This window comes from Nicotiana tomentosiformis, chromosome 3 (genome assembly GCF_000390325.3).
Source record: "Nicotiana tomentosiformis chromosome 3, ASM39032v3, whole genome shotgun sequence".
NCBI classification, from domain to species: domain Eukaryota; kingdom Viridiplantae; phylum Streptophyta; class Magnoliopsida; order Solanales; family Solanaceae; genus Nicotiana; species Nicotiana tomentosiformis.
Genome location: NC_090814.1, coordinates 68,430,987 through 68,502,710, shown reverse-complemented (window position 1 = coordinate 68,502,710; position 71,724 = coordinate 68,430,987). Strand labels below are relative to the sequence as shown.

At 36.6% G+C, this 71,724-nt stretch overlaps 4 protein-coding genes and 1 long non-coding RNA gene across 14 annotated transcripts; 4 read left to right on the top strand and 1 right to left on the bottom strand.

The window, feature by feature from the left end:
• Positions 1-1,303: 1,303 nt before the first annotated feature.
• On the top strand, positions 1,304-6,679 carry LOC138907959 (uncharacterized). The gene is made up of 5 exons (XM_070198586.1): positions 1,304-1,811; positions 4,655-4,720; positions 5,387-5,449; positions 5,582-5,737; positions 6,261-6,679. The coding sequence occupies exons 1-5, from the start codon at positions 1,304-1,306 to the stop codon at positions 6,677-6,679; spliced, it is 1,212 nt and encodes a 403-aa protein (XP_070054687.1).
• Positions 6,680-22,184: 15,505 nt separating this feature from the next.
• On the top strand, positions 22,185-26,447 carry LOC104098442 (protein NETWORKED 4B-like). Of its 5 annotated transcripts, none has more exons than XM_070197085.1 (3): positions 22,185-22,478; positions 23,299-23,325; positions 24,621-26,447. In XM_070197085.1, the coding sequence occupies exon 3, from the start codon at positions 24,643-24,645 to the stop codon at positions 26,260-26,262; it is 1,620 nt and encodes a 539-aa protein (XP_070053186.1). In that variant the 5' UTR covers positions 22,185-22,478; positions 23,299-23,325; positions 24,621-24,642; the 3' UTR covers positions 26,263-26,447. The 5 variants fall into 5 exon arrangements, with proteins under 5 accessions (XP_070053186.1, XP_070053185.1, XP_070053184.1 ...); XM_070197084.1 differs by having other exon boundaries at positions 23,299-23,383; XM_070197083.1 differs by having other exon boundaries at positions 23,299-23,449.
• An 11,967-nt stretch (positions 26,448-38,414) lies between these two features.
• On the top strand, positions 38,415-44,624 carry LOC104085099 (protein ENHANCED DISEASE RESISTANCE 4). 3 transcript variants are annotated; one of them, XM_009589055.4, is made up of 3 exons: positions 38,415-38,804; positions 40,962-41,089; positions 41,711-44,624. In XM_009589055.4, the coding sequence occupies exons 2-3, from the start codon at positions 40,969-40,971 to the stop codon at positions 44,185-44,187; spliced, it is 2,598 nt and encodes an 865-aa protein (XP_009587350.1). In that variant the 5' UTR covers positions 38,415-38,804; positions 40,962-40,968; the 3' UTR covers positions 44,188-44,624. The 3 variants fall into 3 exon arrangements, with proteins under 3 accessions (XP_009587350.1, XP_009587349.1, XP_009587348.1); XM_009589054.4 differs by having other exon boundaries at positions 40,942-41,089; XM_009589053.4 differs by lacking the exon at positions 38,415-38,804 and adding an exon at positions 38,856-38,951.
• A 350-nt stretch (positions 44,625-44,974) lies between these two features.
• On the bottom strand, positions 44,975-51,146 carry LOC104085100 (uncharacterized aarF domain-containing protein kinase At5g05200, chloroplastic). Of its 4 annotated transcripts, none has more exons than XM_018766985.3 (12): positions 51,019-51,146; positions 50,801-50,910; positions 50,594-50,720; positions 49,573-49,715; positions 48,849-48,959; positions 48,408-48,596; positions 48,143-48,298; positions 47,294-47,559; positions 47,106-47,203; positions 46,212-46,390; positions 45,746-45,862; positions 44,975-45,343 (listed from the first exon to the last, which is right to left on the bottom strand). In XM_018766985.3, exons 2-12 carry the CDS (start codon positions 50,864-50,866, stop codon positions 45,170-45,172), a joined length of 1,626 nt encoding a protein of 541 aa, XP_018622501.1. In that variant the 5' UTR covers positions 50,867-50,910; positions 51,019-51,146; the 3' UTR covers positions 44,975-45,169. The 4 variants fall into 4 exon arrangements, with proteins under 4 accessions (XP_018622501.1, XP_033509023.1, XP_009587351.1 ...); XM_033653132.2 differs by having other exon boundaries at positions 50,801-50,906; positions 51,019-51,037; XM_009589056.4 differs by lacking the exon at positions 51,019-51,146 and having other exon boundaries at positions 50,801-50,989.
• LOC138907053 (uncharacterized) lies at positions 45,824-46,387 on the top strand. Its single transcript, XR_011414755.1, has 2 exons — positions 45,824-45,940; positions 46,001-46,387. It is a non-coding gene; the product is annotated as an uncharacterized lncRNA (long non-coding RNA).
• Positions 51,147-71,724: the final 20,578 nt, after the last annotated feature.

The window sequence follows — 71,724 nt, the reverse complement described above, 5'->3', positions numbered from 1 at the left end:
TTTGATTGATGCTTATCACAACCTCATTAATGTGAAAAATATTTTAACCGAGGAAATTGGAGAGGTAGAACAAAAGAAAGATGATATGGTGGTTGTAATTGCAGATATGAAGGAACAAGTGAAAGAAATAACAAGAGAAAATACCTTGTTAAAATATTAAATGGAAAAATAGAGGAACACCCCTAAGGGAAAAGAAGTGGCTAGTGAGGCTCAATTTAAGCTTGAAAGTGAGCTCAAAAATATCAAAACAGCCCTTGTTGCTGAACTTGAAAAAAATAGACAACTTCAGGAGGACTTAAAAAGGATTAAAAATGATCTAGATAAGTCACTTAAATAGACCTGGTCCTCTGAGGCAATCATGTCCATGTATAAAAGTAATGGTGAAAATAGGGAAGGGATTTGATTCTATAAGGCTAAAGTTCCCTATAATCCCCATAACAACTATGTAACTGTGACTGATAATTGGCTTTGTACTTGCTGTGATCAAACTCATCATTACAAGGACTCTGTAAAGCAAAAATTCAATCTCAGCAGAAAAATAATTTTTTTGTTGAAAAGAGCTGCTAAGGAACCCGATTCTCTGAAAAAGAAATATGTGATGCCTGCATGGACAAAAAGAAGTTTGATTCACTCATTTTATTATTACAAGGGACAACCAGTTTCCTAAGTCTAATCATTGATTTTGTGTGTAGGCTGGCATAAGGGGAAGCAGTCAAAAATTATACATGGATAGTTGTTGCTCAAAACACATAACTGGAAAAATGGATGATTTTCTCTCACTCAAGGCCTTCCATGGTGGGAGTGTGTCATTTGAAAACGGAAAGAACGACTATATTCTTGGTGTTGGAAAGATCGGAAAAACACTCTCCCACTCAATTGAAAATGTGTATTATGAATGGTTTGAAATATAGCCTATTGAGTGTGTCCCAAATCTGTGACAAAAGAACAAATTGGAGTTCTTATCAAAATCCTGCACTGTCACCAATCTCATAATTGGTAAAGTGGTTTTGATCACAAAAAGGTTTAAGAACATCTATGTTGCAGATTTTAACTCTCTAAATGGTGGTGATCTTATATGCCTAAGTGCTATTGTTGATGATGTTGAGCTATGGCACACACGACTAAGGCATGCAAGTTTTTCTTTGCTGAACAAACTAATCAAGAAGGACCTGGTTCGTGGGATGCTTAAGTCAAAGTTCAAGGATCACAAAGTGTGTGATGCATGTGTAAAAGGGAAGCAAGTCGGGTCCTCGTTTAAAACAAAGAAGGAAGTGAGCACCTCAAGTCCACTCATCTTCTTCATATGGATCTTTGTGGACCTATAAGGATACCTAGCAGAGGAGGAAAGAAGTACATCTTTGCAATTGTTGATGACTATTCTAGATTTACATGGACATTATTTCTTAGGACCAAAGATGAAATATCTCCAATATTTGTTGCATTTGTGAAGCAGATTCAAGTGAAGATAGGATATAATGTTGTGAGTAACATATCTGATCATGGCAACGAGTTTGACAATGCCAAATTTGTTGAATTTTGTATTGAAAATAGTATAAATCATAATTTTTCTGCTCCTAGAACACCTCAACAAAATGGTGTTGTGGAGAGGAAAAATAGGACTCTCGAGGCTATGGCTAGAACAATGTTGATCGATAGTTGTATGCCAAAGATTTTTTGGGTTGAAGCAGTCAACATGACGTGTTACTTGATTAACAAGTGCATGATCAGTTCCCTGCTTGACAAGACTCCCTATGAACTGCTTAATGGGAGAAAACCAAAGATGACTTGCCTAAGAGCATTTGGATGCAAATGTTTTATTCTCAACATGTAATGACCCGACTTATCATTTTGAGAATTAGCGTCTCGTTCGGTGGTTTAAAATCTCGAGTAGCTTTGTAATGCGTATTATAACGTACGTGTCCGGTCGAGTTTGATTTTCGGAAGATTCAGAAATTAAATTAAAAGAGCAGTTCTCATTTTTTGAAGCTTAAATGAAAACAATTGACCGGAGATTTGACTTTTGAGCAAACGACTCCGGAATAGGATTTTGATGGTTTCAACAGTTTTGTATGGTAATTTTGGACTTAGGCGTATGTCTGAATTTGGATTTGGAAGCCTGTCGGACAATTCGACACATTTTGGCGAAATTTGAAAAATGGAAGATTTTAGAAAGTTTGACCGGGAGTTGACTTTATTGATATTGGGGATGAAATTCGACTCCGAAAATTGGAACAGGTCCATTATATTATTTATGACTCGTGTGCGAAATATAAAATCATTCCGGATTGATTTGATACATTTCGACGCAAATTATAGAAGTTGGATGATTTGAAAACTCATAATTTGATTCAAGGCGTGATTCATAATTTCGGCGTAGTTTGATGTAGTTTAAGGCCTTGACTAAGTTTATATTGAATTTTTGGACGTGTTGGTATATTTTGTTAAGGTCCCGAGGGCCTCAGGTAGATTTCGGATGATTAACGGGTCGATTTGTGGATAATTGGAGCTGCTAGAATTTTTGATTGCTGGTGCAATCGCTTCTACGGAGGTTGGATTGCAGAAGCGACGTCTTGGAAGAGATGCCTTGCATCACAGAAGTGAGGATGGCTGGATTGGACAGAGGTCACAGGTGCGAAGAATTTTTCGCACCTGCGTGATCGCATATGCGGTACCTGGAGCGCCGAAGCGAGAAGCTTCGTAGATGCGCAATTGGTCATCGCTTCTACGATTTCGCAGAAGCGAAACAAAAGCCGCAGGTGCGAGGGCCTCTGATCAGAGGACTTTCGCAGAAGAGAGATTCGTCTCGCAAAAGTAGCTTCGCAGAAGCGCAAATTGGTCCGCAGAAGCAGAAATGGACAGAAACATTTAAGGACCAAAATTGGTCATTTTGCCATTTTCGATTGGGATTTTTGGAGCTCGGTATAGGGGCAATTTTGGAAGAGTTCTTCACGACTTTGACTTGGGTAAGTGTAATATATCCTAAAGTAATTATACTTCATGATTCTATAGCTATATCCATCATTTATTTTGAGAATCAAATGGAAAAAATTGAGATTTTTGCACAATCTTTCAAAAAATAAAAAATTAAGATTTGGAGGTCGATTTGTTATCAGAATTTGATAAAATTGGTATGGTTGAACTCGTATCAAAATGAATACTCGGGTTTCGATAAAATTCTATTGGGTTCCAAGAGGAAAGCCCCGCGTTGACTTTTGGTTGACTTTTTAATGTGAAATTTGAAATCGATATTTTATTATCCGGAATTATTACGAAGAATTTTAATGAAGTTATACAATTAATCTGGATAGATTTGAGCTGTCCGGAGGTCAATTAAAGCAAAAAGACTATTTTGAAATATCAGCCTAAGTTCGCTAAGGTAAGTGTCTTGTCTAACTTTGTGGGGGGAGAGGGGGAGGGGGATCACCCCTTAGGATTTGAGATGATTGTGGCATTCGTGTTATGTGAAGGTCGTGTATGCGGGGTGACGAGTGGGTACATATTCCATCTTTATTGTCAAGAGCATCTTATATGTCAATTGTTGGTTGTAACCACTCGTTGAATTCATTCTTTACCTGTTACATGCCTTAATTGTCAATTGATGCTCATAAATTGTGCCTTGGCTTATGGATTGTTATTTCCTTGCTATTTGATTCCATGAGCTATAATGTAGCATTTATCATTAATTGTGACTTCTTTTTGCAGCCTCATTATTCCTTTTGGTTTTGTGGTATACCGTAGTTGCTTGTAAATTGGTTGCTTAATTTGTGTTGCTTGAGGATCGGGTTGCACGCCGCAACAAATATAATTTATTATTATTGGATCGGGTTGTGTGTCGCGACAGAATTTATTTGAAAGATTATATTATTGGATCGGGTTGCATGCCGCAACAGAATTTATTTGAAAGATTATATTGTTGGATCGGGTTGCACGCCGCAATATATTTTTTTAAAGAATATATTGTTGGATCGGGTTGCACGCTGCAACGAAATTTATTTGAAAGATTATATTGTGGGATCGGGTTGCACGCCGCAATAGATTTCATTTTAAGTTTAAATCCTAAATTGGCTTAATGATCATTTGATGCTTCACTGTATTTAATTTGAAAATTATATTTAATTTTATTTAAATTATTCATTGGCCATCCTCGTCGATATTGATACAGAAACTATACAAATGGTAGCATGAGGATTTTGCCGTGCAAAAGTGATTCGGAAAGATGTGGGTACAAGATTCCACATGTGTAAGAATTGGAAGTTGTGAATCATGAATTGAGATTTCGAGGAGTGATACCTCGGGTAATTTATGTTGAAATACATGCATTATAAATAATTAAATTGATTGATTTGATATATGATTCTTTACTTGAACCCAGTCATATGTCATTTGTACATTGACTATGTTGTTTCTTAATCACATGATTGTGTTCTCGTTGCCATCCGTGTTTTCATTGTTGATTTGAGTTGGAAATTCTTCTATTATTGTCCTTACATTGATACTCTTTCCTTTTTAGCTTCATGTAACATGTTGCGCAGCTTTATATGTTTGGTAGGTGTCTTGACCTGGCCTCGTCACTACTCTACCGAGGTTAGGCTTGATACTTACTGGGTACCACTGTGGTGTACTCATGCTACGTTTCTGCACATCTTTTGTGCAGATCCAGGTACCCCAGAGTTATTGATATTCTTGTTAGTTGATCGAGCATTTGTTGTGGAGACTCAAGGTATACCTGCTATCGCGTTCGCAGGCTTTGGAGTCACCTTCTGATATTTTCTTGCACTGTTGATTCTACTCTGGAACAATTGTATTTAGAGATTTTCTAGTAAATTCTGTAGAGCTTGTGACTTGTACTATCGGTTTTGGAAATTGTAGAATATATATATCTCATATTTAATTATTGTTGGTTAAGTTGCCACTAATTTAGTAAGTGTTAGGCTTACCTAATCCCTAAAACTAGGTGCCATCACGACATCCTACGAAGAAAAATTTGGGCCGTGACAAGTTGGTTAAGGAAGCATTGGGAAAATTTGATACAAATATTGATGAGGGTATGTTTCTTGGTTAATCATCTCAAAGCAAGACATACAAAGTCTACAACAAAAGGACTCAATATGTAAAAGAAAGTGTGCATGTGATCCTTGATGAATCTCACCACTCAAATGGGAAGGGATGACATGATAAGGATGATCAAGATGGAGATTTCTCAAAGGTTCGAGGAGAAGCCATAGATATGAAAATGTGAAGACAGATTTGACGAGTCAAGTGAAGTAGAGTGACGAAGAAGATGCAGTAGAACCTCCAGTAGAAACAGAGGACCCTGGTCCCCCTATCACCACAACTGAAGCTGAACATAGGGTTGATAATGATGTATCAAATACTCTTGATGCAGGACAGAGGAGTGAAATTCATACTTCTGTTGATGTCAATAATGATTCAAATGTGGAGGAACCTGGTCCCTCGTATTCATAAGTTCATGCATCTAACTAGAAGCACATGAGTTCACATCCTCTTTAAAATGTGATCACCCTCTTGGACTCTAGTGTTCAAACTACATCTAAGGCAAGAAATATGTTTACCTTCTCAGGTTTCTTGTCTCAAATTGAGCTTAAAAACATCAAGGAAGCATTGGAAGATACTGACTGGATTTCTGCCATACAAGAAGAGCTTCATCAGTTCGAGAGAAACAAAGTGTTACCTGGTTCCCTGGCCCTTAGACCGAATAATGATTGGAACCATGTGGGTGTTTAAAAACATGCTTGATGAGTTTGGAAATACAAGAAGAAATAAAGCTAGGCTGGTAGTCCAGAGTTATAATCAAGAATAAGGTATTAACTGTGATAAAATATTTTCTCATGTTGCTTGAATGAAAGCCATCAGAATTCTCATAGCATTTGCATCTCATATGGAATTCAAATTATTCTAAATGGATATTAAAAGTTCATTTCTAAATGGATATTTGAAGGAGGAAGATTTTGTCAAGTAGCCACCTGGCTTTGAATGTCATTAACATCCTGAGCATGTCTTCAAGATTGACAAAGCAATATATGGTTTGAAGTAGGCCCCTCGTGCATGGTATGAGAGATTGTCCAATTTCCTTCTTGAGAATGGCTTCACTAGAGTCAAAATTGACAACACTCTATTCCTAAAGAAAATAGGGAGAAATTTATTGGTTGTGCAAGTCTATATTGATGATATCATATTTGGTGCAATAAATAATTCCCTTTGTGAGAAGTTTGCAAAACTCATGGGAAGTTAATTAACAGAACAATATGATGGGGGAGTGAAACTTCTTCCTTGGGTTGCAAGTAAAGCAAACCTCAAAAGGGACCATGATAAGTCAACAGAAGTACATCAAGGAGTACTGAAAAGATTTGACATGGAAAATTCCAAGACCATTGATACTCCCATTGATACTGCTATTGCTACTCGCCTGGACATAGACAAACCTGGTTCTCCTGTCAATGAAACTATGTATATGAGTATTATTGGATCTTTTCTGTATCTGACGGCTAGCAGACCTGACATTATTTTTAGTGTTGGGATGTGTGCTAGATTTCAATCAAGCCCGAGAGAATCTCATTTGAAGGCTGCCAAGAGAATCCTGGGGTATCTCAAGGGAACACAGAGCATGGTCATCTTCTATCACGACAAACAAGTGACAATTGACATTGCACATATCTAGAAGTTATTGTTCACATTTTTAAAAATATCAAGGAATCTGATTCCTATGACTCAGGTTAGTAATTCCTTTTACACTTATATACATTTTGAACTGTTAGGGTGCCACATCATTATTTCATTCCCTCCTCTTCTGATGCCCTTTAAGCCGAAATGTTACAACTCTTAAAAATCAACTTGTCTCCTCTCTTACACCCATTTGTAATCGGTTCCCCATTTATTTCACAAAACCAAATTTTTTGTCTATTTCCTCACTACAAACACAAAACACCACACACACACACTCTCTCTCTCTCTCATAAAACTCTTTTCTCTTGTCATTTGCTCCCAAAATCGACCATGTCTCAACAAGAAATACCTTCTCCTAACATGGCTGAAAATAACCCAGCCTCGTCTCCATCGAAACTGGTAACTCCATATGGATCTGAACCAAATACTTCACCCTCAAAAGCCCCAATTTCCATCAATCCTAACCCCACTTTCACTCCTTCCAAACTATCTGGTTTTGGTCCCCAGCATAGTCATAAATACCAAACTCCCAAAAAGTTTGTTTCCTTTCCATATCCTTTTGCTCCTACAGAGAAAGTCAATTCAGACCAAGCCATCTCCACTTCTCAATTTTTTCAAACCACAGGAGAAATTATTGAAGGCAATGAAGGAGTTAAATTGTCAAGTCAACGTACTATGACAGAGGAAGTACGATTGGATGAAATATCAGGTTGAAGTGCTTCTGAGGGCTCATATGCATCTGGATTTTCTGAGGCTCTGGGTGTTGTCGTCCCTCTGTCCAAGGGGAGTTTTCTTCTCTTACTTGGGATGAAACACCAGGTTCCACAAGACAACCCTTGGACAATGCTGACTTACCCCCTTTTGACTTCCCTATAATTGTTCCTTTGCAAATTGTGTATAATGAAATGAGGTCTGCATATGTGCAAAATTATGTTGGGAGTGAGAAGACCTACTTTGATGATTAAGTTATGTTAAGTTATTTGGCTGCTAAGGGTGGAGCAAAAAGCCAAAAAGAATATTATTCTCAAACTCCCTACCACTAGACAGCAGCGCAAGGCTGAGCTTGATAATGCTCTGAAGGTGAAAAGAGAAAAAGAAGAAAAGGAAACTAGTGAAGAGTAGGTTGATTGATGAGGAGGATGTGCCTCCTGCAAATGTAGTTGAGGTAGATGATGAAGAGCCTATTGCAGAAACAACTCCCATTGTTAGGAAACACTCAAAGAAAACCATTGCTGCTAAACGATAGAAGACAGTTTCTGAAAAAGAACTTGTGAGTGACAAGGATTATGAAGTAGAGCAGGAAGAAGAAGTGAGGAAAGAGAAAGTGTATAAGAAGAAGCCTCTGAGGAAGAGGTAGAGCACTAGCGAGGAACCTGGTTCCTCCAAAAGACCAAGGGTAGAATTATTTGAGTTGGAAAGATGGGCAAATCTCAAGAAACAAAAGGTTTTGTGGGGTAGAGTCTTTGAACCTGAGATCACTGAACAACCAGGAATGTGACAGCTTGTGGAAATTATTGAATTCCAGAAGTGGACCCACCTCTTTGAGATCAAAATTCCAAAGGTCTATGAAGAAAAGGTGAGAAGTTTCTATGCTCGACTATTTGTGGTAGATGGGGATACACTTTGCCTGAAAGTTAATGGAAAAGACTTTGTTATGGATGAAAAAATACTAGAAGAAATTGCTAATGTACCAACAACTTGGCTGAAACAATGGAGGGAACAAGTTCCCCTGATTTTAAGAAGTTGATCATCAAGAAACAAACAGTTCTATCGGGAGAGAGTATTCAAGAAAGCTCTTCAGCCAAAATACCAGATATTGTTTGAGTTGGTAAAACAAGATGCTACTGCCTAGGGCTGAGAGATGATCCATCACCTCCATAGCAGACCTAGTTCTCCTAGAAGCACTGACATCCTTATCATCTATTAGTCTACCTGAAATTATGATTGAACATATGTTGAAGATGACAGACTTCAAGAATGATAATCATGGTCTCCCTTATAGGTTCCTCCTTACCAGGGTCCTTGAACACTTTGAGGTTCCATTAGAAAAAGCGTCTGTAGGGACTAGAAAATAGATGTTCACCATGAATACTCTGGAAGAGTGTGAGTGTGTAGTGAAAAAGGGCGACGTAGGAAGCAACTCAGCTATGTCTTAACTGATTGATGCTTAGGAGGAAGCCAATGAAGAGATCAAGCGTCTTAAAGCTCAAAATATCATTTTAGAGTCCAAGCTTACTCAGGCCAACAAGGAACCTGGTTCCAGCAGCTCTCGGGGAGAAGAGATATTTCGTTTGTAGGCTGAGAATGCTGAGTTGAGAAAATAAGTTAGAAACCTGAAGAAGTAGTTGATCAATGATCAAAGGGCTGCTAATGAAAGAGTGGATCGTCTCATCAAGCTCTTACTCCCTAATCCTTCATATCCCATATCAGTGTCCCCTGCATTTGAACTCCTTCCTTCCTAATCTACTCATGTCCTCCCGTTTGTCGTGGCTAATTAATGACTGTGGTACTTTAGTTGTTTTGATTTGTAATATTTGTGTGACTGATACAGCTATTCCTATGTTTTACTCCTTATAATTAATGGGCATGACTATCTATTTTGCGCAATGTTAATCTCTTGTCTTATATTTTTAGCTATATTGTGTGCACACAAGTAGCATAAGTTAATGTTGCTGGACGTTTTTTGCGTATGCCTATTTTATCTTTTTTCAATAATGCCAAAGGGGGAAGAAAATTGAAGGGAGGTAACAAAAATAGGGTAACGAGAAATGGTTCTCAGGGAGAAGGCATCTGATTCGTAGGAGGAACATGTGGGAATCTGGTTCTCAATGGGAATATGAATTCTAAGTTTGTCATCATCAAAAAAGGGAAAAATTGATAGTTATGCAAGTATGTTTTTGATGATTTGTCAAACTTAATGAAAGAACTAGATAGGAACCTGATACAATAAGTTCCCTTGTGCTTATTGTAACATACTCAGTTATCTGATTTAATTCTGAAGAAAACCAGATAAAGGAATTGCAAACGGAACAGATAGGATCAGGTCCTCAAGTCGTCGTACAAGTCAATTTTACAGTTGTTAAAGTTATTGCACTGTACTTGCAACTGTACAACACCACAGCTGCAGTTTGCTAGAGACCGAAAATTCCCTTGCATCTTCTCTCATGATCTCACGTATATAAATAACATGATACAAGATTTTGACCTAACACTTACAAACCCAAAAATATATATTCTCTCAAGTGTGCAGTCGCCTCAGTTTTTCTCAGGAGCATTGAAGAACAAAGCTGCTACAAACCAAGGACGAGATCCTAACATTGAATATGTCTTGAGTCCTTTAGTTTGTTGTATCTTTGTCTTTTGTCATTTATTTGTATTCCTACACGACTTTTTAGAAGTATTTAGTAGGACATCATTGAACCATTATTATTTTGGTTGTTTGACTAGAGTTAGTCAAGAGTGTGACTTTGTAATAGAGTTATTACAAAGAGCTTACAATAGAGTTATTGAAAAAGGTGAGGGATTAAGAGTTTAATTCCTAGATTACAACATGGTGTAATCTGAAGTTTACTCAGTTAGTGGAGTTGAAACCCAACTGGAGTAGGTCGTGATTTTTTATTCTGTGAGCTGGTAGTTTTTCACATAAATATCGTGTGTTCTTTACTTTTTATTTATTTACTGTGAAAATAGATAAAGAACCTAGTTCTCTATATTGTTTGGTGGACCCTTAGTTTCTATCCGACACAATTACAAATCATAAATCCAATTATCAGATTGAATTGAAAATAAAAAGAGCAGCTTGGATTGGGTTATACCTAGAGCGTAGATGGTGAAAACAAATCTTGAAGAAACAATAGTAGTTCAAAAAAGGAAGGATTTTCAACAAACAACATAACTTGGGAATTATCATCAAGTTTAATAGAATAATCTATTTCCATAAATGTTCACATAAATCCTTTTCTTTTGCATTTTTAGTTTTCGACGTTTAGATATATTGAAACAACAAAGACTTCAGAAACATTTGTTTCACAAAGCCATGACTCCCCTCCTACTTGCAGCATGGAAGAGAGGTAAAGGAAAACGAAAAAAAAAGAGGAAAAGAATCAAACTTCAAGCTAAATTTAAATTCCAATATACCATTTGTCTGAATTTGGATCACTTGAAGTAAATAATCCTAATTCGAAATTTTTTCCATTAGATACTAAGGTTTGGTCTTTTAAATTCTCCGCTATTCAATCGGTAAATAGAAATAAGAATGCAATTTATTTATATTTAAAAGAAATCGAGGAGCAAATAAAGAAAAGAGGAAGAAAAAGAAGGGAAAGAGAAGGTCTTGGATGAGGGAGTACAATAGGGTTATGGTAGTGAGGTGGCATGCCATGTGTCGTCCACCTCATCAAAATATCACGCTTTGTAAATCTCCATTAAAAATAGGATAGAGCTGAATACTTTGCGAATGGTAGGAACATACATATATATATATATATATATATATATATATATATTATGAAAGTATTAAATAAGTATATATGGAATATGCCTACTTGAATGTAGACATAGGTAATAAAACATAACATGATGGAAACAAGGACCCTCTAGGTGATACGAATTAGATTGAAATTAAACTAGTACACCTGTTGTAGTAAGTGCCAAACTTAGAGAATCCTACAAAAATTCATTTGGCAACCTTTGGAAAAACACTTCTATACAATATTTGTAAAGAGGTGCAGAATGGATAGTTATGTTTGAAGAAATGTGAGAAGCCGTTTGATTTGCAAACAAGTTATATCGAGATTAAAATATGCATGGGAACTATAATGTTGAAATTAAATAATGATGAAACTATTTAATGATGTACTTTTATTGGTAAATGTTCAGTTCATTTGATTACAAGTGAATATATGGCATAAATACAAAATATATGCTTGGTTTTACAATAGACAAACTTGGATAGACTTTTTTCAATTTTAAGTTTTGTTTCCTTAAAGGACCTTGGGAGATGATTTTCGCAGAAGGGTATTTTATCATTTGATTATTTTATTTCGGGATTAGTTATTCCAAATTGATAACCCATATCCATATTACTATTTGGAGAGTCAAATAAACTTTTCTTTGACCGCACATGTACTTATTTTTGAATTGTTAATTATTATGACTTTAGTACTTCTTACGTAGTAATACATTTTATTTTCAAAAACTTAAAAATTATATGTCCGGATCCACACAAAAAATTGTTAGAGTATTTTGTAAATACGTGGGAATCCCACATCGATGGCCACAAGCCATTTAGTTAGCTTTATAAAGCTTGGCCCATTAAGTCCAATAAAATAAACAATTGACATATTATATATATATCGATTCGGGCTTAGGGCTTGGGTGCGGGCCAGGTCGGATCTTTAAATAAAGATCTTATTTTCGTATTTTATTTTGGAACAACTTTTTGTTATTTAAAATTTAAATTTTGAATTAATAGAAAAGTTGTGGCTATTCGTGAAAAGGGGCAACTCTTCAGAAAAAGCCTCTTTTTCTTATCTATAATTACGGAAGACATCCCAGAAGTAGATATTCAATCTGCACGTATATTTCAGGCTTTGTTGTATCCTGATAGAGAATTGCTTGCAATCCCTAAAGTATATACATGCAATAACTCTTGAAAGATAGTGATCTTTCACGCCTCAAAGCCTTTAATTCTCTATTACTTACCTATTTTTTTTAACAATTTTCAAGAGTTGTTTCTCCTATGGAGAAATTATTAGCTACTATTGAGAATCCAAAAGACTTAATCAAATTGGATCGCTTTGATGGATCAAACTTCACTCGTTGGAAGGATAAGATGATCTTCTTAGTCACTGCGTTGAAAATCTTTTATGTCCATGATCCATTGTTGGTTGCACTACTAGAACCTACCCCGGAGGATACTGATGCGATCAAAACAGAGAGGAAGAAATGAGAAGAAGATGAATTGCTCTGCCGAGGTCATATTCTGAATACTTTGATTGATCAATTGTATGATTTGTACTCCAATCTAAAATCTCCAAGGGAAATCGGGACGGCGTTGCAGACTGCATATGAAAACAAGAAATGAGGTATCGATAAATTCCTTTCTTTGTAGTATTTCGAATTTAAGATGGTAGATACTAAGCCTATAATGGATCAGATCCATGAGTTACAAATCTTAGTTTCAAAACTAAGTGATCTCGAAGTGAAAATTCCTGATGCACTTCAAATAGGTGCGATTCTCTCGAAATTACCTTCTTTCTGGAATAACTACAGAAAGAAAATTCTGCATTCTAATGACAAATTAACTATAGAACAATTTTGAACTCATCTTCAAATTGAAAGTGAAACTCGTGCTCGTGATGAAATTGTTCATGCCTCTAGTTCTACAGTTAATACTATTAGTATAAATAATTCGGGAAACGATAATAAAAATCTGAAAGTTTCCAAGAAGTCTCTTAATAAAAAGAGAAATAATATGTACTGTTATCATTGTGGAAAGAAAGGCCATAAGATTCAAGACTACAGGTTTAAGAAAGCAGGAATAAATTTTCATTTAGGAGATGTTGGAAAATATGGAAATTAAAGAAATTCAGAGAAGGTAAACACAGTAGAAAGTTCTTCACAAGGGCTAGTGGCTATGATTTCTGCTATACCAACCGAGATGGTTAAAGAGTTAAACATGGCTGCAACAACCACGAAGAATCAAGACTGGTGGTTGGATTCTGGTACAACAATGCATGACTGTCATGACAAGAATATGTTCAAGACTTATTCGGAAATTAAAGATTCTGAAAAGGTGCCAATGGGCAACCATGTTACAGCCGAAGTTGCAGGAAAAGGAATAGTTGAAATCAACTTTACATCTGGACAGAAGCTGACTCTTCTGAACGTGTTCCATGTTCCTGAAATTATGAAGAACTTGATTTTTGCTAGTTTAATTTCTTAGAGAGGCTTCAAAATTGTAATTGAGTCTGATCATGTAATTGTATCTAAGAGTGGTCTGTTTGTAGGAAAAGAGTACCATTGTGATGGCATGTTTAAATTAAGTGTTAATGCAATAAATTATGCTTCTGCTTATACCATTGTGTCTTATTCTTATTTATGGCATGCCAAATTAGGCCATTTAAATTTTGGTTCTTTAAATTATATGTCCAAAAATGGTTATATCACTTGCAAAATTGAACATGGAAGAAAGTGTGAAATATGTTTACAAGCAAAAATGACTAAGAAACCATTTCGTAAAGTTAAAAGATTTACAGAATTATTACACTTAGTGCATTCTGACTTATGTGAATTAAATGAAGAATTAACTAGAGGAGGTAAAAGATACTTCATCACTTTTATAGATGATTTATCTAGATTCACACATGTTTACCTACTTAGAACAAAAGATGAAGCATTTCAAAAGTTTAAGGAATATAAGTTAGTTGTGGAAAATCACAAGAGTAGGAAAATAAAAATTATTCGAAGTGATAGAGGAGGAGAATACTTTCCTACTGAATTTAGTAATATATGTGAAGAACATGGAATAATACATCAAACGAGTGCACCTTATACACCACAATAAAATGGATTGGTGAAAAGGAAAAATAGGACTTTAGTAGACATGGTTAATTCTATATTATTAAATGAAAATTTTCCGCACAATCTGTGAGGTGAAGCACTACTTACTGCTTGTCATATATTAAATAGAGTGCCTTCAAAAAGTGTTCATGTTTCACCTTATGAACTTTGGAATGGTAGAAAACCTAGCATATATTATTTTAAAGTATGAGGGTGTATATCCTTTTATAGAGTTCCTGATCACCAAAGAACAAAATTGGAACCTAGAGAAATAAAAAGTATTTTTGTTGGATATGCACAAAATTTGAAAGCATATAGATTGCTTGATCTAAAATCTAGTGTTGTTGTAGAATCTATTCATGTTGAATTTTTCGAAAATAATTCATTAATGATATTTCTGATGAGCAGTCGATTGCACAAGATCAAAGTAGTCATGATACACAAAAGATGTCACTTTTTGAAACGTTTTTAAATAAAAGGAAAAGTGACAATACTCAATTAGAGCCTAGAAGAAGCCAAAGAATTAGAAAAGAAAAACTCTTGATTCGGATTTTATATTTTCGGAATCTATAGTTTTTCTAGTGGAGGGAGATAGAACTAAAGTCTGTAAATACCTATTTTGTTTAATATAGAAGAAGATCCTAGAACATACAAATAAGCTATGTCTTCAAGAGATATTGCCTTTTGGAATGAGGCGATCAATGATGAAATGGACTCAATAGTATCCAACAACACTTAGATTTTAGTTAATTTTCTTGTTGTATCTAAACCAGTAGGTTGTAAATGGGTATTCAGGAGAAAATATAATACAGACGGTTCTATACAAATCTTCAAAGCAAGACTAGTTGCAAAAGGTTTCACACAAAAAGAAGGAGTTGACTACTTTGATACATATGCTCCGGTTGCAACAATAACATCTATTAGAGTACTTTTGTCATTAGCATATATATGTATGATCTATATGTACATCAAATAGATGTTAAAAGTGCTTTCTTAAATGAAAATTTAAGTGAAGAAATTTATATGAAACAATCTGAAAGGTTTGTTCTTCCTGGTAATGAACATAAAGTCTGTAAGCTTATAAAGTCTCTCTATAGCTTGAAACAAGCACCAAAACAGTAGCATGAAAGTTTGATAGTATAATATTATCAAATGGTTTCGTACATAATGGCAGACAAATATATTTACTCTAAGTTTACCAAAGATTATGGAGTTGTTATTTGTCTTTTTGTCGACGACATGATGAATTTTGGTATGAACATGCTTGAAATTTCTGAAACTAAGAAGTATCTAACCTCAGTCTTTGAAATGAAAGATTTGAATGAAGTAGATACTATCTTAGGTATCAAGGTTCAAAGAAATAATAAGAGAGTGATTTTATCACAAACTCATTACATTGATAAAATTCTTACAAAGTTTCATTCATATGGGCATAGTGGAGTCTAAAACTCCATATGATTCAAGTATCAAACTTACTGAAAATATTGGAAGAACAGTGGCTCAATTAGAGTATGCAAGTGCAATTAGTAGTTTGATGTATGCAATGCACTGCACTAGGACTGATATAGAATTTGTCGTTTGTAAACTTTGAAGGTTTACAAGAAATTCAAGTAATACTCACTAGAAGCTATAATTAGAATACTTGGATATTTAAAGAAAACTAAACAATTGGGCATTTGTTATACTGGTTTTCCTACCATATCAGAAGGATATTCTGATGCGAGTTGGGTTACAAATATTCATGATAGTAAGATTACTTCAGGTTGGATATTTACTTTGGGGGGTAACGCCATTAGTTGGGCATCCAAGAAACAAACTTGTTGTCACGACCCAAAATCCAAACCGTCGCGATGGCACCTAACCTAACCTGCTAGGTAAGCTAATTAGTAAAATAACATAATATAATAACACTGATGTGAATCAAAGATGAGATAACTGAATTTTATACAACTCCCCAAGGGCTGGTAGTACAAATCATGATCTTCTAAGATTTAAAATTTACAAAGCTGGTATGAAATAAAGTACATCATCTGTTTGAACTATAAAGGAACAAATTAAAATTCTAAAGCTACCAAGATCAAGAGGCAGTTATGACCGGAACACAGGTATATCTTCAGATCCAGCTCCCGCCGTACGTAGCTACATCAGCGTCCAACATCTACACACAAGGTACAGAAGTGTAGTATGAGTACAACCGACCCCATGTACTCAATAAGTAACAAATCTAACCTTAGGTTGAAAGTAGTGACGAGCTGGGACAAGGGTCAGAGTCCAACTCCAATAACTAGCAACAGTTCATAACAATATAATAAAGATGGTACAAGAAATAACTCAATAAATAAATGCTCAGCTCGTATACAATTCTGGAAAATAAATACTTTCTTTTCAAGTATAACAGTAAAACTCAAATCTTTTGCCGAAATCACCAAAAATATGAGTAAGTCTGAAATCTGTGATTTTTCTCAAAAACTTTAACAACAGATAAGAAATTCCATTATCAGATGGCATGAGGAAAAATACTTCTCGATGCCTTCATATCAAGTATGCATGCCTAATGCAATGCAAGACAGTGATGAACTCGTGTACTCACACTCTTAGAGTACCCAATCTCACTGTCTCACATTTTCACTCATCACGCTCAATATTCCGTACACTCAGTAACTCAGCACTGTACATGGAAGATCCAGCCCAAATATAAATGACAACTCACGCACAATCACTCAGTACTGTATATGGCCAATCCAGCCCAGGGAAGATCCATTCCAAATATATATATATATATATATATATATATATATATATATATATATATATATATATATATATATATATATGATAACTGACACGCAGTCACTCAGTACTGTATAGGTCCAATCCAGCCCAGGGAAGATCCATCCCTCGATGTAAATAATTAGGCAAGTTCCATGCCCAGGGATGATCCATCCCTCAATATAAATAATTAGGCAATATCCATGCCCAGGAAAGATCCACCCCTCAATATAATATCAACTGCGCTCACTGTGGGTGTGCAGACTCCGGAAGGGCTCCTTCAGCCCAAGCGCTATAATGAGCCAAATTCAGCATAATCAATAAAATATACTGCGACGTGCAGCCCGATCCCATAAACATCACTCACTATCAGGCCCTCGGCCTCACTCAGTTATAAATCTCTCCAGTCTCTCGGGCTCACAATGTCATGAAACTAGCCCAAAATGATGATATGATGTATCAATAAATAGTAATAGAGACTGAGATATGATATACAATAAGTGAACATGATTGAGTACGAAATTACAATTTAAACATATAATTCAACAGCAGGAATAACCTCAGTGGGTCCCAATAATACCAACATTTTCCTGCACATGATTTCTAACATGAGTCACGGCTCAGTTTCTCTAACACATGAAAAATATATGTAAAATATAAGTTAATTGACTACACAGCTCTACGGAATCGACTGAGTCTCAATTTCTATGGTGCACGCCTACATGCCCGTCATCTAACATATGTGTCACCTACAAACAAAATCACATAACACGTATAATCAGATTTCATACCCTCAGTTTCAAATTTAGAAGTGCTACTTACCTCAAACAAGCCAAATCCAATACCGAGCAAGCCAAGCGATGCTCCAAAAATTTCATCCCACGCGTACCGACCTCCGAACGACTCGAAAGTAGCCAAAAGAAACTCAAATACATCAAATAATGTCAAAGGAAATAAACTCAATCAATAAAGGTCGAATCTTTAATCGAAAGCCCAAAATCAACCAAAAATCAAACCCGGGCCAGCACCTCAGAAGCCGACGAAACTTATAAAATCCGACAACCCATTCAATTACGAGTCCAACCATACTAGTTTCACCCAAATCCGACCCCGAATCGATGTTCGAAACTCAAAACCTTACTCTATGAAACTTTACGCTAAACCTCTCAATTTCTCTTTAAAATTCATAATCCAATTACCAAAAACGAAGATGGAATCACGAAATATAATCAAAACTGAGTATAAAACACTTACCCCAATGCTTGTGATGAAATTCCTCTCCATATTCGCCCAAAATAGAGCTCAAAGTCTCAAAATGAGAATAAAACAACCAACCCTCAAAAATATAGCTTCTCTTCAGCGATTTTCGCTTTTGCGAACAAAGGGCCGCTTCTGCAGCATCGCTTGTGCGACCAAACTTGCGCTTCTACGAAAAATAATTGGAACTCCCCTATTGCACCTGCAGAACAAATTCTGCTTCTGCGCACCCACAGGTGCGACCACTGCTTCCGCTGTTGCGACGAATCACGCTTCTGTGACCTAGCCCTCCGCTTCTGCGAAGTCGCGGGTGTGGAACAAATCCCTCTTTTGCGACCTTCATGCCCAACTGCCCTTTTCGCTTATGCAAAGGAAAAACCCACATCTGCGAGTCGCTTCTACGACCAATTGACCGCAGATGCGGCCACACTAGAACTAACAACCTTAGCCAAATTGCAACATGCGACGAAATGGTCCGAACCTCATCCGAAACTCACCCGGGCCACTTGGGACCCCATCTGAATATACCAACTAGTACAATAATATAACACGGACTTACTCGAGGTCTCAAATTATATCAAACAATGTCGAAATGATGAATCACACCTCAATTCAAACTTGAATGAACTTTGAACTTTCAACTTCCAAAACTCGTGCCGAAACATATCAAATTAATCCGGAATGAATCCAAATTTTGTACACAAGTCCTTAATAACATAACGAAGCTATTCCAATTCTCAAAACCATAATCCGAACCCGAGATCATCAAGGTCAACTTCCGGTCAAACTTATGAACTTTTCAAAGTTTTAAATTTTCCACTTTCGCCAATTAGTGCTGAATTCTTTTAGAAATATCCAAATACAAATTTGGGCCTGAGTCCAAAATCATTATACGGACCTAACGGAACCATCAAAACTCCATTTCGGGATCAAATTCACAAAAGTCAAACTTTGTCACCTCTTCCAACTTAAAGTTTAAAAAATAAAATTCATTCTTCCAAATCGATTCCGAATAACCTGATACCCAAAACCGATAATTCACACAAGTCATAATACGTCATACGGAGCTACTCATGCCCTCAAACTGTCGAGCGAAGTACAAATGCTCAAAACGACCGGTCAGGTCATTACACTTGCATTTCTCATTCTACAATGGAATCCGAGTTTATTACATTAGCAGCTGCTAAAAAGAAGCGGATTGGCTAAGAAATATGTTACTAGATATAAAGTTGTGGCCATAACCTATGCCAACCATTTTAATATTTTTTGATAGTGAGACTACTATGTGTGTAGCTCACAATAAAATGTATAATGGAAAATCAAGACTTATAAGCTTAAGGCATGCTTATATAAGAGAATTAGTTACTAATGGAACTATAGGTATAGTGTATGTGAGATCAAACAAGAATTAGGCAGATCCACTTTCAAAGGTATTAAATAGAGATGCAGTACAACAAATTAGTGAAGGAATGGGGCTAAAACTCTTAAATTAAACACAAGTGATGGGAACCCAACTTTGAGTTGATATACAATCTAACAATATAAGTTCAATAGGTAATAACAAGTTGCTTGTGTTGATTAAGCACGAATCTTCTCAATTAGAGCCTAGATTTCTATGTACTGTTTACTGTTATGTGAGAAGTTTAGGAGTTGTTAAATGTGTGTAATAACAAGGGGCATAATGACAAACTTTCAAGTGCATATTGTTACAAGAAGAGGGTGATTAATTCTTAATGAAATTAGCAAATGTCTGTAGTAACAGGGACATAAAGTTTATTTTCACCTATATGAATATTGAGGTGGTGCCGCTTCTAACAAGATTTAAGGAGTTGATCTTGTAAATATTCATGAATTTGGATTAGCACATGAACATAAAAGTGCTAAAGCATAATACTGGATTGTTTCGCTACTTAATAATGTTATGTGTGTGATACTTTCAGTTTGATAAATAGAGTTGTGATTCAAATCTTAGGATACCAATAACTTCTTCAAACTTCAAGGTACTTACACTAATGGAAAGTTCAATAGGGTTATGGTAGTGAGGTGGCATGCCATGTGGCGTCCACCTCATCGAAATATCACGCTTTGTAAATCTCCATTAAAAATATGATAGACCTGAATACTTTGCGAACAGTAGGGGTATATATATTCTGAAAGTATTAAATGAGTATATATGAAATATGCCTACTTGAATGTAGACATAGGTAATAAAACATAACATGATGGAAACAACGACCCTCTAGGTGATACGAATTAGATTGAAATTAAACTAGTACACATGTTATAGTAAGTGCCAAACTTAGAGAATCCTACAAAAATTCATTTGGCAACCTTTGGAAAAATACTTCTATACAATATTTGTAAAGAGGTGCAGAATGGATAGTTATGTTTGAAGATATGTGAGAAGCCGTTTGATTTGCAAACAAAGTTATATCGAGATTAAAATGTGCATGGAACTATAATGTTGAAATTAAAATAATGATGAAACTATTTAATGATGTACTTTTATTGGCAAATGTTTAGTTCATTTGATTACAAATAAATATATGGCATAAATACAAAATATATGTTTGGTTTTACAATAGATAAACTTGGATAGACTTTTTTCAATTTTAAGTTTTGCCTCCTTAAAGGACTTTGGGAGATGATTTTCGCAGAAGGGTATTTTATCGTTTGATTGTTTTATTTCGGGATTAGTTATTTTGAATTGTTAACCCATATCCATAATACTATTTGAAGAGTCAAATAAATTTTTCTTTGACCGCACATACACTTATTTTTGAATTGTTAATTATTATGACTTTAACACTTCTTACGTAGTAATATATTTTATTTTCAAAAACTTAAAAATTATATGTCTCAATCCACACAAAAAATTGTTAGAGTATTTTGTAAATATGTGGGAGTCCCACATAGATGGCCACAAGCCATTTAGTTGGCTTTATAAAGCTTGGCCCATTAAGTCCAATAAAATGAACAATTGACATATTATATATATATATATACGGGCTTGGGGCTTGGGCGCGGGCCAGGTCGGATCTTTAAATAAAGATCTTATTTTCGTATTTTATTTTGGAACTACTTTTTGTTATTTAAATTTGAATTTAAAATTTAAATTTTGAATTAACAGAAAGTTGTGGCTATTCATAAAAAGGGGCAACTCTTCAGAAAAAACCCCCTTTTCTTATCTATTAATACGAAAGATATCCCAGAAGTAGAGTATTCAATCTGCACTTATATTCCAGGCTTTGTTGTATCCTGACAGAGAATTACTTGTAATCCCTAAAGTATATGCAAACAATAACTCTTGAAAGATAGTGTTCTTTCACGCCTCAAAGCCTTTAATTCTTACCTATTTTTCTAACAAAAATTAGGTACTTTGGCACCCAGATTTCGAATCGTGTCATGTTAAATGGAACCAAGGGAGTATTTAAATTAAGAACCCGTTTGGACATAAGAAATTTTTTTCTTTTTTCCAAATTAATTTCACTTTTTTCCGAAATCAACGTTTGTTTATAAAATTTACAGTTTTCACTTGAAAATACATTTTAGAAATTTTCGAAAATTTGAAAAACTTCAAAAAAGCTGTTTTTCAAAATTTCCACTCAAATCACTCACAAAACTTCAAAAACAACCCAAAATTATTTAATGTCCAAACACAACTCTAAATTTCAAATACCATTTTCACTTAAAAATTCTTTTCCTCCTATTTTGTAATTTTACAATTCTTATGTCCAAACGCCCACTAAGTTAAGCCAAAGAGATACTTGATTAATTATTTAAAGCTATGTAAGTATAAATGAAAGATTTGAAATAACATTTGACTAAATGTGAGTGCCTCGTTCAAAGAATCTTGAAAATGATGAAACGTTGAAAATGAAAGAAAGGGACAAAAACGAGAAAGGGGCTAAGAAAGAATTCAAATAGAAAAGGGGGGAAACAAAGTGGCCGGAAATTGAGATACTTTTCCCGCCTCCGAGTCCCGAGTCATTGTCGTGTTCTGTGGTGGAGTCCATCTCTGTTCCCTCTTCTCAACCTTTTCTACTTGTCTTTTAAAAATCCTCACTCCCCCACAACTACCTAATTTCTCACTTTCACTCCCTATCTTTTCAATTCTCAAATCCATCTTCCTTTTCTCTGTCAGTTGCAAATTTGGGGGTTTCTCTTTTGAGGTCGCAGAACCCAATTTCTAGCCTTAATTCGAGGTATGTTTGATCCCTAAAATTTATTCGTGGTTTTTCTTGTTCTGTTTGTTCCGTGTTTTTGAGTTGTTAAGTTGCTGTGTATTTCTCCGTACTGTATTTCTGTTTCACTTATATTTCGGTATCTTCTTTTGCTTTGATTCAATTTGAATAACTCTTTGTTTTTTTGTTCTTCTTTCTGCTTTTCTCTTTTATTCCCTCTGTTTGCTTTGATTTTCCATCTTCATTATTCCTCTAATTGCTTGTGTCTTGTCTCATTAGTCCATGTTCTGTGACAAAACACCCTCCCGGCGTATAAAAATCTCGTTACTCTCCTCTTGAGATCTCTAAACACGAGCTTTAGTTGCCAAATTGCAAGTGTAATAGTGCAAATGTAGTCGATTTGTAGTTTTCTTTTTGTCCATTTTCATAAATTTGATAGAAGCTGCTAAATTGGACTGGTGACTCAATGAGAAGGGGAAACAATTTTGGCAAAGGTACTTTACCATGGTATAAGAACAAGGAAAATACATAAATAGCCTCTAAGATAGAAAATCCTGATATGGATTGCTTTTGGGATTTAGATCCATCATTGTAGCTTACCACATATTAAGTGGGAGTCTAGAAAGAGCTAGCCGGTAGTTTCAACTTTATCAGTCTTTAAATGAAAATCCTAGCAGTAATATTCTCATATTGCCGAAGTTTAATATCATATATGTTTGATCCATAAACTTCGACTCCACCATTTATCATAGAATGAATTACTCCAGATGTTTCAATTTTTATGACTATTTGAGGTTATTCCAAAATGTTTTTACACTATTCTATTTTTTTCAACTTTCAGATCTTCCAAGAGTGGGTTACTCTAGTGGTAAGCACCCTCCACTTCCAACCAATAAGTTGTGAGTTCGAGTCACCCCAAGAGTAAGGTGGGTAGTTCTTGGAGGGAGGGAGCTGAGGGTCTATCGGAAACAACCTCTCTATCCTGGGTAGGGGTAAGGTCTGCGTATCCACTACCCTCGCCAGACCCCACTAGTGGGATTATACTTGGTTGTTGTTGTTGTTGTTTCAGATCTTCCAAGAATACTAGTCCATTAACTTGTTCAATTCTAAACTTTAATATGATGTTTTCGCTTTCAAACTAACTTTTCAACATGTTCTATTAACATTTTGGGCACTATCAGTAATATAATTTTTTTCCCACTACCACCACCTTAATACATAATTAAAGATAAGTATTTTACAATTCCATGTTGGTCAAACATTGCATATAAATTAAAATGGAGGAAGTGTTCTTTTGGCGTTGTTGGTTAGATTATCTATAGACGTCCTTGGTTAAGGGAGAGATAATGTTCAAGGGGAGCTTAATTGCGATCACTGTGTTACGTGAATATGTGATCAAATACGATGACTTTCTCCTGAACTGTTGAGCTATTAATTGGGGTCGTACTTCATTTTGCTTCGTTTCAAGTTGCGCCCACTGGAAATCATGGTGAACTCTGTCATGACATATGAAAATTGATCTGTATTGAGAGTATCTGTTTGACCTTTGATGGATTATGTTAATGCAATTGACACTTGATGCTTTTCTGATCATTGTTCTACACAATCTAATTTTGAACATGATTATCTGTTTCCTATGAAGTTACTACGTCGTTCTTTGTCACTAAAGTAACTCATTTCTACCAGAAGTCAGTGCAGTATGATTCAAGAAAGCTTCTATGTTTCGCACTCTGCCTCTGCTTAATCTTCATAGGAAATCTTAGTTCATTCTGTTTATTCACTGCTTGCTTTTATGATTATCTCTATTTCACATGTTTTTTTTAAAATAAAGAATCTTTTTCCCTACATCTTGTATTTTTGGTGTTTGCCATTGAATCAACTTTAATGATATATATTCACACAAACCCTACTATGCTGAAACTATTGATGTTAAGTAGCTTCATAACGGGTTTGTTCCCTAATTAAAAAAGAATTATAGGGTTCAAATAGCTCCTTTACAGTGTGCTTCATATCTTGCCATAATTTGGATTGGAATGATTTAGTAAGTTGTTAAAATTGCAAACAGCTGGATAATGATCTTGGGTAGAGTAGCAATTCTTTTATCACTCATCTTATGACTAAAATTGGAGCACATGAAAAGGCTAAAAAATCACATAAATGCAGGTTTCAAACAATTGTCAAGAAAATGGACAATGTGATTGAACAAGATGTAGAATATTCTGCTCAGACGGGTGAGTCTCAGCAAAATGAAGATCTCTGTACAGCTTCCCTTCCAGTGCAGCGTTCTGAAGATGCTGCTTCTTTTCTGAATGGTTCCTCCCTGCTTACTCCAAACCAGAAATTGGTTCATAATGAAGGTGCAGATGAGGCTCTTCTTTCTAACTCATCTGCGAGCTCTTGCTATAGTTCTTCTGATATATCTGTCAAGGAAGGTTTTGAGTCTTCATCATTATCACCAGAATTTGATTTAGAATCTTACAGCTCATCTCCTGATGGGCACCGAAAGTTGGCCTTAAGTGGGGCACAAATGACATTGCAAGGCAACTATTTGGACATGGGGACCAAACTGCCAAGCAAGAACCAAGGTGCCCATAGAGAAGATAGGGAATATGAAATGGTGCTGAACAGTATCCTGGATCATGAACATGAGATCAGTGTTTCAAGCAAAAGAATCCATTTCTCAGAAGAAGAGCTACAGGGGTTGAAATATGAGCTTGAGAGAAATGAATCAGTTGCCAAGCTGATAGTTTTCCTGAAAGTGCAGCTTGGTTCAGCTGAAAGTGAGGTTGATATGCTATGGGATGATCTTGAAATGGACAAAGGAAAGATCAAGGAACTACAAAAGCAAGTAGCTCTGCTAGAAAATCAGATATCAAACTCTGATTACAAGATTGAGGAATTGGCGAATGAGTTGGAAATGACTAGAGATAAGCTTGAGGCGTCAGAGGAAGAAGTTGCCAGGTTAAAGGATGACTGTTCAAAAGTGATCACTGAGAACACTTGCTATTTGGCTGATCAGCTTGAATCAACTCAGGAAGAGTTAATCTTGCTGAAGGCCAAGCTTGATTCTGAGGAAAGGCATACCTTGGAATTACAGGAGAGCATTATGAGGAACAAAGCTGACATATCAGATCGTGACCAAGAGATCAGGAGAATCAGTGCTGTACTAGAGGATGCCCAAGAAAGTTTCTGCGTGCAGAAAGAGCAGTTCCAGTCTCAAATAACTAGTTTGTCAGAACAGCAGAACCTGCTAGAGGCAAAGACGGAACAGTTAGAGATGCAAAACAGATCATTAGAACGTAAGGCGAGACAGTGTGAAGCTGAGAAGATTGAAATGAAAACTTTGCATGAGGTACAAGAAATCAAATGGAAGGCTGAAACTGAATGCTTGAAAATGGAGATAAATAAGAAAGGTGAAGAAGTCCATGGTTTGAATAAAGATCTCGACAAGCTTAAACTGGAGTATGACACCCTAATGGCAAAGAAAGATGAGGTTAATGCTAAGGTACAGACACTTGGTGCAGAAGTGATGTCTAGGAATGTTCAAATTCAAGAAATGGAGTATCATCTGAAGCAGCTTATTGCAGGATCTGAAAGTGCACAGAGATCAATAGAGGAATTAAGGCTAAGAGTGGAGGAGTTGGAGAAGGAAGTGGAGCGACAAACGTTGGTAATCTCAGATAGAGCTGAGGAGAAAAGGGAGGCTATACGGCAACTATGTTTCTCACTGGAGCATTACAGAAGTGGATATCAAGAACTCCATGATTATTTGCAGCGTAGAAGGCATCCAATTATAGCTGCATAATTCACTTAATAGCTTCATTATTTGTTTCTCAACCTTTATGCTTAAGAAGTTTGGATTGTTTACATTGGTATTATAGTTACTTTTGATGCATCGTGTTGTATTTATTATATGGGATGATTTTGTGTTGATGATTAGATCAATTGTGGATGCTGCTTAATGTATTTATCTGAAAGTTCATGTCACAACTCAATACCAGGAGATACATTGCCGTGGAGGATAGAGTAAAGCAGAAATTTGAAGTTCCAAAATGCAAAGCATATTAAGAATTACACGAGTTTTAGCATATATCATGCTCCTATTAGTTTAGCAAAAGACTAGAGAGAAATTCGTGATAAGTTCTTCAGTGGCTAAGTTCTTTAGGTCCTAATCCACATGTCTTCGCCTTCCAAGAGGGTAAGACAATTATTTGACCTAAAAGAACAGCAAATGCTGAACCTCCCTTTTGTTCTAAACATTTAATTGATCTACTAACAAGATTGCCATTGTTTGTAAAAGAAGGAACTAATGACAAATGTGTTGAGGTCGTTAAACATCAATTTAGTACCGACTAAAAGTGTTTTGTGTCTGTTTTAGGTTTGCCTAGTTCCCGTAGTCAATTTTTCTTTCAAAAATAATGAGAAATGTATATTTTTACCTTCTCCAAAAAGTAATAACCTATAAAATGTACTCCCTCCGTTCACTTTTACTTAGCAGGTGTACCAAGAAGACAATTTTTTTTTCCTATTATACACACAGTATTTATTACTCATTTCAAATCATTTTCTCAAATTCAATAAAATATGCATCAATTAATATGAATATCATGGTAAATTATGCACTTCATTTATTATTTTTTAAGGGGCATAAATAAAAAACGTGCCAAGTAAAAGTGAACGGAGGGAGTATATTTTTATATGTGTGTATTATATACATATAATATACATATTTTATATACTTTTTGGCTAGCGAATATAATTAGTTTTGATCGACCGATTAATTTTATATTTTACCATAAATAATCAGCTAGTGCTTGAACCAGACTTTTCGCAAGGGTGTTGACTTAGACTTTCTTGGTAGAAAGGACAATTTCTGTTTTAAGGGTTGACTAATTCCTTACTGAGTTTCATTTCAAGAAGTACATAGTCAACACGCCCCAATAATAACTCCAAGTAATTTGAGCATTAAATTGGTGGGAGAGTGGGTTCCTTTGGCTTCACCTTAATTATGTAGCAATATTTGCCACTGACAGATATTCAGTATGAAAATAAATGAGTGATTGCTAGCTGGGGGTGGGGGGGGGGTGGGGGGTGCCCAAATTCGTGAACTTAAACAACTTGAGTATTTAATTGTTAGTACCAAAATAAATTAAAAGAAGAAAAGGATAAACAAAGAAAGGGAAGTGAAAGGGAGAGCTCTTAGCTCTCTTCCCCCACCTATCATCTACCCCCTTCCCCCACCCCCCACTTCTCCCCCCTTCTAATCACGTATAGGGGTTTTCTTCCCATTTTCAAACCCTTATATTTCTATACATAAGCCAATATAAAATTTAGAATTACACCTTTCACTTTAATATTTTTTCAGGATAAATTTCACAAATAATCATATAACTATGAATTTTTTCCATCAAAATCATATAATATTATTTTTTCATACAAAAATCACAAAACTTTCATTAACTCGCACAAAAATCACAATAAACAGAAAACACAACTTTCCCATAATGTTTTCTTATTTCATGTTTTTTTTGTCTAATAATTAATAATTCAGTTAAAATAGGAATGACCCAACCCGACCTCATCCGACCCGATCTAATACCCATATATAAAAATAAAAATATACTAAAAGTGAATCCTCCAATACGCGATACTTCTATTTTTTTTTTCTTTTCAAGGTTTTCATTCAAATTAATAGCATTGTTATTTCAAGAGCTCTCTAATTATCCATATTTATTTTTTCTCATAATATCATGCATTCTAAACTAGGTTTTTTCCTTTTGGAGGGGGAAGGGGGGAGGGGGAGGATTTATTTTTAGTATTATTTTAATTTATATATATGGGTATTGGATCGCGCCGTGTTGGGTCATTCTTATTTAAAAAATAATAATATAAAATTGACTGGTGGGTCGAAACTAATTGCATTCGCTAGCCAAAAATTATATAAAATATGTATATTATATATATAATACACATATACAAAAAATATATACTTTATCAGCTATTACTTTTGGGAGTGACTAAAAATATATATTTCTCTTATTGATTTATTATTTATTAGATGAAAAAAAGAAGAAGAAAAAATATGAAATAAGAAAATACTACCAGAATATTGTATTTTTTTGGTCACTATGATTTTTGTGTGAGTTAGTAAAAGTTTTATGATTTTTGTGTGAAAAAAAATAGTTATACAACTTTGGTAAAAAAAGAAAAAGTTATAACTATATGACCATCTGTGAAATTTACCCTATTTTGTCACGTATACGAAGTTGAATACTCCATATTTAATTTGCGTGTCTTATTCCCATTTAGTTAAAAATATGTCTCTTTCTATATTTAGTTACTTTTAAATTCAATATTCCATTTACCCCACAATTTTATAGGAATAATAAGATATATTCATGACCACAAGATTCAAATGTACTGTACTTTTGATATGTTATACATATATTTAGCTTAAAATCATAAAATTTAAAATCTTTTTTTACATTGTTAAATTTGATGCTCAATCAAACTACGCCACATAAAATAAAATTAAGGTGTAATATTGATTACCAATTGAGAAGACAACGAACTCAAATCCATCGAAATATAATCAAGATGGGATTACGACATCAGAAAAGAGCTTAGTACTTGCAAACATAGGGTGATGTTATTGATGGAACGGAAGACGGGATTGATAAATCGCCTTTGTTAGAGAGCGGTTTATTTTTAATGTGAGAGTTTTTGGCAAAAATTAGAATTTAGTCGGCTTACACGACAGGTACTAGACACCGGGTGAGAAAAAACAAAAAACAAAAAACAAAGATGGATTGATCATTTGATTGTATCCATTTGGAAATTTGTGCCATTGGAGTCCAAGCGCTAAATTTGGAGGACAGTCAAAACGGAGAAAGGGGTGAACTTCATCAAAAGAGACGAAAGTGTCGATGCTAATCATGTCTTATTTCTTGTCTTTTTGGCCTTTGCTAGCCGACTAGGGTGACAAATACCATAGGAAGAAAAAGGGTGTTCATTTGTCACCAATATGATTTTAACTGCCTACAAATTGGATATGCCAATATGATTATAGCTTACTAATTACTTAAATCTTAACAATGGGAGTGATATCTCATGTTAATGCCTAATATTTAAGCATGAGAAAAGAATAATACCCTCGTTAAAAACCTCCTATTAAAATTCACAGTCTACGACTAATATGATTTTGAGTCCAAGTTAAGGCTAAAACTACATGAGTGGGAAACAAAAATCAAGTTGTTTATAAAACACTTAAAAATATTATGCGGTACCTAATGCATTAATCCTTTCAAACATCATGCTTCAAAAGCTTTTATCCATAATATGTTCTAATAAGACCTCCATATCTATCTATATAGAGTAGGAGAAGCAAATTTATATTATTGTGTCAAGTGTCAAAACAGAAAATGAACATGTGTCCAATTTTAGGACAAACCTCCAACTAATTTGGAGGTTCAAATTTATTTTAAAAAAATAAAATATAAAGGACTTTTTTTTTTTAAAATTCAAAATTTCAGAATTTTTAAATTTTTTAAAAAATAACTGATTTTAAATGGCTTAATTAAAGGACACGTTTTTTTTTTCTTCTAAAACAGAAAATTAATTTTAGATTATTATTTATAAAAAACGAAATTAAAAAAAAAACTACCAATTCAAATTGGGAGTACTTTCAATTTGGAGTTTCAAAATTATTTTAAAATAAAAAATTACAATTCAAATTAGGGAGTAGTTTTTTCCTAATATGGTAACCTCTCTCTCTACACACACACTCTTCTCTCTTTATACTTTTAGTGAATTCAAAATTATATTTTATCTATATAAAAAAAATAATTATATGATGTCAAGTTGCATAATCACAATTCAAAAAATGTAAAATTTTAGGACAAACCTCCAATAAATTTGGAGATTCAAAAATAATTTAAAATATAAAATAGGTTAAAAAAATTAAAAATTGCCAATTCAATTAACGTCAAGAGTCCAGGTTCAAAAATTGAAACCTGCTAATTCAATTAACACTTTAATATCAAATCATTATCCTACTTTTCTGGGCAGTTTTTAAAATTTATTAATTAAACCAAAGAATTTAAAATTTTAAAAATAATTTAAAATAGAAAACAGGTTCAAAAATGTAAACCTGTCAATTTAGTTAACATGAAGAGTTCCTCCAACGTTTTGTTTTGGTAGGTTTTTATATTTATTCAAATTGAGAACAAATTGGTACATTATTTTAAAGGAGGGAACAATTACATTTTTTGGGATTGAAAAGAAAATTCCAGCTTTTACTGTATGGTTAAAGCTTTTGAAAAATAAATCTTATACAAGCTCTAGATAACTCCGAATTTTTAAACGTGTGGCTAAAATTTTGAATCTAAAATAAAACTCCTATATATAGTTGGTCTCCTATACAGTTTTTTTAACTTTTACACCGTCCAACTTGAAAATAGTTGTAGAAAAATTCAAATATTGGTTATGTTACAGGATGAGGTAATGTCATCCATGATGGAATCGTCCAGAATATTCCCTAAAAAAACCCGCAAAAGATGGACCGAATCATTGTTGCAAAGTGTATAGAATCGAGAATACACACAAGAAAGGTGAAAAGGTATAATTTAATTAGATATAGATCTATACGTGTTTACAGTTACTTTAGTTTTTCTCGAGTGTATTGTTATGTAATTTTTTTGCTCGTGTTGATAGAAGTAGGAACAATCCAATATGTTGAAATGACCCTATTCTAAGAATTCAAAGAGTCAACAAATAAGGTACGGGATGGATCTCTCACTTCTAAGAGGAAGATTACATTCAAATCTCTCTCTCCCGAAAGAGTTGCTAGAGAATTACAAATATAGAATAAAAATGAAACATTGAATGTAATTTATCATATACATATATCAACAGAATAGTGGTATATTTGTAATTAAATTAAGAGATCATATTTACTCAAATTATTGTGGTAATCAATCAAAATAATTTAATCTTATATATTAAGTAGTTATGAAAGAGTCTCATAGGTTGAGTTAAGAACTAAGCTGATAATTAGAATTTTATAAAATTAATATGATTTAATGTACTCAAATAAATTAAATCGCATTTTGACATGATATAAAAATTCAGGTTAAAAATAAAATATTGGACTTATTTGAATTTGAGATGAGAAATGTCACGACCCAATTTCACCTATAGGTCGTGATGGCGCCCAACACTATAGCTAGGCAAAACAACTAATAAATTAAACATATATCGATAAAATTTAAATCCAAAAACAATAATAAGACACCAAATTCTACTAATGTGTGTGCCAAGACCTGGTGTCACAAGTGTATGAGTATTCTAGTAGATTATACAAAACCTCAAATACTGTCTGAAATAAAAATAGACATAGTATAAATATAAGAAGAAACACTGGTAGCTGCAGAACGGCTCAGAAAGGCAGCTCACCACTATGCCTCTGGATAGCGTGGGTGTAAGGAGATAGGTCCCCCACTAGTACTTGCCTCAGGCCCTGCACAAAAAGTACAGCAAGTGTAGTATGAGTACGTAAACAACGTGTACCCAGTAAATATCAAGCCTAATCTCGAAGTGGTAGAGATGAGATGGCCTACTTTGACACTCACTATGGGTCAATAATAATAATTGAAATAAAACTAGAATATCTAAATCATCATGATTCACGGAATATAACAATAATTTATTTAACCAACAGAAATAATTAAATTCCTTCAATTCCAACAAATTTTCAAATTTATCAATTAGTCTCGTTTATAGGAATAACAATAATTCCTTAACAAGCAGGAATAATAATTCTTTAAATTTCAAAGATTTTCAATTTATCAGTTAGCTTCACAAGCTACAATAAACTATCAAAATATCGTGTAATTATTATTATTAAGCACGATTTCTGTCGAGGTCGTACGGCCCGATCCAGAATATCGTGTACACTGCCGAGGGATGTGCAACACGATCCATAGATGCATCTATCCTGCCGAGGCGTTCGGCCCGCTCCACAATAAAGGAGGACATTTTCTTATGTACCTCCGGAAAGAGAGTATATTTATTATAAGATCAATTCGAGAATATGAACAATTTCTTTTAACAATTTATTTATTTAAACAGAAAATTAAGCATATGAGATTTTCATCTTTAAATATTTTTATCTAACAATTCACAATATATATATATATATATATATCAAATAATGTCGATTAAACAAAGAATACAATTTATACAAGTAATTCATGCTTTGAGTCCTAAACTACCCGGACTTTAGCATTAATAGTAGCTACGCACGGACTCTCGTCACCTGGTGCGTACGTAGCCCTCACAATTAGCAACAATTATTATCTTAATTACCTATGGGGTAATTTTCCCCTCACAAGATTAGACAAGAGACTTACCTCATCTTGTTCCAATTTAATCCAATAGAAGGCCTTTTCCACGATTATCCAACTCTGTCTGGCTTGAATCTAGCCAAGAATAATTCGATATAATCACTAACAATTATAGGAATCAATTTCATAAGAAAATACTATATTTTTTAATAAAAATCCGAAATTAATTAAAATTTCATCCGTGGGCCCACGTCTCGGAATCCGGCGAAGGTTACGAAATCCGACAACCCATTTAATTACGAGTACAACCTTACCAGTTTTACTCAAATCCGATTCCGAATCGATACCGAAATCTCAAAAATTCATTTCTATGAGATTTCAAAAATTTCTCAAATTTCAATCTCAAAACACTAATTAAATGGTGAAAACAATGATATATTTGTTTATATAGACTAAATCCGAGTTAGAATCACTTACCCCAATGTCTTTCCTTGAAAATCTATCCAAAATCGCTTATGCTCAAGCTCCAATTTGTTAAAAATGGAGAATGAGACGAATGCCGTCTTTTTATAAAACTGCCTAGACAGCCTTCGGAACTGGGCCTCGAACTGGGCCTCGATCGTGGCTTCGATCATGGTCCTCGAGCCTAGGCCTCGATCGTGGCTTCGATCACAGGCTCGAGCCTGGACCTCGGTCATGGCCTCGATTATGGTATCGAGCCTGGTCCTTCGATCATAGCCTCGATCATAGCATCGAGCCTGAGCCTTCGATTGTGATCCCCGGTCTTGGGTCTCGATCCTGGCCCTCGAGCTAGACCTTTGATCATGGCTTTCGAGCTGGACCTTCGATTGTGGCTTCGATACTGAGCCTCGTCCCTGGCTTCGCCTCAGGCCGTCGACCCTGGGCTCGATATCTGGGCTCGATCACAACCCAAAATATCCAGCAAAAGGAAAAATTGCAGCAGCTTTTTAAGTCCAACTTTTGATCCGTTAACCATCTGAAACTCACCCGAGGTCCTCGGGACCTCAACCAAATATACCAACAAGTCCTAAAATATCATACAAACTTATTTGAAACCTCAAATCACCTAAAACGACGCTAAAACCACGAATTATCTCCAATTCAAGGTTAATGAAACTTAAAATTTCCAACTTCTACATTCGATGTCGAAACCTATCAAATCAACTCCGATTGACCTTAAATTTTGCACACAAGTCATAAATGACATAGCGAAGCTTTGACAACTTTCAGAACTGGATTTAGACTCCGGTATCAAAAAGTCAACTCCTCGGTCTAACTTCCAAACTTAAATTCTTGTTTTAGCCATTTCAAGCCTAATTTCACTATGGACTTCCAAATAAAATTTCGATCATGCTCTTAAGTCCAAAATCACCATACGGAGCTGTTGGAATCATCAAAATTCTATTCCGGGGTCGTTTGCACATAATTCGATATCCGGTCACTATTCGAACTTAAACTTTTAATTTTTTATCAAAATTCCATATCTCGGGCTAGGGATCTCGGATTTTGATTCCGGATATACGCCTAAATCCCAAATCACGATACGGACCTACCAAAACTGTCAAAACACCGATCCAAGTCCGTTTGCTCAAAATATTGACCAAAGTCAACTCAATTGAGTTTTAAAGCTCTAATTTACATTTTAATCCATTTTCACAAAAAAACTTTTCGAAAACTTTTACAGACTGCGCACGCAAGCCGGGGAATGATAAATAGTGCTTTTCGAGGTCTTAGAACACAAAATTAGTTATTAAATTTAAAGATGACATTTTGGGTTATCACAAGAAATCTTTTTATATCAGGATGAGAAAATTTTAAATTAAGGAATTTCAAGTAACTCATTAAAATTTTAGAAATATAATAAAAATTTTAATATAGGTAATTGTTTGTAACGATTGAATTATTATATTAAAAATAACATAGAGAGAAAATTTAATTTTTAATTGTATGTACTACTAAATAATCATTAAATTAATGCTAAACGTTTCTTGAAACATTTTACCCGTAATTATTAATATAGGTCATGTTAATATGTATTCAAATTATTATTAAAAATAAAAGAGAGAAAAAATTTAATTTCTAATTGTACGAACTATTACAATAATAATTATTAAAAATAATGCAAAAAATTTCATGAAAGGCTTTACTGATAATAATTATTAGTTAATATAACATGGAAGAATTATTAAGTCTAAGTTATATATATTTATATTTATAAGGGTATGGACTGTTATTTTATTCCCTAGGAAAAATGCAAATATTAAAAAATATAAGTTATTTGCAAATAATAAAATAAACAAAAAATATAATAGTCTACTACCCTCACAAGGTAGGGGTAAGGCTTGCGCATACACTATCCATCCCAGATCCCACTTGTGAGATTACAATGGGTTTGTTGTTGTTGTTGATGATGATGATGATGTAAATAAGATATAATTTTCGTTATAAAATATGTTGGACAAAAACAGATCATCCTTATAATAATGCTAACTTCTTCTGAGTCAAATACCTTCTAAATTCAAACGGAGAATATTTTCTATCACATTATTATTTTATCATTATTATAAGTCAAAACGAATCGTAATCTCATATTGGACTATTTCTAAATAAATATATATATGTACAAATGAACTACTTTATGATTTTTATCACAAGTTACAAGTAGAAAGGAAATGATGATGATGAACAAATAACAAATGAGTTAGAAAAATAATAAATAAAACTTTTACTATTTGCTCAGCAAAAAGAATAGCTGTATTGAGGTTAAGCCAAGCGGTAACCTAATAAAATAAAAACATAAGCTAATAGAAAGTCACTGGGCAATTTTAAGACATTATCTATTAGGTTATGTAATAAAAATTAATTTGAATTGAAGGATAATTTTTTGAATCAATTGATATATTTTTCGAATTTGATTGAAATATAATTTTTTAAATAAAAATATGTATTATTTTCTACCGCTTTATTCTTTTATCATCATTATAAGTCAAGATGATTATAATCTCATATGAGACTATTTCTAAGTAAACATGTATTTACAAATGAATCACTTTATGATTTTTATCACGAGTTACAAGTAAGAAGGGATTAAAGATTATAATGACGTTGAAGGATAAATAACTAGATAATTAGTAAATAAAGATTTTTTTGATTAATTTAATTATAACGTATTCTTATTCGTTTTGGATCATGCTATATTTTCACATTATTTGTAGCACAACCTATATAATTACGATATTTGAGTAACATTCAAAAGTTATTCCATAATTATGTGATTAATTTAATTTAATTATATTGAACTTTTATTATTGAATAGATAAGATGATAATTATGATTTAGTTAAAACGCATAGGCTAACGTGCTCAAATAAATCAAATTATACTCTAACATGACTAATATTATTTGATAATATCCGTGCATCGCACGAGTTCTAATACTAATATATAATAAAAGGTTGAGCTACAACTCTATAGGAGACAAAGAAAAGCATGGAGCACTAATTCCATTATCTTAATTATTTAACCATTTGAATCTAGTACTTTTAACCTGAAGTATAAATTTAATATAAAAATTTATTAAAATTATGATAAAATAATAAATAAAAATTCATAACTTTAAAAATATAATTAATTTAAATCTTGAATCTTTCATCTCTCTTCTCATCAACCATTAAACAAGTGATTATCCTAACTTAATCTTGGCCCCAGTGTCAATTAAGTGGACGATCGTAATGACAGCAAAAGCATGCTGTCATCCTCAAACCCCCATTTCTCTTGGCCAAGTGGCAGAATTTTATTGGTTGAACTACATTCCAGGCTGGAGCCAGATCGCTTTGAAGGCGTTGGCTCAGACGCAGAGACCCATTTACTACTCACCGCTCTTTTTAAATTTTGGCCCGCCCTATCAATTGGCTCGCCAAGTGGGGTCCATTTCTGTGTGGGACCCATTGCTGAAAGACCAAAAGTCGAAAACTGAAAAAGGATTAATGTGAAAAGGAAAAGGCTAAAGAGAAACTACTGTGAGCTTTACAGCTAGCGCTGGTTGGACCAACGACCGCCACGTGTAAAATTCAGGTTGCAAGATTTTAGCGCTTAGTCAACGACCATCGTTTCATGCCGAGTTTTTATGAATTCCTCGCCGAGTTGGAGCGTTGACTCAGTTGTAAAGTCTTCTCTTATCCTTACTTTTGTCCTTTCCCCTCATTTTTTTTTTTTGGTTTCCAACCGACGTTAGATATTCGTATTGTTAACAAAGTAAATTTTTCTCATTTTAATTTTTTCCATTTGGAATTTGAGTTCTTTATTTAATAACTTGCTAATAATATGTAGATATCATTGCAAATTGCAATCATCATTGGCAGAAAAAAACCTTCTTTTGTAAGCATTTGATTGGAGAGATTTTAGCTTCTAGTTGATTTTTGGGTTCCGAAATCTTTAATCATTCACAAAATAGAAATTGAAGAATAAATCCATGAAAATGAGGTGGTCCTAACACAAAGAGTTTTGCCAATTGTGGTATATATTTGTTTAGTTAATTAATAATGCAATCTTTAGATGATATGAAAATGACTTTAGAGGCTATTATCTAAATTAGGCCCTACACTCCCAAACAACACGTAGAAAAGTTGAATTAGGGCTCGTCTTAGCATTAATTTCCTCAATTTTCATTGATTGAATTTGGTGAAAAAGAAAAACATTACTATAATAATCATCTTTTAACTTTTAAATTAGCTAGCACAAAAATATAAGAAAATACTATTATTAAAGATGGGTATCAAAATTAGGGCAGAGAGATGGCTGATAAAAAATGTATATAAGTTATCTATAAATTAAAGATGGATTTCATTAATCAATATTTTTAAATTTAACAGTGTACATTTTTTACTTTTAAAATCTTTTCGATCTTAAAGACGTAAATTATGGCAATATCTTAAGTGCGAATGTGTAATGACCTTAAGCATGCATGATAAGAAAACATGGAATCATGACTTAATATAGCATCTCAATTTTTTTTTATTTAAATAAAGGTTTATAACTACTTTTTTAGATACCAAACCAAAAAGAGAATTAAGGAAAAGGAAGAAGTTGATCTTTTTGTTGTTCATTTTTTCATACGTTGTTCGGTATCTATTTAGATTTGATTAATTCGGATTCACCCCAACCTATTAAAGAGGAAGATATTTATTACTAAAAAAAATTTCTATTCCCACGATTCGAACCAGAAACTTCTAACGGAAGAGTTTGATCTTGAAATAAAACTACTTTCTCCGTTCATTTTTAGTTGTCCACTTTTGACTTTGCACTCTCTTTAAGAAGATTACTGAAGTATGTATTTTACAATTTTATTCATAATAATGATAGCATTTTCAAAAATCTTATGAAATGATATGGGAAATGAGTAGTTAATGATAATGGTAAAACATGAATTTTTTTTTTTTATGTTTTTCTTAATTTAATATAGTATATAAGTAAAAGTAAAAATATTTTTTTTAATATAGTAAATAAGTAAAAAAATAACTATGAAATGAAAAAAAATAAGAGGGAGGTCGTGGTATTATTTATGTGTATAACATGACACTTGACCTGTCTTACTATTCGGCTTTAAACATTTCATGAAACTACGGGCAGACTCCAACTTCCTCTTTCCTTTATCTGTTGTCTTGTTTCTTCTGTTCACAACAAAGAATTACTAGTAGTATATGATTTTGCATACACACAGAAAGAACAAAAATTTACGTATTGGACAACCCAAAAAAAAAAAAGGAAGAGAAAAACAGCGTCACTGTTCCAAGTCTTAAACGACTCGAGAATTGGACTTATGGGTTGACAAGCTTCTCTTACACGGCAGGGTAGACTTTTCTCTCCTCCCACAAAAGAAGAAGAAGAAGAAAATGAAGAAGGGTATTGATAATATTACAAGTAGAGCAATACTTTGCGTTAACGTAAAGATCTACATAAATTTCTTACACCCCATTTCTTGCTAGGTTCGTATATCTCATTCCTTTGACTCATTTCTCTAATTTCCATCTTTGGTTTTTTAATATATGAGCAAAGTATATGAAATGGGTATATATATTTTTTTCACAATTTGTTTTGCTGCTGTTAAGCTTTCTTAACTGTGGAAAAAAAAGGTATGTCTTGTTAATGAAGCCATTGTTATTTAACTTGCTGAGTTTCAGTTTCATGATCTGGTTGCTAGTGTTTACTCGAGTGAAATTTAATTGAATTATGTGGCTATATTTGTGTGTGTGTGTTTAGCTCATTTTAATCCTTGTAGGGAGTACTAAACTTGAATTATCATTCAACGAGCTCGATAATTAGGTGCAATTGATCTTTTTTATGTTTAACTAAATAATACTCCGCCTTTATAATTCTCTTGTTTCTTGATAGTTGGTTTTATATCTTCTTTCTTCTTAATTACGAAAAAAGGTATAATGAAAAGTAGCTTTTGCTGGTATAGATGTGAGTAATTAACCATCTAAGGAGTAGGGAGTATATATTAAGCCTTAAATCAATTTCTTTCTCCTCTTTTCTTTCCCTTCAATAATTGGGTTTGTTTCCTTTTCAATTTCATTCTTAGTATACTTGAATATTAGTGGTTTAGCAGACAAAGGTTTTGACCTTTGATACTGTTGTGTAGTTTTATTATCTGCACATCGGAATTTGGAGTATACGACAGGCGTTAATTAGATTAACCAAAATGAACTCTGAGATGGTAAATTGTTTTAGCAATGGAATTAAAACGGACTAAAATTATTTATCAAATTGATGTTTAAACATGCTTCTCTTAATCCATCGTCTTTCTTGTGTTTGCTGTCCCTTTTAGGAAAAGGGTAACCATGTTGGTAATTGCTATATCGTTCCTCTGCAATCTCAAGAATCTCTAACTTGCTATTATCTGTGCCCTCGTTTTATATTGTTAAATACGGGCTGATTTTGGTTACGACTACAAGCATTCTACAGACATGGAACATTGCTTTTGGCTAAATCCTTGATCAGCACTTCAATAACTCCATATTCCTTTCATTTTTACCACATACTTGATAAATAATTAGCATGTAACTTGAGTGGTTGTTCCAAAATATCTTTGACAACCCTCAATGTTAGAACTGAAATTATGCAAAAGGAAAAAAAGAAGATAAAATGTCCCAATTATTAATTGTACAAGCTTGCTTTTTCTCTGGCATCTCATAACACAAAACCTATTACTACATGTTAATCGTTTAAGTGACAAACTGCATACTGGATCATTCCAGAAACTTAAATTCTTAATGCAAACTTTGCTATGATTTTGTTGAATAGCATAGGAAAACACAGCCAATATGAAGCAATTACTAGATACATAGCACAACAAATCTTCTACAAAATGCATCATTTTCTGTCAAAGACCCCTAGTCATTCTTCTCCTTGATATTTAGGCTAAAGCTGAATAGGGTGTTGATTTCTTTCAAGTTTGTTGATAAACTTTTTTCTGTTTTAATCTTGCTCTAGTTTCATGAGAATGAGCGCTTTTCTGGATGCATAACGGTTACCCTTTGTTCTACATTTTACCTATTTATGGAAATCAGACTGTTACCTTCTACATTTTCTGGATACTTTCAAGATCTTTCCCTACACTTTAATAATGAAAGATTAGCTACTTCTATTGAATCTTCTGTTGGTGGTGTTAATTGGTCCAAGTTATGGACTGTATTACTCTGATTTTTTTGTTCTTATAGGAACAACTAAGTTCCATATGTCACTTCTTAGATATTTTCTTCCAATCCCAGAAAAGGCAATTTGAAATATGAATCAACAATTTTTAAAATTGAATTATTGTGAGTTGTCTCGGTCTCTACCTTCATAAGGTAGGGGTAAGGTCTGCGTACACACTACCCTCCCCATACCCCACTTGTGGGATTTCACCTGGTTTGTTGTTGTTGTTGTTGTGAGCGTCTCGGTGATTATTTTGAACAGTAACACAATCATAATATCTATAATTTATATTTGCTAAGAAAAAGAGTAGCAAGCAAAAGAATGATCCAAGTCATTTCATTTGTCTGAAAGTGTTTCATAGTAATATTTGACGCACTATTGTGTACTTTGCATATATTTCTTGTTCACATTCAAGTAGTCTTACAGTTTTGGTTGCTGCTAAACAGGAGTGAGATGAGTAGTCAAATGAACACTAAAGTTCGGTTGGTTAGATGTCCCAAATGCCAATTGGTTCTTCCGGAGTTAGCAGAGGTTCCTGTCTACAAGTGTGGGGGATGTGGCACAATTCTCCAAGGTAATTTTTCTTTTCAATTTTATATACAATTTTATTTGTTAATGGCAGTCTGGTGCACAAAGCTCTCGTTATGTGCTGGGTCCAAGGAAGTGTTAGACCACATTGGGCCAATTGTGCGCAACCTTAGCTTGCTTTTCTATAATAGGCTGTTTCCATGACTTGAACCTGTGACCTCCGATTCACATGGCGACAACTTACATTGCGCCAAGGTTCCCATTCTATGTTAATACATATAGTGTCAAAAAATAAAGAAAGACAAACCAACAAAAAGATCTAGTGCCGCATATTCACCCAGCTCTTCTTTTCCTTTTCCTTTTTCTTAAGGGAGGATGTGTTAGGTTCGCGTTAGGCTTGTTAAAGGATATGGATTAAGCTCTTACTCTTACAGCTTTACTTTCCAATTTTGTGCTAAAGAATAATTTTTTGTTCAATAAAAACATATGAAAACAATTCCGTTTGTGGTGGAGATCCTTTGCATTTGAGAGTAGAGATTTATGGGTGATCCATTACGCCAATAGAATTAAATAACTAAATTTTACATGAGTGATTGATTCTCAAAGAAGACGAGTGATTATGGTGTAAGTTGAAATGACTTGCTCACAAATTTTATCTTGGATGCAGCTAAGAATAGGAAAAGAGCTCCAATAAAGAACAACGGACTTGATCAGAAGGAAATAAGCAGCTCAAGTGAAGAAGCTTCTCCTCCTTCGAATGGAGATGCTTCACTGAACGAGTTGAAGCAATCCGATCAAGGGGGTGCTGAAGACTGTAACAAGGATCTACCTCGACAGATAAATTTCCCCGATGAGCTTCCAGGCTCTTCTGGGCTTACCTGTCTTGAGAATGAAGATCCTTTATCCAAATCTGAAGAACATAAAAGAGATGAACACAGTTGTGCTTTGGACGAAAAGACAGAACGATATGAACATCAAAAGGAGTTCTCAGGAGGAGAAAACTTCTCCAATAGACTTTCTAGCTCAGATCAACTTACTTGTCATGAATCGGGAAGTTCAGTCATTGGAGCCAAAGAAGACGCAGAAGTTTCAGCCAATGAAGAGAGAGAGCAACTGGAGCTGGAAAAAGACACTGGATGTCCAACACTTGAAACCAAACAAGACGCGAAAGGTTTAGCCCTTGAAGCGGTGGAACAACTGGAACTGGATGAACACAACTTCCTTGTGGATCACTGCACCATAAATGATCAAAATGAAAGTGGAGTTAACCAAAAGAGGTTTAACTCCCTGAGTTCTACTTACTTTGAATGTATCAACCACAGAGATGAATTAGCCCGTGATGGCATTGAGAAGCAGTTATCTGTAGGCTCTGACATGTACCAAAGTGTTTTGAATGAAAGCATCATAACAGACACTTTGATGTCTACTGATCGTGAGCAGTTTGAGCAATTTCAAAAAGAGATTCCCTCAGGTTTTGACCGTATAAGCTCTATGGATACGTTAGAAAACTCTGAGCCTCCTGTTAATCTCAGAAATATGATCAAATCTCCAACACACAGAAGTTACTATGCTTACGATGGCAGTGCATCTTCATGTGATGGGGATGATCATTTACCTAATCAGTTCCATCAGCAACCTGAAAGAAGGTTTAGCTCTAGTGAGTTTCATTTGGATACTAGATGCCGAGTAAACAACACAATGAGCAGCGAGTCAAAGATAGTACAGAACGCAATGAACTTTTCCACAGCATTACCAGGAAGGAGACATCACGCTACAGAAGGTAGCAACTGGAGTCATGACAAATGGCTTCCATCTAGGAAATATGGTCAGGCCTCCGGAAGTAGGATGACATTGGACAAGGATGAGCAAACCACAACATTTCCGTTTATATCCGGTTCTCACACAGGACATAAGCATGGAAACCCTTCAAATTATCGGAATAGCGTGGCCCACAATTCTAGTCTTCATCCATCCAGAATTCCCTCAAATTCAGAACCAGACAAAATAGAATTGTTGAGAATGGTGTATGAACTTGAACATCAATTGCGCCAGACACGCATTACTAAAAGTATGGCCAACAGACGGTTTTCTGCAGAGGTTATGAGGGATGAAGAATATACCCCCATATACTATGATCAGTTTTTGGCAGATGGTGAAGTAAGTGCTGATTTGAACTATTCGAGATATCCTGTAAGATGCAGTCATGGAAAAGGCTGGACGCAACAACGTAAAAGCTCAAGAATACCTTTTTCTGCAGAGGCTGCACATTACAGGCACCAAGCTGATTGCCTGTATTTACACGGCTCCCCTCAGGTCCGGCATAGCTCAGAACAGTTGCATCCTTCAGTTTGCTATAACAAAGGTCGTCGGGTTGCCTATTCCAGCTGTAACTGTTGCAATCACCTCCAGTCTGGTTCTTCAAGTCCTCAACGTTACTCAAGCTCTGAGTATTCCCGATGGGACCAAGAGACGAAATCTGATGATAGGAGGCACAAAGATCACGAGATGAAGAAACTATACCTGCGAGAAAAATACTCAAAGATGCGTCATGTCCGACCAGTAGCCGGTGGAGCACCAATAATTGCTTGTTACTATTGCAGCGAACTCCTACAGCTGCCTGCGGACTTTCTTTTTTCCAAAAGGAGATGTCATCAGCTTAGATGCAATTCTTGTAGAAAGGTTTTGAAGTTTTCTCTCCAAAACCAAACACATGTAGTCCCATTCTATGCAGAGGCTTTAGCTCCTCCACCAAGTGAGGTTGATGACAACACTGATGCCATTGATCAACAGAATCTGGCATCTGCATATCATCTTAATTCTTGTCCCCATACTGATCCGATATCGTGTTCTGATGATTTGGGACCGTCTTTCTGCAGAAGTTGCTCTACTGAAGGGGAGTCTTCATTACCTCCAATTCAACCTCTTGTAAGGAAATCTTTCAACAGAGAGATATCCGCTAGCAGTTCAGATAGAAAAATGAAATCTGTTCTGAGGGAACCTCACAGGGAATCACCAGGGCGTTCGGCTAAGATGTCTAAGTGGGGAAAAGGAATTTCAGAAATTGAGGAAGTTCAACCATCTGGAGGCTCTCCTCTTCATCGACTTATGGGTTATTCTTCGCCAAGTGAGGTCATACATTGGTGACTGGCTCAACTTTCAGGAAATGAACCAAGAATCATAAAGAAAGATGCAGTTCATTAGGCAACAAAGTGCAAAAGATCCAGCAATTTTTGTTAGATACTTAAACGTGAAGGGGTTTTCTTGGAACAGGTTTCTTGGTGGTAAAGATATAGCTACAGAAGATGTTGAAACACAAACAATATACCATTTAGGCTCATCAATGTGAATATCCTGAGCAAGGAGATGTCCTATATCATTTTCTCTTCTTTTTTTTTCACTTTCCACATTATGTACAGGTGAATCAAAGTGGCAGCTTGTAGGTTATATAGCAATTTGAGGTGTTCATGATAGAAGAGTCGGGTACTTTTGGATTTCCAGTTATTTGTGTGATGATAATGGATACGTGTTTAGAATAAAGAACATATTCCTTAGTCTTTTTTATTTAGTTCTTTTATCTTTAAGATTGCTTGATGTTATTCTTCTCCACTCCTCGCCTTATTCTTTTTTAACTACAAAATGAGCTTGCACAGACTTGCTGGTTTGGCGCTTTCATCCTCTCTTTCAGCACACCAAGACTTGCTGTTTGGATGTGAATTAGTTGGTTGCAGTTTGTCTCGTCTGTAATTAATGTCCTTGTTGCAAAGAAGCCGAAGGGACTTAATATAGAATAACTGACAACCGTTAACTGTCCGTTGAAAAGGTTAAAATGTTTAAAGTTGATCAGTAACAGTAGTGTCTCAAGTAATAGGCTTCTGTCATCCCCAAATAGAGGGTCTATGTCAACCAGTAGTTTACACCATGCTATGATAGATTAGCAGTAAATAAAACTTCCTTCTCTTCCCACAAATATGGGATCCACATCAACCATCATCATACGTAAGAAAATATGATAGATACAATTATTTTGTCCTCTATTGAGTAAAGTTGGTGTCATAGTTTGGTATTATATACAGTATACTAGAAAATCTCAGGACATGCAGCAATTTCTTGGTGCGACTAAGGATCCTCATTGGTATATGTTCCTTTGTCTTCTATCAGAGACAAGCTTGATCCTCTGATCTCGGTACATGTTCATATTTGGAGCTAACAATCTGGTGTATCGATCAAAATAGAGAAGTTGCTTCAACAAAAGTGCAAACTCACGAGGAAATTTCAATCCGTAAGATTCACTAACTCTAACCTGCCAAATATTGAAGAGAAAGGATCAGAAAATATACTTAACAAGGACTAGGAGGGAAATAACAGCAAAAACAATTCTAGAATAAGAAATGAAACTCTTTTTCGCTGCATTAATTTGACATTTGGCGTGGGAGAAATGATAAACTTTTCATTTCACATCCAATCAACTTAGTACTAGGACATTCTTGAGTACCAGAGAAAGAACAAAAAAAAAACAAATAGGAGGGTATTGATAGTTCTAGACATAAGGGAGTTCCATGATTTTTATTAATCATGCGAACTTAAGACCAAACAGAAAAGTGATAGGGTGTCCGACTTTGGTTACGTCATAATTTTGAAGCACAATGCCACAAGTATAGAAAAGAATATGTATAGTTTAATACTAGAGCTAAAACTGCTTTACCACATCCACGAATAGAGCATTCATCTGCCTCTCATCAAATACTACATTGGCAGCAACAGCGGTTGCATTTGTATTTGTGTCCCTTGCAGCAGCAACAATGATTTCTGTATCCAAATCCTGTGTAGAAATAACAATATGGGTCAGAAAATTAACCTCAGTCCAATGAAATCAAGATTTTGTAGCATGGAATCTGTGGTACTCCAGGCCAGAAGGACTGCCTAGAATGAAGACAATATCAATGACTTAACATTCAAGAGTAATAACTTCTATTTCCCAGAAGAGCTTCCTCTCTCTTATCTTTTTACTTGTCTAGGATTTCAAGCAAAGAGAGTTCTATAACAAGACATCCATCCTATCCGAACCCAAGGACAAGTATACACAGGAACCTTAAGAGCAGACAAGTCAAACAGCAGTATCTAAAATTTCATCAGAATCTACAGAATTTATACTGGATGTTACATTTTACCTGAATTGACAAAAATATTTTCTCCAAGTCACTCGCAAAAGCCTTTGAATCCACATCCTTCCCGGTAGCACCCATGTCAATTAGAGCAGATGCCATCGACTCATAATCTTCAATTGTTATAGATTGCAGAAATACTTCCATTGCAGCCCATGTCTTTGGAGATATACGACCAACAATTCCTGCATCGTAAATCCTTAATGTTTTAAATATTGCTCCATTTGATTGGAAAAAATGTTAATAGGAAAGTTTTAACTCAATTGGCATGTTCACTTTTGATATTTAACTTAAATTTCGCGTGCCCATACCCCAACCACAGGAAAAACATAATGTAGAGTTAGCACATGATCAAGATAAGTGGTTAAATAAATCAAACTAGGTGCTAATAAAAATCTCACTGGGCAACTAGAGCTAAATAACCTATTAAAGCTTGATCAGGAAAGAGACACAACGCAAGTTTTCTGAATCCTTAATTAACAAAAAGAACACACGACAACCAGTCAGCAGTTTCTCAATCAGCAAATGAGTCAGAAATTGTTTTGCTGTCCAAGTTGAAATTTGCAGCAAAAGTTGGTTCTCCTAAGACTGCATTTCATCTATAGATATAAGCTTTTACAGAACATCAGGTAGATAACTAATATAGTAAGAACTTTGTGCAAATATGGGTGTCTTGCTACACAATTTAACCAATTACCCACTTAACTAAGCAAAATATCCGCTAGGTCATACGTTCTATTTATTGTTCATTTTCCTTCTAGCCTTTATCTGCAACTATTCTCTTGCACTTTCTTTCTTTTAAATGATTCTCACGATGGCCTTGGGCTCAGATAAAAAAGAAAGAATTACATATACTAAGCAAAAGTGCCCAAAAGAAGGAAAGAGAAGATATATGGGTACCGAAGTCAAGGAACCCAATACGCCCATCGCGTAGTTGCCACAAATTGCCAGCATGTACATCTGCATGGAAGGATTCACAGGCGAGCAAACTTCCAAACCTGCATATGGGCCAAATAAATCGAACTCTACTGGTCAGAATAAACTGAACAAAAAATCCAAACAGACTAAAACAAGACCAGAAGTCTTACCAAACATTTAGGGCAGTAATAAGACTGGTCTCAGGACTAGAAACCAGTGACTTAATAGAGTCTAAATCCGTCAAAGGAACTCCATATAGCCTCTCCATTGTCAGAACACGCTTAGTACTACATTGAGGGTAGACTTTTGGAGCAGTGGCCTGCTTAGTAAGTCCCATGGCTTCTAAATACCTCCTGAATGACTCAACATTTGCAGCCTCCTTCTTGAAGTCAACTTCTTCTAGCATTGATTCTCGTATGTCTTTGACAATAGCTACCTGTATAAAAGTTGCATGTTAGGAAACAAAAGCTTGACGCCATTACTTTGGGGCGGGATGGTGAGGAAGAGTGAGACAAATACAAAAGCAAAAATGTTATTTATACGGAAACATGCTCCAGTGCCCACAAGTTCACAACAACTAGTCACCCAAATTGAAATAGAGCAACAATAGATAACAATTAGAAACACAAAAAAGTATGATTTGAAAAAACGTATGAAAGAAATAGATGCAACAGAAACATAGCTTCAACCTATTGGCAAAATCTATAAAACGTTGCAATCTGACAATGTATAGTCCGAATAATGAGCTCAAAGGATTTAAATTGGGCAGGTTTAAATTTGAGTTATGAAGTCAGAGATGCCCAATGCTTTAGTTTAAGAAGCTTTGCCAGAAAGTAGTATATGTGTTTCAAGAACCACTGCTCCAATGTTTCAAAGATGGTTGCAGGGGAGTGCTTCTTACGAAGTTGAGAATAAGTTTACTATTCATCAAAAGATAATAAGAGTAGAAGTTCTAGAGGAAATAATAGTCATATTAGCAGTCACAGTAAATTGTTAAAAACTTATATGCATTATTATACCAGAGATGCACGGCTTAGATCAGGACTCAAAAACTCCAGGATACGTGCTACAATGTACACAAAGTTTAGATCTGCTACCAAAATATCTTCTATTCCAGGTTTCAAAACCTTTATCACTACATCCTCTCCTGTGCCTCTTATTCTTGCACCATGCACCTGGGAAAATTAGCATAGTTGAGCCATTTAAGAGATCAAATGATAAGACATTAGTAAGAATGGAATCATCGAATGTAATAAAATGCAAGAGGAAGGGGGAAAAATGAACCTGAGCAATAGATGCAGACGCAAGTGGAGTGGGATCAACATACTCAAACACGGTATCAATTGGTCGGCCTAGTTCCTCGCGCAAGATTGTTTGGATCTCTTCAAAAGGAACTGCAGGAGCCCTGTCAAAACAGTACTGGAATTCTTGAACATACTCTGGTGGAAACAACGTGGGTGCGGATGCAATAAACTGCAAATGGTATGATAATAAATTATAAGCCGTGTGTCATAGTCATGTAAATGAAAGAGCATGACAATATGTGAGTGGGTGTAATTTCAACAAAGGAATAACTTTAGCATCGCTATAAAATAACGAAGGCACAACCAGAGAGAGAGAGAGAGTTAACTTTTTACATCACAAGGACCTCACTAAAGAAATGTTCAGTTGCAATAAACATTTCTCACCTCAAAGGGAACTAAGATGATCTTGTATCATGCTTACCTGACCTAATTTGATATAAGTTGCACCCATGCGTTCAAACAATTTCCTCAAATATAGGGGAGATAATAGCCCAAGCTGCAGCTGAGTTGGTAGTCCTGTGGACGAGTTTGTCTAAAAAGTAAAACAAAATTAAATTAAAGAAAATGGCACCTGTTAAGAGTCTAAATCTATGGAAGAACTTAGTGAATTAGATTATTGGAAAAGACAAGTCAAAGATTAAGCAAATTTGGCTTTTTCCCTTTTTGTTGTGGAGATATCTGGTAACTCAAAAACAAACCCCAGCAACTTTAGTAAATAACTTTTGGATGTCCTCTGACCAGTAGGATAACTGCAACGCAAAGTCACCAAAATCTGGAAATGATAAGCTTTTCTTAAAAGTATTAGGTACATGTTGCCTATTGTTTTGGGTTCTAAATTAGCGTGGTTCTGAAAGCTCTAGGAGTTTGACCAGAGAAGCTTCGCAATAGAAATGACTACCACCAGAGCTGGTACGTGATTTACCACACAAGTCTAAAAGTATCATTTTATACATTTAATAGTAATTTAGTTCAGAACACCATGCACCATATTGAGACTTGGGAAACAGCATACATTCAATTGTGAATTACCCCTTCAAATATGTTGACAAAACAAAACAACACCATAGAATCTTTTTACTAATTACTTATATTAAAATGTTTTTTATCAACAATTAGGGCAGATATTAGCACTTATCAGCTGTTACCTTAGATACGTCTTGTAGCCACTCGCTGCCTACTCCAACTACAGCTTGGACACCCTGAGCTAGCCTTAAGGCTCCACGAGGACCTGTGTTTAGAGATGTTTGGACAATATCCTCCACAAGTTTGGGCAGGTTCTCTAGACGATCTACCAAATAAGGAGGGGAAAAGAACAATTTGAGTTAAGCTCAACAATGACTGAAATTACCAAATTATATAACTAAGCTATTTAAGAATACTTGAAATGCAAAGCATCTTCCAAATGATCGCTATCTTCATAGCCTATAAGAAAGGTGCCAAACTGATGTCGTTTTCTTAATGATAAATGAGTTTTAACACATAAAAACTTTGCCAAAATCAAAACTAAGAACAATCCCAAACAAAAGGCATCCGGACTGACTACTGCAAATTAATAGAATAAAGTAGCAAAGTTCAATATATCATACTCTCTTTCTTTTAGGGTAATTCTTTCTATGATAATTGACAACATAATCCCAATCAAGAAACTCATAAACTCGTACTTACTTATGCAATTTTGCCCCTCAATTATAAAGATGCCAACAGCTTCATCATGCAACTGACTTAGGACTCGTTTGGTACGAGGGATAATTAATCCAAGGATTAAATTTGAGATGAGTTCATCCCACGTTTGGTTGAGATAAAATCGCGGCATAACTAATCCCGGGATTATAGTGTTAATTTTATCACCATGGGAGGATGGGATAGCAATCACGGGACAATTAACCCTGGGATAACTCGTTTCCCAACCAAACGACTCCTTAGAGTCCCATTAAATAAAGATAGAAACTTTTTGACAGAATCTTGTAATTCTGCTACTAATCAATTGGGCTAAATCCGTCTTTTGATCATACTAACTGTATTCTTTAACATTATTTAGAAAGCATGCTTGACTAATGACTTGATCATAATTTTCTTTTCTTTTTTCCCTTGTGGGAATTGGAAAGGGAATTGAACAGCTTATAAAATGAAACAGGGAGAAAACCAAGAGAGCAGAAAATAAACCACCTTGAAGACGAGTAGTGAATAGATCCTGAGCCTGTGAATAACGAGCATAAATTCGCAAAACATTGGGACGATGATTCCCATAATAACCAATGTTTCTTGCTCTACCTGTGACGCTTACAATTGGCAACTGCAACAAAATTCAATTTTTATTCTCAAGAATAATGAGACTCAAATACCCAGATGGTAAAATAAGTAGTAGAAGCAAACCTGAGAGTGAGGGAGTAGTGGTAAGCGGCCATGAGAGACACCCCTTAACACTGTAACTACTGCCATTTCTCCTTTTTCCTTGGAACTCAATCTTACACAATTCTATCTGTCTTAATTGATTATAAGTAGTTTATTACTACTAGTTATGCCGGAAAATGATGTGTGTGATAATAAAAAAAACTGAAAAGGGAAAATCAAGAAAAGAAGAGAAATAGTACAAGTTTTCATAGTTGTGCTCGATTACGTCTTGTAAAAATCTTGGTAAACAGTGAAAGAGAGGAGGCCACGTAGCAATCTGCTCATAGGTTTAACTCCTGATTTTTATTTTCTCTTTCAGTCCACTTTTTAGTTCTGTGCCTAGGGGTGCTTACTGTTGACAATTGCTAAAACATTTGCCTCAGTTGTTAAAAACATACAAACCAAATCAAATTGGATGGTTGTTACCGGTGTTTTAAAAGGGGGGCGTAAGACTACACGTTTTACGCTTGGGCGTAAGCCCTATATGTATTTAATTTTTAATATTTTATAAAATAATATAATTATAATAAATATTTATAAACAGGTAAACAATAACAACAAATTAAAAAAAACTATAAATATGTAAAATATATATAGATGTACTCCATCCCCACAAAAAAACAGTCAAAACAATCTATTATACGCTATTTACAAGCACAAGTAACTTGAGTCTAAAAAAATAAAATTTTCTACATGGAGGAACAAAAAATGATGACTAACCTGCATTTTGAACCTTAAACTTGCTGCTATGAAGGAGAATGGAGTCCTCTTTGTATTTGTAAAAAAAATTAAAGATTCGTTGCTTTTGAGAGATATTAGCAGACTAGCGGACAAGATAAACAATTGGAAAAGACCATGAATTAGAGCTTCAATCAATTAAAAAAGGTCCTGACTTTTAAATTTAATATATCTTAGTTCCTTTTTAAAATTTTTGAATAATTACCAAGCTGACTTTTGAGAATTTGGGTATTATATGAAGGACTTATTCAATAAATTTTGTTTTAATTTGAAAAAGTCTCTGGGGCTTACACCTCACTAAAAAAACGCGCCTGAATTGTTGGGCGTACACCTCTTGATATTTTCGCCCCACACCATCGCCTCGGGGCATTTTTGGTGCGCCTCGACCCATGGATCGCCCTGAAAACGCCTTTTAAAATACTGGTTGTTACCCGTGTTTCATGATGTATATGGTGTTATACTACAGACAACCCTCTCTATAACAACTTTATTTGTTCCGATATTTTTTTTTACTTATATAGTGAATGGCAATATTTGACGTTTAAATATTTTTGGTTGTTATAGATAAAGATTATCCAAAAATTAATTATTTTTTTTAGTGTTACATATAAAAATAAAAGAATATTCAAATTTAAAATCTTAAACGATATGCATATTTCATTAGTTAAATATTGAAGAAATCTAATACATTATTAATAAATTCATAAGTAAACGTATAAAGATTTAAACTCTAAGGCAGACATTTTAAAGCTACCTAGAAAAATAAATTCTTTCAAGATTGATGGAAGAACTTTGTAATTGTAGCTTGTTTCGTAGATTCATTCTCTTACTAGTGATGTAACACTTAAATTAGCGAAGATTCGTGTCCAAATTTTCAGCAAAAAGGTATCCAATAACTTTACCTTCAAGACAGTCTAAGAGCTTAACAATTATATTTTCTATCTAAATATTTTTTTGAATTTGTCCAATGGAAAAGATATCATGTGCAATTCTTCACATCTTATATCTTATGCAAGATAGAAACTTTGTTTAATGAAAAAGAATGTGTGCATCTTTTTAAAATTATTATTTGTAATCTTAAAGATTCTATATGGCTATTATAGATGGATAATTTTACAAAGAGTGTTATGCTATAAATATGGTTGTTGTTGTTATAGGTAAAAAGTTGTTATAGAAAGGTAAAATATAACTTAAAAAATCAGTTCTGAAAAAATTTGACTTTTATAGTGAATGACTGTTATATATGGATGCTGTTATAGAGAGGTCTGACTGTAATGCAATATTTGAATAGATTGTATTGTTTTTTTATTCAATAACATATCTATTGTTTAGTTTGATTGTATTGTATTGTAGAACAACTGATAAGTTTACTAGATTGCTATTAACTACTGTAAATATTGAATTTTCCAATAATAATTCATGAAAGTAATTTAAAATAACTTTCTTTTTACTAATTTACTACTATTACTGCTAAATATGCCAAGTAAATATATTATGTTCTTGAATTTGTGAACATCTAATGGATGAAATTAATCAAAATAAGATGATAATGTGACGACCCGATCGGTAGTTTTATGTAATTGTGCCCCGTTTCCCCTTTTATTGCTTCACACTTATGTGTTTATGCTTTTATGACTTGCGAGGTTGATTAGTTTCGTTCCGGGAAGCTTTCGGGTTGATTTGGACCCTTGATTCTAGACTTAGAAGCTTTAATTTGAAAATGCTGATCAAACTTTGACTTTTGTGAAAATGACCCCAGAACTGTGATTTTATGACTCTGATAGCTTCGTATCGTGATTTCGGACTTGAGCATATGTCCGAAATTGATTTTGGAAGCCCGTAGGTTGATTTGCCAAAATTTAGCAATTTAAAGTTGAAAAGTTTGACCGTAGGTTGACTTTTAGCTATCAAGCTCGAAATTTGATTTTTGGACTTGGAATAGGTTCGTTATGGCATTTAGAACTTGTGTGCAAAATTTGGTGTCGTTTGGAGTTGATTTGACAGGTTTCGGATGCTTAGTAATAATTCTAGTAGTTCTTGAAAATTTCTTTGAGAATCATGCGTTTTAGAGTTCAATTCGTAGTTTTAGGTGTTATTTTGGTGTTTTAATCGCGCGAGAGAGCGAGTATGATATTTTTAGACTTATGTGGATGTTTGGTTTGGAGCTCGAGGGCTTGGATGAGTTTCGTACATGTCTCTGGAGTGGTTTGGACAGGAAATTTCAGAAAACTGATGTCTGGTGCTCTGGTACCGCAAATGCGAATACCAGGCTCGCATTTGCGAAGGCGACAGGTGATGGGCAGTTGCTTCAAATGCGACCTCACCTTCGCATTTGCGAAGCCAGCAGAATTTGGTCATGTTAGCAATTGCGAAAAACTTTTTTGCTTTTGCGATATTACCCAGTTCGTAATTGCGAAGATTCTATCGCAATTGCGATATATGTTGAGTCTGTCAGGGTTCGCAAATGCGAGCCCTGGTTCGCAATTGCGAGGGTTCGCAAATGTGAACCTTGTGTCGCAAATGCGACATTTGTAGCTGGTTAAAGGGTTGGGAGACAGAGTTTTTGAACTCATTCTCACATTTTTGAACCCTAGACTCGGTAGGAGGCGATTTGGCGAGGGAATTTTCACCTACAAACCTTGGGTAAGTGATTCTAATCTATTTCTAATCATATTCCATCAACATATCTTAGATTTTAACATCAAAATCATGTGAATCAAAGTAGAAATTTGTGAAACTTTGTCAAGTTTTTGAAAAATAAGAAATTGAGTTTTGAGAGTCGATTTGAACTCGAATTTTGAAACTAATCACATATATGAACTCGTGGGGTCATGGGTAGACGGAATCTACCATTGGACCCGATTTTTGATCGGGTGAACCCCGGGTTGACTTTTGTTGACTTTTTGGGAAAAGTGTAAAGATCTTAACTTTATCTATTGCAATTGAATTCCCTAGCATTATTTGATGATATTGAGTCGATTTTGGTTAGATTTGAGCCACATGGAGGCGGATTTTAAGGAAAAAGCTATTTTCGAGTGTTGAATTGGCCTAGTTGAGGTAAGTGTCTTGCCCAATTTCGTGTGGGGGAACTATCCCTTAGGATTTGTATTGTTGATTCAATTGTGCTAAGTAAAATCTGTGTACGCAAGGTGACAAGTGGGTACAAGGGTTGTACGTGGTAATTGTCCGATTTAGACTACTTAGACTATTTTCATGCTTTAATTGAATTGCCATATTATGTTCTAAATTCTCATAGTTAATTTATCCTTAATGGTGTTAGACTATCCTTATATGCCTTAAATGATTGTTTAGTACTTGTTCTACATCCTATTTGCTAAATTGCTCCTGTGCTTTAGTTTAACTTGTTGCCTCCTTTATTGTTACATGGTATCTCTTTATTGTTAATTATCATTGTTTGAATTAATTGTTCGTGTTATCCCTTTACTTGTTGATTTTCATTATTTGAGACTCATTGTTGAATATTATATCTTTTATTGTGAGTTAGTCTTATCTAATATCGTGGTTATACATTATTTCTCTCATTGTTGAGTTATTTGGTGTTGGAGTTGTGAAAGTCGTTTATACGTTGAGGCGGTGTTGGTTATTGTTAAAAGATCTATCTTATTGAGCATTTTTCATCCTTTGTTGTTGTTGATATTCTTATATACGTTGTGGTGGAGCCATGGGCTATTGTTGTAGAAATATTGATAATGTTGTTGTTGGCAAGTCGTGATATATGAGGACTTGTGGTGCGAATTGTTATTGTAATATTATATTAACGCGCATGCAGAGGTATAAGGTGGGACTTATATGCGTGTTTCTTGTAGGGGAACTACATGAAGCCACGCGACGTCATAAGGTGGGCTAAAGTACGTGTAGCTATTTCGGAAAAACTGTTTTCAAAACCTATTTTCAAATGTAAGGCTCACGCGGCGGTATAAGAAAAGATTATGATTGAAAGTGAGAAAAGTGAATACGAGGCGGTACCTCGGTTGTGATTCTTGATTTTACGAGGCAGTACCTCGGTTTTGATCTCATTATACACGAGGCGGTACCTCGTTGTGATTCTTGCTATTCGTTTCATCTTGCAAGGTATTTTTAGTGGAAAATATATCTTGCTGTCTCATTCCTTATTTATTCTAGCAGTTGTTGTCCGTACATGGTCATTGCAGTACTTTAGCTGCTTCTTTTATGTTATTTCCATCGCTGATTTCCGGTACTAGTTCTTGCTATTATCTTTCCGTATTAGTTATTTCTTCACTTTCATTACATATATGTATTACAATTTCATACTATCTATTTATATCCTAGTATGTGTCTTGACCTAGCCTCGTCACTACTCTACTGAGGTTAGGCTCGATACTTACTGGGTACCGTTGTGGTGTACTCATACTACACTTTTGCACATCTTTTTGTGCAGATCCAGGTACGTTTGCCCATGCCGGTCATTAGAGGTTGTTGTAGCTGCTGTTTAGGAGAATTCAAGGTATACCTGCTCCACGTCCGCAGGCCTCAGAGTCACCTTCCCTATTTTATTTCATGTTGTATTTCTTTCCGACAGTGATGTATTAGATATTCTAGAATTACTCTACAAAGCTTATGACTCAGTTCCACTGGTTTTGGGGTGAGTATTGTGAGATTTTACTTTTGGAAGGTTTTTATCTATTATTCAGTGACTTTCAGTAACTTGTTAATTATATCTGTTCAGTTATTTTTATTTGTTAGGCTTACCTAGCCGTAGAGACTAGGTGCCATCATGACATCCTACTAAAGGAAATTGGGGTCGTGACAAGTTGGTATCAAAGCTCTAGGTTCATAGGTGTTACGAGTTATGAGCAGGTTTAATAGAGTCTTGCAGATCGGTACGAAGTCATTTGTACTTATCTTTGAGAGGCTACAGAACTGTTAGGAAAACTTCACTTCTTTGATTCCTTATCGTGCGAATTGGTCGATTTTGAAAACTAAATCTTTGATTTTCTATTCTCTCACAGATGGTGAGGACATGCACCGCTGGATCCGATGATCAAACACCTGCACCCCCTTCTATATCCGCGAGAGGTTAGGGCCGGGGCAGAGGCCGAGGACGGGCACGTAGTACAGCCATAGCACCTGCCCGATCTGTAACAAAGGATCCACCAGTAGCTCTAATCGGGGGATAGATACCCGAGGGGCCTATTACTACCATAGCACTTTAGGAGACCCTCGCACAGTTCTTGAGCATGTTCGGTACCTTAGCTAAAGCGGGGTTGATCCCACTTGCACCAGCCACATCTCTGGCTTGGGGAGGAGAACTGACTCCCACGGCCCGTACCCCAGAGCAACGGGTCCCGATTGATCAGGTCCTAGAGGTTATATCGGTATAGCATGTTGCTCTGGTTCAGCCCGAGGCTAGGGCAGCAACATCTGAGGAGGAGCAAATTAGGCTTGAGAGGTTCAAGAAATACCACCCTCATACTTTCAGTGGTTTGTCTTCAGAGGATGTACATGATTTTCTTAAGGAGTGTCACCGTATTCTCCGCACTATGGGCATTGTGGTGACGGGTGGGGTTTCTTTTACTACGTTCTAGCTAAAGGGAGCGGCATATCAATGGTGGAAGGCGTATGAGGCGGGTAGCCCAACCGAGGCAGCTTCACTTACATGGGATCAGTTTTTAGAGTTTTTATTGAGAGAGTTTGTTCCTCAGACCTTTCGGGATACTTGGTACGCGGAGTTTGAGCAACTTCTCCAAGGTACTATGTCAGCATCGGAGTATGCTGCGATTCAGTGATTTGTCCAAGCATACACCTACCTTGGTTGCTACAGTCAGAGAGCTAGTCCGTCGATTCATCGAGGGGCAACCATAGTATTAGATTCAGCATGGCTAGGGAGTTGGAGTCAGATACTCTGTATCAGCAGGTGGTTGAGATTACACGGAGGTTGGAGGGTATGTGAGACCGTGATAGAGATGATAGAGAAGCCAAGAGGTCTCGTGGTACTAGAGGATTTAGTGGTAGTCACATTGCAGCTATAGTCCGTCATGGTAGAGGCTTTGTGAGCCGTCTAGTTCATTCAGCATTCCAGATTATATCGGTGCTCCGATTGTTCCGAGGTCTCAGGTTGCACACTTTGCTCAGCCACTTTCTAGTACACCTCTTGCACGTGGTGCCTCCACCAGTCAGTCCAGCCGACCAGGCCCGAGCCAGTCCCAGCCGCCATGCCCACATAGAGATTCTTTTGAATGTGGTGATACCTACCACATGGTCAGAGACTGCCCCAGACTCAGGAGGGGTGCACCTTCCCAGACTACTCAGGCTCCACGGATCCAGTCAGGTCCAAAGATTTCTTAGTCCATGATTACTGCCCCAGTTGCCGCTCTACCCGCACAACCAGCTAGGGGTAGGGGACGGGTGGGTAGAGGTTGTCCTAGAGAGGGAGGCCAGGCCAGATTCTATGCTCTTTCAGTAGGACATATATAGTTGTTTCAGACTCAGTCATTACATGTATGGTTCTGGTTTTCCATAGAGATGCATCAGTCTTATTTGATCCAGGATCCAGTTATTCATATGTGTCATCTTACTTTGCTATGTATTTGGATGTATCTCGTGATTCTTTGAGTTCTCTTATTTATGTGTCCATGTCTGTGGGAGATTCTATTGTTGTGGACCACGTCTATCAGTCGTGTTTAGTTGTTATTAGTGGTTTTGAGACTAGAGTTTATCTGTTGTTACTTAGTATGGTAGACATTGATGTTATCTTGGCATGGACTGGTTGTCGCCCTATCATGCTATTCTTGATTGTCACACCAAGATTGTGACGCTGACTATGCCAGGTTTACCATGGTTAGAGTGGAGGGGTGCATTAAATTATGTTCCTAGCAGGGTTATCTCATTTCTAAAGGCTCAGCGGATGGTTGAGAAGGGGTGTGATGCTTAACTAGCCTTTGAGAGGGACGTCAGTGTTGATACTCCTACTGTTGATTTAGTTCCGGTACTGAGAGATTTTCTAGATGTATTTCCAGCAGATCTTCCGGGTATGCCGCCTGACAGGGATATCGATTTTGGTATTGTCTTGTTGCCGGACACTCAGCCCATTTCTATTTCACCATATTGTATGGCCTCAGTAGAGCTAAAAGAGTAAAGAGCAGTTGCAAGAGTTTCTTGATAAGGGATTCATTCGGCCTAGTGTGTCGCCGTGAGGGTGCTCCGGTCTTGTTTGCGAAGAAGAAGGATGGTTCTATGCGCATGTGTATTGATTATCGTCAGTCGAACAAGGTTACAGTGAAGAACAAGTATCCATTGACACGCATTGATGACCTATTTTATCAGCTACATGGTGCCAGAGTGTTATCCAAGATTGATTTGCATTCAGGTTATCATCAGCTGAAGATTCGGGATGCGGATATTCTGAAGACCGCCTTTAGGACTCGGTATGGTCACTACGATTTCCTCGTGATGTCATTTGGGCCGACCAACGCCCCATCAATATTTATGCACCTGATGAACTGTGTATTCCAGTATTATCTTGATTTATTCGTCATTGTGTTAATTGTTGATATTTTGGTGTATTCCCGTAGTCGGGAAGATCACACACAGTATTTGAGGATCATGCTCCAGACCTTGAGAGAGAAGAAGTTATATGCAAAGTTCTCAAAGTGTGAATTCTGGCTTGATTCGGTGGCGTTTTTGGGTCATGTGGTGTCGAGTGAGGGGATCAAGGTTGATCCGAAGAAGATTGAGGTAGCGCAGAGTGGGCCCAGACCGTCTTCAGCTAATGAAATTCGGAGTTTCCTTGGTTTGACCGAGTTTTATCGTCATTTCGTAAAGGGCTTCTCATATATTGCTGCACCTATGACCAGATTGACCCAGAAGGGTTCTCCATTTAGATGGACTAATGAGTGTGACGCAAACTTTTAAAAGCTCAAGACTGCTTTGATTACAATCCCAATGTTAGTGTTGCCTATGGGCTCAAGGTCTTATATTGTGTATTGTAATGCGTCACGTGTTGGCCTTGGCGCGGTGTTGATGCAAGATGGTAGGGTGATTGCCTATGCGTTTCGACAGTTGAAGACCTATGAGAAGAATTATCCAGTCCACGACTTGGATTTGGCAGCCAATGCTCATGCATTGAAGATATGGCGGCATTATTTGTACGATGTTCCTTGTGAGGTCTTTACCAACCACCAGAGTCTACAACATCCGTTCAAATATAAAGATCTTAACTTGCGGCAGTGGAGATGAATAAAGTTACTTAAAGACTATGATATCACCATTCTATATTATCCCGAGAAGGGCAATGTGGTGGCCGATGCATTGAGACGAAAGGCATATAGTTTGGGCAGTTTAGCATATTACCGGCAGTAGAGAGGCCATTAGCATTGGAGGTTCAGTCTTTAGCCAACCAGTTTGTTAGATTCGATGTTTCGTAGCCCAGTCAAGTTCTTGCCTGCGTGGTTTCTCGGTCTTCTCTATATGATCATATCAGAGAGCGCCAGTATGACGACCCCCCATCTGCTTGTCCTCAAGGACACAATTCATCATTGCGATGCCAAAGAGGTTACTATTAGGGATGACAGTGTGTTACTGATGCATGCCGGTTATATATGCCCAATATGGATGGTTTGCGTGAGTTGATTCTCCAGGAGGCCCACAGTTCGCGGTACTCCATTCATCCAGGTGCCGCTAAGATGTATCAGGACTTGAGGCAACACTATTGGTGGAAGAGGATGAAGAAAGACATAGTGAAGTATGTAGCTCGGTGCCTAAATTGTCATCAGGTGAAGTATGAGCATCAGCGACCGAGTGGTTTGCTTCAGTGGCTTAAGATTCCTAAGTGGAAATGGGAGCGCGTCACCATGGACTTCGTTGTTGGGCTCCCATAGACTCAGAGGAAGTTTGATGCGGTATGGGTTATTGTGGACAGGTTGACCAAGTCGGCTCATTTCATTCTGGTAGTAACTGCCTATTATTCAGAGCAGCTGGCTCAGGTTTATATCTGTGAGATTGTCCAACTTTATGGCATACCGGTATCTATCATCTCTGACTGGGGTACGCAGTTCACCTCACGTTTCTGGAAGGATGTACAGCGTAAGTTAGGCACACGGGTTGAGTTGAGTACATTATTTCACCCTCAGACGGATGGACAATCCGATCGCACTTTTCAGATACTAGAGGATATGTTTCGCGCCTGTGTTATGGATTTTAGGGGTGCTTTGGATCAGTTCTTGCCACTTGCGGAGTTTGCCTACAACAACAACTACCAGCCGAGTATTCAGATGGATCCGTATGAGGATCTATATGGGAGACAGTGTCGTTCTCCAGTTGGGTGGTTTTAGCCGGGAGAGGCTAAGTTATTAGGCATGGATCTGGTTCGAGATTCTTTGGAGAAGGTCAAGATGATCCAGGATCGGCTTCGTACAACCCAATCTAGACAGAAGAGTTATGTGGATCAGAAGGTTCGCGATGTTTCATTCATGGTTGGAGAGCGAGTCTTGCTTTAGGTTTCACCCATAAAGGGTGTGATGAGGTTCGGGAAGAAGGGCAAGTTGTGCCCTAGGTATATTGGGCCTTTTGAAATCCTTGAGAGGATTAGAGAAGTGGCCTTAAAGCTTTCTTTGTCACCTAGTTCATCCAGTGTTCCATGTCTCTATGCTCCAGAAGTATTATGGTGAGCCGTCTCATGTCCTAGACTTCAGCACAGTCCAATTGGACGAGGATTTAACTTATATTGAGGAGATTGTTGCTATCTTGGATCGACAGGTCCGGAAGTTGAGATCAAAGGATATAGCTTCAGTAAAGGTTCAATGGAGGGTCATCCGGTCGAGGAGGCGACCTGGGAGACCGAGCACAACATGCAGAGTCGTTATTCTCATCTATTCATCACTTCAGGTATGTCCTTATGCACGTTCGAGGAGGAACACATGTTTTAAGAGGGGGAGAATGTAACGACCCAATCAGTCGTTTTATTTAATTGTGCCCTGTTTCCCCTTTTATTGCTTCACACTTGTGTGTTTATGCTTTTATGACTTGCAGGGTTGATTAGTTTCGTACCGGGAAGCTTTCGGGTTGATTTGGACCCTTGATTCTAGACTTAGAAGCTTTAATTTGAAAATCTTGACCAAACTTTGAGTTTTGTGAAAACGACCACGGAACTGTGATTTTATGACTTCGATAGCTTCGTATCGTGATTTTGGACTTGGGCGTATGCCTAGAATTGATTTTGGAAGTCTGTAAGTTGATTTGTCGAAATTTGGCAATTTAAAGTTGAAAAGTTTGACAATAAGTTGACTTTTATCTATCGAGCTCGGAATTTGATTTTGGGACTTGGTATAGGTCCGTTATGGCATTTAGAACTTGTCTACAAAATTTGGGTCGTTTGGAGTTGATTTGATAGGTTTCGGACACTAAATAGTAATTTTATAAGTTCTTGAAAATTTCATTGAAAATCATGCGTTTTAGAGTTCAATTCATAGTTTTGGATGTTATTTTTGTATTTTAATCGCGCGAGCGAGTTCATATGATATTTTAGACTTGTGTGGATGTTCGGTTTGGAGCCCCGAGGGCTCGAATGAGTTTCTGACATGTTCTAGAGTGGTTTGGACTGGAAATTTCAGAAAACTGATGTCTGGTGCTCTGGTGTCGCAAATGTGAACACCAGGCTCGCATTTGCGAAGGCGACATGTGATGGGCAGTTGTTGCAAATGCGACCTCACCTTCGCATTTGTGAAGCCAGCAAAATTTGGTCATGTTTGCAGATGCGAAAAACTTGTTCACTTTTGCGATATTACCCAGTTCACAATTGCGAAGACTCTATCGCAATTGTGATATATGTTGAGTCTGTCAGGGTTCGCAAATGCGAGCCCTAGTCCGCAATTGCGATGGTTAAAAAATGCAAACCGTGTGTCACAAATGCAACATCTGCAGTTGGTTAAAGGGTTGGGAGACGGGATTTTTGAATTCATTCTCACATTTTTGAACCCTAGACTCGGTCGGAGGCGATTTGGAGAGGGGATTTTCACCTACAAACCTTGGGTAAGTGATTCTAATCTATTTCTAATCATATTCTATCAATATATCTTAGATTTTAACCTCTAAATCATATGAATCAAAGTAGAAATTTGTGAAACTTTGACAAGTTTTTAAAAAATAAGAAATTGAGTTTTGAGAGTCGATTTAGACTCGAATTTTGAAACTAATCACATATATGAACTCGTAGGGTCATGGGTAGAAGGAAATTTCCATTGGACCCGAGTTTTGACCGGGCGAGCCCCGGGTTGACGTTTCTTGACTTTTTGGAAAAAGTTTAAAGATCTTAACTTTGTCTATTGCAATTGAATTCCCTAGCATTGTTTGATGATATTGAGTCGATTTTGGTTAGATTTGAGCCGTGTGGCGGCGGATTTTAAAGGAAAAGCAATTTCCAAGTATTGAATTGGCCTAGTTGAGGTAAGTGTCTTGCCCAACTTCGTGTGGGGAAACTATTCCTTAGGATTTATATTGTTGATTCAATTGTGCTAAGTAAAATCCGTGTACGGAAGGTGACGAGTGGGTACACGGGTTGTACGTGGTTATTATCCGGTTTAGGCTACTTAGGCTATTTTCACGCTTTAATTGAATTGCCATATCATGTTCTAAATTGTCTTAGTTAATTTATCCTTAATGGTGTTAGACTATCCTTACATGACTTAAATGATTGTTTAGTACTTGTTCTATATCCTACTTGCTAAATTGCTCCTATGCTTTAGTTGAACTTGTTGCCTCCTTTATTGTTACATGTTATCTCTTCATTGTTAATTACCATTGTTTGAATTAATTGTTCGTGTTATCCCTTTACTTGTTGATTTCCATTATTTAAGTCTCCTTGTTGAATATTATCTCCTTTATTATGAGTTAGTCTTATCTAATATTGTGGTTATACGTTATTTCTCACATTGTTGAGTTATTTAGTGTTGAAGTTATGAAAGTCGTTAATACGTTGAGGCGATATTGGTTATTGTTAAAACATCTATCTTGTTTAGAAATTTCATCCATTGTTATTGTTGATAATCTTGTATATGTTGTGGTGAGCCCTGAGCTATTATTGTGGAAATATTGATATTGTTGTTGTTGGCAAGTCGTGATATATGGGCACTTGTGGTGCGAATTGTTATTGTGATATGATATTGACGCGCATGCGACGGTATAAGGCTTGAGTTGATGTGCATGCGGCGGTATAAGGTAAGACTTATGTGTATGTTGTTTTTAGGGGAACTACGTGAAGCCACACGACATCATAAGGTGGGATAAAGTGCGTGTAGCTATTTCAGGAAAACTGTTTTCAAAAACCTATTTCAAATGTAAGTCTCACGCGACGGTATAAGGAAAGATTGTGATTGTAATTGAGAAATGTGAATACGAGGCGGTACCTCGGTTGTGATTCTTGATTATACGAGGCGATACCTCAGTTTGATTTCATTATACACAAGGTGGTACCTTGTTATGATTCTTGCTATTCGTTTCATGTTGCAAGGTGTTTTTGGTGGGAAATATATCTTGTTGTGTCATTCCTTATTGTTCTAGCAGTTGTTGTCCGTACGTGATCATTGTTGCACTTGATTTGCTTCTTTTATGCTATTTCTATTATTGATTTCTGGTACTAGTTCTTGCTATTATCTTGTTCCGTATTAGTTGTTTCTTCACTTTCCATTACATATCCATTTTACATTTTTATACTGTCTATTTTATATCCTAGTAGGTGTCTTGACCTGGCCTCATCAGTACTCTACTGAGGTTAGGCTCGATACTTACCGTGTACCATTGTGGTGTACTCATACTACGCTTTTGCACATTATTTTGCGCAAATCCAGGTATGTCTGCTCGTGCCGGTCATTAGAGGTTATTGTAGCCATTGCTTGGGAGAATTCAAGGTATATCTTCTTCACGTCCGCAGGCCTCGGTCCCTATTTTACTTCCTATTTTATTTCTTTCAGACAGTGATGTATTAGATATTCTATAATTATTTTATAGAGCCTATGACTCAGTTCTACCGGTTTTGGGGTGAGTATTGTGAGATTCTGCTTTCGGACAGTTTTTTATTTATTATTCAGTAGTTCTTAGTATCTTGTTAATTATATCTGTTCAGTTATTATTATTTGTTAGGCTTACCTATTCGTACAGACTAGGTGCCATCACGACATCCTACAGAGAAAAATTGGGATCATGACAAGTTGGTATCCGAGCTCTAGGTTCATAGGTGTTACGAGTCATAAGCAGGGTTAGTAGAGTCTTGCGGATCGGTACGGATATGTCTATACTTATCTTCGAGAGGCTACAGAATTGTTAGGAAAACTTCATTTCTTTGATTCCTTATCGTGCGAATTGGTTGATTTCAAAAACTAAATCTTTGACTTTCTATTCTCTCATAGATGGTGAGGACACGCACCGTTAGATCCGACGATCAAACACCCGCACCCCCTGCTATAGCCGCGATAGGCCGGGGCTACGGGTAGAGGACGAGGAGGGGAACATGGTGCAGCCAGAGCACCTGCCCAAGCTACGACAGAGGAGCCACCAGTAGATTTAGTTGGGGGACATGCACTCGAGGCGTATATTGCCGTCCCAGCACTTCAGGAGACCCTCGCACAGTTCCTGACCATGTTCAGTACCTTAGCTCAGGTGGGGTTGATCCCACTTGAACCAGCCACACCTCAGGCCGGGGGAGGAGCACGGACTCCCGCAGCCAGTATCCCACAGTAGCGGGTCCATGTTGATCAGGTCCCAGGGGTTATAACAGTACAACATGTTGCTCTGGTTTAGCCCGTGGATAGGGCAGCAACGTCTGAGGAGGAGTAGCTTTGCCTTGAGAGGTTCAAGAAGTACTACCCTACTATTTTTAGTGGTTTGGCTTCGGAGGATGCACATGGTTTTCTTGAGGAGTGCCACCGTATCCTCCGCACTATGGGTATTGTGTAGACGAGTGGGGTTGCTTTTACTACGTTCCAGCTAAAGGGAACGGCGTATCAGTGGTGGCAAGCGTACGAGGTGGGTATCCTAGCCGAGGAAGCTTCATTTGCACGGGATAAGTTTTCAGAGTTTTTGTTGAGAGAGTTTGTTCCTCAGACCCTTCGGGATGCTTGGCGTGCGGAGTTTGAGCAGCTGTGCCAGGGTGCTATGACAGTGTCAGAGTATGCTGTCCGATTCAGTGATTTGTCCAGGCATGAATATGCCTTAGTTGCTACAGTTAGAGAGCGAGTCTGTCGATTCATCGAGGGACTCAACCATGGTATTAGATTCAGCATGTTTAGAGAGTTGGAGTCAGATACTCCGTATTAGCAGGTAGTTGAGATTGCACGGAGGTTGTAGGGTATGCGAGGTCGCGAGAGGGATGATAGGGTGGTCAAGAGGCCTCGTGGTACGGGAGGATTTAATGGTGGTCACGCTGCAGCTATAGCCCTTCATGGTAGGGGCTGTGTGAGTCGTCCAGTTCATTCAGCATTTCCAGCTTCTAGTGATGCTCCGGTTGTTCCGAGATCTCCGGTTACATACTTTGCTCAGCCACTTTCTAGTGCACCTCCTGCACGGGGTGCCTTCAGTGGTCAGTCCAGCCGACCCAGGCCCAAGCTAGTCCCAACTGCCACGCCCACCGAGAGCTTTCTTTGAGTGTGGCGATACCCGCCACATGGTCAGAGACTGCCCCAGACTCAAGAGGGGTGCACCTTCCTAGACTACTCAGGCTTTATGGATTCAGTCAGCTCAACAAACTTCTCAAGCCATGATCGCTGCCCTAGTTGCCACTCCACTCGCACAACCAGCTAGGGGTGGGGGACCGGCTGGTAGAGGTCACCCTAGAGGGTGAGGCCAGGCCAGATTCTATGCTTTTCCGGGTAGAACAGAGGCAGTTGCTTCAGATTCAGTCATTACAGGTATGGTTCCGGTTTGCCATAGAGATGCATCAGTCTTATTTGATCCGGGATCCATTTATTCATATGTGTCATCTTACTTTGCTCCGTATTAGGATATATCTCGTGATTCTTTGAGTTCTCCTGTTTATGTGTCCACGCTTGTGGGAGATTCTATTGTTGTGGACCGCGTGTATCGGTCAAGTTTAGTTATTATTGGTGGTTTTGAGACCAGAGTTGATTTATTGTTACTTAGTATAGTAGACTTTGATGTTATCTTGGGTAGGGGTGGGCATAAAAATCGAGAAACCGAGAAACCGGACCAAACAGAACTACTTCGGTTCTTCGATTTCAGTTCTTTAGTCTTCGGTATAGTCTTCGGTATTAGAATATCGATATTTTGATTCTTCGATTCGGTCTTCGGTATTGGGTATCAAAATTTTGGTATACCGAAATACCGAACTTTTTTAGTATGCATATTAAGTAGCCTAATTTTAATTTGAGTCCAACCTATAACTAAAACTCTAAGTCTCATATTTGTACCCAAATAACATCTTAAGACTTATAGCCTAATTTATTTTTTATGTGCTTTGATTTAAAGACATATGAATGCGGCTTTAGCAGTGCCGAGTGACAAGGTTTAGTTACAAGGTTTAATTGTTTAAGACTTATAATTGCTGCTTTGATTGCTCACCACTCACCATTATTTTGTATGTGCTTTACTACTGAAAATGCTTTAACAGTAAGTCACCACTGAAAGACTTATTATTTTTATATGCTTTGTTTAAGTCCTTATATTTACTTATGGGTTAGAGTAATTGTTTTGTTTATGTTTAAGGAATATTATTGTTTAACAAATGTAGAAGTATTTGTTTGTTTGAGTTTGAGCCTCTGTTTTTTATGTGCTTCGCCAAAGTTATATGGGCGTTAATGTATTGCTTCAGGTTGGAGTCTTAAGTGGCATTACTTCATATAATTGAACTGTAAAAGTCACTAGCCTTGATATTTGACAATGGCACACTTAATTGTTAATATCTCATCATTTCTCTATAGAGGAAAGCAATTGAAGTGGCTGAGATTGAAAAAGAAAATGGAGAAATTTTATTTTCTTTTAGTTTATCAGAATACATTGATATTACTATATTTTAGTAAAGTACTAAAATAAAACTTGAGGAATATTTACATAAACTAAACTATCGCTTCACGATTATCCCAATCATCGCAATCAGCTACGGCCGTATTGTCATATTGTCCATATTCTTGTATGTATAACTCCGAACCGAATAAGAAATACCGAATCGTATCGAAATCATACCGAACTGAACAAGAAATATCGAACCGTACTGAACTAACTTTGGTACGGTATTTGATATATACAATTGATAAATCGAATACCGAAATACCGAACCGAAGTTCTTACATACCGAACAGAAGTACCAAACGCCCACCCCTAATCTTGGGCATGGATTGGTTATCGCCCTATCATGCTATTCTTGATTGTCACGCCAAGACTATGACGCTGTCTATGCCAGGTTTACCACGGTTAGAATGAAGAGGTGCATTAGATTATGTTTCTAGCAGGGTTATCTCATTTCTAAACGCTTAGCGGATGGTTGAGAAGGGGTGTGATCCTTATCTAGCCTTTTTTTAGGGATGTCAGTGCTGATATTCCTACCGTTGTGTCAGTTCCAGTAGTGAGAGACTTTCCAGATATATTTCCATCAGATCTTCCGGGCATTCCGCCCGACAGGGATATCGATTTTGGTATTGACTTGTTATCGGGCACTCAGCCCATTTCTATTCCACCATATCGTATGGCCCTAGCGGAGCTGAAAGAGTTAAATGAGCAGTTGCAATAGTTGCTTGATAAGGAATTCATTCGGCCTAGTGTGTCACCGTGGGGTGCTTTGGTCTTGTTTGTGAAGAAGAAGGATGGTTCTATACACATGTGTATTTATTATCGTCAGTTGAACAAGGTTACAGTGTATCCATTGCCACATATTGATGACCTATTTGATCAGCTACAAGGTGCTAGAGTGTTCTCTAAGATTTATTGATGGTCAGGTTATCATTAGCTGAAAATTCGGGATCCGGATATTTCGAATACTGCCCTTAAGACTCGGTACGGTCACTACGAGTTTCTTGTGATGTCATTTGGGCTTACCAATGCCCCCAACAACATTTATGCCCCTGATGAATAGTGTATTCTAACCTTATCTTGATCCATTCATCATTGTATTTATTGATGACATCCTGGTGTACTCTCGCAATCAAGAAGATCATGAGCAACACTTGAGGATCGTGCTCCAGACCTTGAGAGAAAAAGTTATATGCAAAGTTCTCAAAGTGTAAATTCTTGCTTGATTCGGTGGCATTTTTGGGTCATGTGGTGTCGAGTGAGGGGATCAAGGTAGATTCGAAGAAGGCGGTGTAGAGTTGGCCCAGACTGTCTTCAATTACTGAGATTCAGAGTTTCCTTTGGTTTGGCTGGGTATTATCGTCGTTTCTTGAGGGTTTCTCATCTATTGATGTATCTTTGACCAGATTGACCCAAAAGGGTGCTCCTTTCAGATGGACCGAAGAGTGTGAGGTGAGCTTTCAAAAGCTCAAGACTACTTTGACTACAGCCCTAGTGATGGTGTTGGCTATGGGCTCAGGGTCTTATACTGTGTATTATGATGCGTCACGTATTGGCCTTGGCACGGTATTGATGCAAGACGGTAGGGTGATTGCCTACGTGTCTCGACAATTGAAGACTCATAAGAAGAATTATCCAGTCCATGATTTGGAGTTGGCAGCCATTGTTCATGCATTGAAGATCTGGCGGCATTATTTGTACGATGTTCCTTGTGAGGTCTTTATCGAGCACCGGAGTCTACAACATCTGTGCTAACAGAAAGATTTTAACTTGCAACAACAGAGGTGGTTAGAGTTACTTAAGGACTATGATAACATCATTCTATATCATCCTGGGAAGGACAATGTGGTGGTTGATGCGTTGAGTCGAAAGGCAGAGAGTTTGGGTAGTTTGGCATATCTACTGGTAGTTGAGAGGCCATTAGCATTGGAGGTTCAGGCTTTAGCTAAACGGTTTGTTAGATTGGATGTTTTGGAGCCCAGTCGAGTTCTTGCCTACGTGGTTTCTTGGTCTTCTCTGCATGACCGTATCAGAGAACGACAGTGTGACGACCCCCAGTTACTTGTCCTTAAGGACACAGTTTAGCATGGTGATGCCAAGCAGGTTACTATTGGGGATGACAATGTGCTACGGATGCAGGGCCAGATATGTGTGCCCAATGTGGATGGTTTGCATGAGATGATTTTTCAGGAGGCCCACAGTTTGCGGTACTCCATTCATCCGGGTGCCGCTAAGATGTATCAGCAGGTGAAGTATGAGCATCAGCGACCAAGTGGTTTGCTTCAGTGGCTTAAGATTCCTAAGTGGAAATGGGAGCGCGTCACCATGGACTTCGTTGTTGGGCTCCCATAGACTCAGAGGAAGTTTGATGCGGTATGGGTTATTGTGGACAGGTTGACCAAGTCGGCTCATTTCATTCCGGTATTGACTACCTATTCTTTAGAGCAGCTAGGTCGGGTTTATATCCGCGAGATTGTTCGACTTCATGGTGTACCGGTATCTAACATCTCTGACAGGGGTACGCAGTTCACATCATATTTTTGGAAGGCTGTGTAGTGTGAGCTTGGCACACTAGTTTAGTTGAGTACAACATTTCACCCTTAGAAGGACGGACAATCCGAGCACACTATTAGATATTGGAGGATATGCTTCGCGCCTGTGTTATGGATTTTGGGGGTGCTTGGGATCAGTTCTTGCCACTTGCGGAGTTTGCTTACAACAACAGGTACTAGTCGAGTATCCAGATGACTCCGTATGAGGCTATATATGGGAGACAGTATCGTTCCCCAGTTGGGTGGTTTGAGCTTGGAGAGGCTAAGATATTTGGCACGGATCTGGTTCGAGATGCTTTGGAAAAGGTTAAGATGATCCAGGATCGGCTTTGCACAGCCCAATCTAGATAGAAGAGTTATGCAGATCAGAAGGTTTGAGATGTTGCATTCATGGTTGGAGAGCGAGTCTTACTCCGAGTTTCACCCATGAAGGGTGTGATGAGGTTCAGGAAGAAAGGCAAGTTGAGCCCTAGGTATATTAGACCTTTTGAGATCCTTGAGAGGACTGGGGAGGTGGCCTACAAGCTTGCCTTACCACCTAGTTTATTTGCGGTTCATCCGGTGTTCCATGTATCTATGCTTCAGAAGTATTATGGTGATCCATCTCATGTTCTAGACTTCAGCACAGTCCAAATGGACGAGTATTTGACTTGTATTGAGGATCCTGTGGCTATCTTGGACCGACAGGTCTGGAAATTAAGATGAAAGGATATTGCTTCAGTGAAGATTCAATGTAGAGGTCATTTGGTCGAGGAGGCGATCTAGGATACCGAGCACGACATGCAGAGTCATTATCCTCATCTATTCACCACTTCATGTATGTCCTTATGCACGTTCGAGGACGAATGTTTATTTTAAGAGAGGGAGAATGTAACGACCCGATTGGTCATTTTGTGTAATTGCACCCCGTTTCCCCTTTTCATGCTTCACATATGTGTGTTTATGCTTTTATGACTTGCGGGGTTGGTTAGTTTCGTTCCGGAAAGCTTTCAGGCTGATTTGGACCCTTGATTCTTGACTTAGAAGTTTAAATTTGATAATGTTGACCACACTTTGACTTTTATAAAAACGATCTCGAAACTGTGTTTTTATGAATCCGATAGCTTCGTATTGTGATTTTAGACTTGGGCGTATGTCCGAAATTGATTTTAAAAGTCCGTAGTTGATTTGCCGAAATTTGGCAATTTAAAGTTGAAAAGTTTGACCGGGTTAACTTATAGCTATCGAGCTCATAATTAGATTTTGGAACTTGTAATAGGTATGTTATGGTATTTAGAACTTGTCTGCAAAATTTGGTGTCGTTTGGAGTTGATTTGATAGGATTCAGACGTCTAGTTGTAATTCTTAAAGTTCTTGAAAATTTCTTTGAAAATCATGTGTTTTAGTGTTCGATTCATAGTTTTAGATGTTATTTTTGTGTTTTGATCGCGCGAGCGAGTTCGTATGATGTTTATAGACTTGTGTGGATGTTTGGTTTGGAGCCCCGAGGGCTCGGGTGAGTTTCAGATGCTTAGCAGGGTGTTGATAGAGTTTAAGTTGCTGGTTTTTTGCACATGTGCCTCTGATCTCGCATTTGCAAGTTTTTTGATGGCAATTACGAAGTTAGGCCAAGTATGCTGGGTTCGC

What these genes read in the sequence shown, in the direction of transcription:
- LOC138907959 (XM_070198586.1), top strand. Translation starts at nt 1,304, where the DNA reads ATGGATCTTTGTGGACCTATAAGGATACCTAGCAGAGGAGGAAAGAAG. An exon ending in ATTTGTTGTGGAGACTCAAG is followed by an intron (nt 4,721 to 5,386) that starts GTATACCTGCTA and finishes CTCTTGATGCAG; the next exon opens with GACAGAGGAGTGAAATTCAT. An exon ending in TAATGATTGGAACCATGTGG is followed by an intron (nt 5,738 to 6,260) that starts GTGTTTAAAAAC and finishes GTTAATTAACAG; the next exon opens with AACAATATGATGGGGGAGTG.
- LOC104085099 (XM_009589053.4), top strand. Translation starts at nt 38,878, where the DNA reads ATGAAATGGGTATATATATTTTTTTCACAATTTGTTTTGCTGCTGTTA. An exon ending in CTTAACTGTGGAAAAAAAAG is followed by an intron (nt 38,952 to 40,961) that starts GTATGTCTTGTT and finishes GCTGCTAAACAG; the next exon opens with GAGTGAGATGAGTAGTCAAA. An exon ending in ATGTGGCACAATTCTCCAAG is followed by an intron (nt 41,090 to 41,710) that starts GTAATTTTTCTT and finishes TCTTGGATGCAG; the next exon opens with CTAAGAATAGGAAAAGAGCT.
- LOC104085100 (XM_018766985.3), bottom strand. Translation starts at nt 50,866, where the DNA reads ATGGCAGTAGTTACAGTGTTAAGGGGTGTCTCTCATGGCCGCTTACCA. An exon ending in ATCTAAGCCGTGCATCTCTG is followed by an intron (nt 47,560 to 48,142) that starts GTATAATAATGC and finishes ACTTTTATACAG; the next exon opens with GTAGCTATTGTCAAAGACAT. An exon ending in TATTGGGTTCCTTGACTTCG is followed by an intron (nt 46,391 to 47,105) that starts GTACCCATATAT and finishes TTTACGATGCAG; the next exon opens with GAATTGTTGGTCGTATATCT.
- LOC104098442 (XM_070197082.1), top strand. Translation starts at nt 24,643, where the DNA reads ATGGACAATGTGATTGAACAAGATGTAGAATATTCTGCTCAGACGGGT.